Raw genomic sequence first — 72,089 nt, 5'->3', positions numbered from 1 at the left:
GAGCCCCACGCACGTCCCCATGTGCTAATTTATGATGGGTCCCATATCGCATGATGGGCCCTCATATATATTATGATTTACAGAATTTAAAAAATATTTTCATGAGAAAATAAATTACTTAATTTTTCCCTCTAAATAAAAATACTTAAAATTCACCTTCTCTCTACATATAAATCCATTTTGTGAAAATAAAATATCCAAAGATTTTTTAAAATTCAAATTATCTAAAAATCATTTACGATCAAAATAGTTAATTCTAACTTAATTTGATGAGATTTTGATCCAAATATATTAAGGAAATATTAAATTTGCTTAAGCACTACATCTTCTATTGATGACTATAATCCACACTCACTTTCTCAAACTGTCCTAGCAGCTACCATGACCTACGTACCATTGCAGGGGTTCATGGTTGGGCTTCCAAAGTTAGCCAATAGGTCAAGGAACACATTCTTAGCCTATGGATTACAGCTTCCCCTCAAGAAACAAGTCCAATGTCACACAGACCTGGTGCAACCACAACTTTATGATGCATTACAGGGGTCATCTCTCGCACATGTACACAAATTACCTCCAATGGTGATTTTCTATCCCGACATGGCTATCATATGTACATGATGTATGATGGCTCAAGATGAGGCTTTGGCCCCCATCTCTATAGCCCTACCGTCACACACAACGATCACGCAGTCCCTTAGCTCACTACTCTAGCAACTACGACCTCATCAAGAGATAATCCTGCTAACCCTCATCGATTGTGCTGTATGCCCAGGTATTTAGGGTTTTGTAAGTCGACTACCTAGTTTGTTAAGCCTAGTCTGAGTCTCGATAAACATCATTTACCAATCTCGATCCCTCTGGACCATAATCTCTTAGTCCCTTCGGACCACACTCCCACTGGATCTTGTTATTCCACTATAATAAATTTGGTTACATGCTCTCATAAGGTATTTAAATAGCCACAAAAACCAAACCGACCTTCAATTTTTTATAGTGATCGTTGTCACCATACTCGTTTAGCTAATATGATATTGGCATCTAAGAGTAGTGTCTCCATAAGAGAGTGTTGCAATGCTGCCCTCTCTCATAGAACACTTCCTAATTCGTATTACACGATCATCAGAAAGGTGACAATGAAATTGGTTCAGGTGGCAAAGCGTACATCTATGTGAACGAGACTATATGATAACAAAATCGGACTAGCTCCATTCCTTGCTTCTTGAAATTAGGCTAGGGAAAAAAAACAGTAGGGGGCAGCACCCCCTCGATCCATCGTACTATAAAGATCCGAGAAGAATGATTTGGGTCTATCAATCCTTTCTACAATGCCCATAGACGAAGTGCTTCGTTCTAGATCAATTCTTCGTTGCAAATGCTTCGATCCACCCCCTTGGTGAAAAACCATAATACGCCTAGAGGAATTCTCTCAGGTGACTTCCTTATATTCAAAGAGAATTGTCTAAGTGCTCTCCCCCAAAGCACTTACAAAGCGGCTTTTGGGCAACGGCAAAAAGCTCTCAGCAACGAGGACTTTGACGTTGCACTAACGACTAAACTCGTTGGTAGACAACTTATCTAATTCTGAGGCATCTAGTTTGCAAAAATCCTTGCATCTAAAACCCTCATTCATAGAATAATGATATTGAATTGCGCGAGAAAGAAAGAAAAACATGCTTTATGTTGCTGTCATTTCTTTATTACCAACCAAGCGAAGCGGATGGTGGCTTTCTTCCCTATAGCTTTAAGAAAATAATAACCACCCTTTCTTAGCTTAGCCATGTTAGGCACGTGTTCAGCTTATTATAATAAGTGCAAAACAGTAGTTGGGTTTGGTATAAGAAAGAGAAGGAGCCTAAGAAAACATGGTGAGAAAATTGGTCAGATTTTGTAATGTTATATGCATGGTTTTTGTAATCCGATGTAGAAGTAGAGTGAAAATTCTCGGCCCCACATGAAGTGTGCATGTGAGGCAAAGATCCGTATTAAGAATCGTGACAAGCAGAGTTGGGTTGTCACAAAGTTTGTAAAAGAACAAAATTATGTCCTTACAATTCCAACTAAGACAAGATTCATTCGCTCTTATCGAAAGATATTGAACACAATAAAAAAAGTGATTGGGGAGTCTTTCATGGTTAAGTCTATGATTATGATGGATTACTTTATCGAAGAGGCGGGTAGGGCCCAAATGTCCCCTTCATTAAGAAAGGCCTGGAGAATCACATATCTAAAAAATAGACTTAAACAGATGTAGGATAATGCTGTTATGAATTGGTTCCATTCAGAGAAGGAATTGGATGCTACCTTCTTTTATAGAGTGCAACTTGATGAGGTGGGGATATTAGTTGATCTTTTTGAAAGTATATAAGCAACCAAATTTCTTGTATGGGAGTACAATGTACACAAGAACTAGACAATACAACTTTAAAATATCTCCAATACTTGAATACCAACTTCAAAATGAAATTATAACAAGGTCATTATAACTACAATGACTTAATGACTTCAAAATACACTAAAAAAGAGAGGATACAATTCTATTGAGGTCCCTTATATATGAACATGACCATACAAGAGGTGATATCATCAAACTACATATGAATAGTGAACTCTTAAAAATTCAATAATACTCAGATTTATAAAGCAAAATTATACACCAATGGACACTTGAAAATACATCATAACATGAGCTCCATTACAACAATGTGTAAAATTTCTCAAGTATAAAATGCATTAAGACCATGGGAAGCCAATCAGAGCTCTCGAGTACCTGGTTTACAACCTTGGGTCTTAGCTATGCGCCAATAGGTGATATATGATGGCATATCACAAATCCGTGTGAATTTATCATAAAATAAAATGGAAAGCCAAACATATACTAATACACACTTCAAATATGGAAGGATTTATAAATATTCAAATATCTAAATAAGTGAAAAAATCATGGGAGAGATCTGGCACTTTGAAACACAAAACCGGCTCAAATTTCTTCACAAAGTGGCTCATAAAAATTCGGTATAGTCTCTCATTGTCAAATCAACAATTCAAAAAGATTAGGAGGTGATCTAAGTGATTGATATGAACTTGAAAACTTTGATAAATATCATTCAAAAATATTTGAAAATTAAGTGGACAAAGCTAATGGAAAACTACTTCAAATTGTGCATGGATGAAGTTTTAAACAACATGGATCAAGGAAGATCAATGGAGAATCAAGGAACTAAAAGTAGATCTTCAAGGGGAATAGAGAAGTTGTTGTTACTGAGATATTAATGAAAATTGAAGCACCTTACTCAATTGTTGAATGCTTGAAAACTAAATCATCCATGGCTTAAGTTTTGAGCTTATGATCACTATTAAGAAAGTTGTATAAGACCTTGAAGGAGCTTCTCTCTTTCATTACATGAAGAAGACTTTTTAGAGAGAGACGAAGAGAGAGAGTGAGAGAGAGAGTAATGGTTTTGGGCGAAATAAAGAGAGAAAAGAGAGAGACAGGGGCAAGCCACTTTTAGAGGGAAAAAATGTGAGATCAACTCATGTGGGAAAATTTGACTAAAGGCTCAATTGTGGAGATGCTTTTCAAGCCTCAATTGTCGAGATGTTTCTAGATGATAAATCATGATCTTTCATGTCATCTACCAAAGGCTACAAAAAGAGGTATGATCGTAGCCCACCATCAACCATCATGCCATCAATATGTGTGGTATGGATTTAAACATCTTTACCCTACTTTAATTCACTTCAATTTCCCTTATTATCAAAAAGGTCATGCTCTTCACATTTAATAAACCTCAAAACCAAGATGGAGGGTATGCCCTTATGATCATTCAACCAAAATTCTAACAAAAGAAAATATTTGAAAATTCCCTCATTTTTAAAGAAAATGTGGGATCATAAGAACATGTCACATAAGTTAAGTAGTTGTGTATACTATTACCATTTCCCTTTAGGGTTAGGTTTGTGATTACAAACCCTATACAACTTCTAGACATGTGCACAATCCACTTTTTATAAGCATTTAACATGTGCTAAATTGGTTTTCCAAAAACCAATATTTATGGAAAAATCAATACTCAAAACTACACTCTTTAAATAAAATGACAAAGGGTTTCGATCATGGGGTTGACGTTACCCCCACGTCATCCCCACATGGAGGGGATGTGGGCCCCATGGGGTTGGTACGTGGACACCCATTAGCCATTTGGATGTCTCGTATGGGTCTCGAAAACTGTCCTTGATTGTCATTATTTCAAAACAATTCTGAAAAATGAATTTTCTTACCCAAAAAATCCATAAAAAAACATATAAATAAAAAAATCATTTTAATGATTTTTCATCAAAACCATCATTTAGTGATTGATTAAAAATATTTACAAGGAAAATTAAGATCCTTGAAGTTGAATTACAAAACGGAGCACTCCACTCGGCTAGACCTAGAATCCAAAGCCACCTTCTCGGAATGACCAACAGACTCATGACCCACATTGTATAATCAAGGGCTCAAGATATTAACATATCAAACTTAAATCAATGTGCCATTCTGAATCCTTAAGTTTGAACAAATTTCAGGTGCACCCCGAAGGACATGCGCATGATGTGTGGGGGTTCCTCTCTTGACACATGTGCATCCAGTGGATCCCTGGTAGAGCTAGCTTCCCATGCATTGCGAATTTATATATACGTGATACAAGAAGATTTGGAGTTGTCAGGGATTTAAGCTAATGCCCTCTATTGGCCCTAACATTTTCGTACAAGACTTTTAGTCATCAATCTCTTACACACATTGTATTGTCACGGTCCATCACTCAGTCATGAGGCATAAACAAAACAACCAACCCTGAATTAGAGGTAACCCTCAACGCTCTCGGTACCTCCCTGTAGACACCCCGATCTTGATTGAGAAAACTATGGGATACCAAAATACCCCAGGCCAACCACCTTGAAACTTGAACCACTAGCACTCATCTTGACCCATTCGTAAACTGGGCCCCATGAACCCCTATGTTGCTGAGGCAGAACCAAAGCGCTCAAAGAAGTAAGATAAGCAGACCAAGATTGGGGACTACCAAACCAAGAGCAACTTGGAAGCAGGAGGTTCTAACACCACACCCAATGGCATCAAAGTAGCTCCCAAAACTGACACATAAGACACATAATACAAAAGCAACCCCAATGGAGAGAGAAGGGTCTAACACCATTGTCAATGGGGTCAGCACCCCTTAAACCTGCTCCATGGCTCGGATGGTCAAAAGTGGGAAACAGCCTGAATGTATAGCCGAATGTTGCGTGTCAGTATGGACTGATACATGTTCGAAGGAACTAACATGTTAGATGTCAGTACAAAAGCAGTTGTTGACCTTGGAATCATCCACCAACCGTACGAAAGGACCGAAATGATCATCTGACACCGTCGCAGCTCAGAAGTTCACCAAAGGCAATCGCAAGTGGTTTGAATTATGTTGGTCCATTGAATGTACAAAAGAACACCTAGAAGACGACACATGGCAAAGTTTCTATGAAGCTACTCCAACTGGTACCGACGGCATTGCCAGTGGCGCCCCACAAAGTTGTACCTGCATCAGTCAAGTGATTAGAAGGCATTTAAAGTGCATTTTGTTTTGTTGACTACATTTAATGGTATTTAATGCAAATTCGGCCCCATTGTCAGTGTCACCGAATTATGTCCAAAGGGCGACAGAAAATGAAAGGCCCATATTGCACAGAAAACAATCCAATGGTGGTCCTAAGCTGGTTTTACTTATAAAAAGGCACTTGACCTTGAGTCCAATGGGGGTATTTTTCATATTGAGCGCGTACGCTCTGCCAGATCGAATCCAAACGTTACTCGAACCCTATTCAACTCAAAGCCCAACCCCTTTAACTTAAGCTTAACACACTTTAACTTGAAGGCGATCAGGATAATTAGACCTTCTGGATCCTGTTCCACATATATTCTCTTGCCCCGTCAAAACCCGAAGGACCGGGACTAACCTTACAATCATCTACTCTGAATCAACATCGACTGTGGGCGAGGCCCGACATCAAGTATCATTTATTCCTCTTCTTATTCTCTTTTATGGTCATTTATTAGCCTCTTTACTTGATTTTAGTTTACAGATGGGTTAAGATGAGTGTGGGTGGTTCAAATATCAGGGTAGCTTGCGTGGGGCACTTTGGTCTTACATAGTTTTCTCCATCAGGAATGGGGTATCTATAACTTTACTCAATTGTTGAAGGCTTGATGACTAGATCATCCTTGGCTTGAGTTTTGAGCTTACGATCACCATTAATGGAAATGTATGAGACCTTGAGGGAGCTTCTCTTTCTCAGTACATGAAGAAGACCTTTTAGAGAGAGAGAGAGTGAGTGAGAGAGAGAGAGCAATGGCTTTGGGTGTACTAAAGAAAGAGAGAAGAGAGAAAGAGAGAGGGGAGCGGGGTTGAGCCACTTTTAGAGAAAAAAAATGTGAGATCAACTCATATGGGAAAGAATTTGACCCAAGGGGGTATATATAGTTTGTCAAGCATCAAGTGTAAAGATGCTTCTAAATGATGAATCATGGCCTTTCATGTCATCTACTAAAGACTACAAAGAGAGGCATGATCATATCCCACCATCCATCATCATGCCATCAAGACTTGTCGTATGGATATAAACGCCTTTATCCTCTTTTAATTAACTCTAAATTTCCTTGCTATAAAAAAGCTCATGCTCTTCACATTAATAAAACTTAAAACCAAGATGTAGGGTATGCCCCGATGGTTATTTAACCAAATTCCAAGAAAAGAAAATCTTTGAAAGTTCCCTCCTTTTTATAAAGCATGTGGGATCAATGAGCACATGCAACATAAGATAAGTAGTTACGTACACTATTACCATATGCCCTTAGGGTTAGATTTATACTTATAAATCTATGACCCTTCTAGAATACTCCACACATGTACCCAATCCACTTGTGTTAGGCACTTAATAGGTTCTAAATTGGATTTTCCAAAAACAAATATTTATGAAAAATCAATAATCCAAACTACACACTTTAATATCTTTAAATAAAATGACAAGGGGATCCCCTCATGGGGTTGACTTTACTTCCACATCATCTCCACATGAAGGGGATGTGCAGCCCCATGGAGTTGGCAGGTGGATACCCATTGGCCATTGGAGTGCCCTGTGTGGGTCCCGAGGATCTATCCTTGATTCTCATTATTTCAAAACAATTTTAAAGAACATATTTTCTTGCCCAAAAAATCCATAAAAAAATATTATAAATCTACAAAAATCATTTTAATAATTTTCATAAAAATAATTTTGAAATTAATTAAAAATATTTACAAAGGAAATTAGGATCCTTAGAGTCGAATTACAAGATAGAACACTCCACTCAACTAGACCTGAAATCTAAAGCCACCTTCTCAAAATGACCCTACATTCTCATGACCTACTGTGTATAATCATAGGCTCAAGATATTAGCTTATAAAAATCTAACCGATGTGTTACTCTGAATCCATGAGTTCAAGCGGATTTCAAGTGCACCCGCTAGAAAACATGCACACGAGGTGAGAGGGTTCCTCCCTTGGCACATGTGTATAGATCTATCCAGTGGATCCTTAGAAGAACTGGCTTCCTATGTATTGCGACTATATACGCACATGCAACGAGAAGGTTTGGATTTGTCAGATATTTAGGCAAATGCCCTCGATTGGCCCTAACCTTCCTTTACAGGACTTTTAGCAATCAAGCTCATACATGCATCATATTGTCCTGGCTCATCACTTAGTCATGAGGCACAAACATAACAACCAACCTTGACTTAGAGGTAACCATCAACCATCTCGATACCTCACATATATAAATCCTCTTCATGACCTAATTGAGATTCCATAACTCTTGGTCCCAGTGGGCCAAGATCCCATAATCATGTCACTCTCATACTCAAGAGCTATTCAAAATGTAGGCATTTAAGGCCTTGAAATGATACAATTCCAATATTTTTATGGGTTGATTCAAAGTCTATATTATTATACCAATTTTTTTTATGATGTGGTACTAAACTAATGAATTAAATATGCTCTTTGGCCCGATCTTTTGAGTTAATCATCATGATAATGTGATTTTCTTTGGTTATGTTTTCCTATTGAATGGGATTACACAAACATTCACTTGGTTATTTGAGAATTGGCTAGAAGCAATGCGAGGATGCCAACTGAGCACACTTAAGGTTTAGCTATAATTGTTGCAGTTATGAAGGTTTTCCTTAATAGAAATAATCATTCTTGTAAGTGGCACATCACGGGAAAGATTAAAACAAATCTAAGTCATGTTGAGCATGCATACCCACTATTCGTAGAGGCATTAAAAAAGTGTGTTACAACTTATATAATTGAGCAATTCGAAGACCATTGTATGGCTATGATTGATAAATATGATCTCCAAGAGGAAAGTTGGCTCAAATGGTTATATAGTGGCTAAACTCAATGGGTTGATGCGCACATAGTTGATAAGTTCACGGCAAGTATGAAGACCACACAACAAAGTGAAGGATTCAAACATCATTGAAAGATGTATGTCACTTCAGGTACAAGTGATAAATGATGTTGAAAAGTTGCAACATAAGAAGTACACTAAAGAGAGAGAAAGACATTAAAGATCTTACATCCACAAGTTTTAAAACCTACCTTTCTTACCAAGTAGCATGCCGCCAAAATTTACATTCGAATACTTTTCGGAAGGTTCCTAGAAGAGGTGGTAAGGTCCTCAAATTTCCCAAGAAAATTTATAGAAGACAATTTTAAAGCCAACAAATAAGGATAAAGACATCCAAGTTGTGTCAATCCCTCGTAAGGTGATATTCATTAAATCAAGGAAGAAGTGTGTATGCACATCTCATTTATATGAGCATGCGTGCTTACATATGATTAAATTGTTTAGCCTGAGAATTGTATTAGAGATTCCACCTCAATCCATTGTGGGCCAGTGGGCAACTAAATGACAAAAATGGTTCTAACGGTCTTCATCTAATTTTGCTCGTTTCATTCTACATCATCAGCTTTATGAGCTTGTGAGAACCATTGTAGAACCTACAATAGAAAGTGATGATCTATTTGAAAAGGGAAAATAGGGTTTACGCCAGTTAACTAAGGAGGTCAATGCAACACAAAATCCTTTGCCAAGCATTCTTTCACCATCACTGTTTACTCATTATGGTATCAAAAAGCGATATTCTATTTGAAAAAGTAAAATAGGGTTACCCCAATTAATTGAGGAGGTCAATGCAACACAAAAGCCTTTGTCAAACATTCTTGCACCATCACAGTTTATTCAATGTAGTATCACTGATAGTATACTTGGTAGCAGTAAATCAATTGATGTTGTTGCCCTTGTACTCGATCCACCACATGCATGAGCAGTGAACCTCTAGTCAAAAACCTCAATGGGAGCAACTAGGAAGGAAATGTAAAGTTTTCAATAAAAGTAGACATGACAAGTGTAATTATCCAAAGAGGGCATGTGGTTGTTAGTGTTTGTTTGCTTTATGCATTGTCAGTGCTTCTTTGCTTTATGCATTGGATATGACATCTGCCTTCAATTAGTTTCTTGTGCTCTATGTATAGTTAGTTTCTTGTACTCTATGTATCGGACCTACAATGTATCCTTCTCATGCATAGCTATTGAAGGAAGCATTTTAGAGACCCAAAATAGCGAGGAGTAACTGTGCCATAGTAGTCTATTAAGGTGGGAAGCTATTATGTGGCATTATTCCAACTTTACTTGCTATTATTAGTATTTTAAGTATTTTGTTTGTAGAATATTGGCATGATCTCCTATCTGGGTTCAATACCATACATGTATACTTAGGTGCTTATGGGATTCAAAAGTTAAAAAAGTCCTAACTACTAGCTTAATGGGATTTTTTTGCTAGAGGTCTTGAACAAATATTTAGTTCTAAGAAAATATATATACAATATTCTTGTCATTGGCCCAACCTATCTTTGTTAGGTTCCATTGTTTCTTTAATCCATTTTACTGATATATTCAAGGATGACTTAGGTATGATCCACACCAATGAAGTTCTTCTATACATGGTCTACTATCCTCTCTTTAGATCTTATAGTTGTGTATAACGCATTTGGTTGACACGTGCACAAAACAAAAATTATACATGATAACAATTGCTCTCTGGATTTCCAGTAACTAACAATTTGTGAACTCTCCCTAGGATTGTTAGTAATGCCCAACTTGTAAGAAGCATTACATAGGATATGTGAGATTGAAGCATTAATTGATTATTTCAATGGAGATTGAATTAGTCTTTTTTTTTATTTTAACTATAATGTAATATTAGATGGGTTATTTAATGAGTTGTCCTATTTAATCTAAGTTGCTCGTTTTCTTATCATGTGTACTTGAGCTTCATTCACCCTTTCTAATGAATATTTCTTACTTGATATAAAATTAATAGACAATGCTTGTATCTGCTGGAACCATATTGCTGAATTATTTGCATCATCTATAGCTAAATGAGTTATGTTATCATGGTTTAGTTGCACAAACTGATGGATTTGTTTCTCTAATGTGCTACTGTTATGCTTGACTGAAACAAAGAGTGATGTTCCATGTTTCAAGGTTTACGTTTAGAATAGTAGAGAGTTAGGTTTATTAAGAGCGGTGTTCCATGTTTCAAGGATTTAATTTGAGAATAGTAGAGAGTTTGTTTTATTAGCCAATGGTCTCTCTCTCTCTCTCTCTCTCCACTAGTTTTTTTTTTTTATTCTCGAGTTAAATGGACAATGTATTAAGTTGAATGGGCAATACTCAAACACATTTCCTTTGCCTACACACTACCATGAGATGAGAAAGATACAATTGGATTATGAACAAGGTACTATTGAATGGGCTATGCTTTAGTGAGACAACTGTGTTTTAATGTCCTTTTTGAGACTTATCCAACCTTTGAACATGTTCGATAACTCCTACTAATTCATGAGCCAAATAGAATTCCACCCCTTATTTGTAACTGCTTTGACAACTTTTGTTGATTACTCTCATGACTGTTAGTATTTATATTATTGATGAGCCAAATAGAATACTACCCCTCAGTTGTAACCGCATTGACATCTTTTCTTGGTTGCTCTCATAACGGTTATTTTTTGTTGTCTGGACTCATAACATTGTAGTCAACTTTTGACATCTTTTGTATGTAACGGCTTCTTGTGATAACTGCTTGCTATTATTGCCATGTGTTTGGAGTTCTTTGAGAAATCCAAAATTGTTATGATTTGAGATAAGATCAAATAAAGAATGAGGATAAGCTCAAGCAAGGGCAAATAAGTTCAAATACCATCAAACAACTGTATAGATGATTCAAAGGAAAGTTCGCCACTAGAAAAATGAACGATGATTGCATTCAATAAAATTCAGATTCAAATTTCAAATGATGAAGATTTGAAAGAGGAGGAGCCTTAACAGTTCAATTTTTTTTTTTGTATCATCGACTGTCAAAATGGACGATGAACTGCTTAAAATTGCAATAAACTCAACAAATCTTTACAAAATCTCTCTCTCGAGAGAGAGAGCGAGAGACTATAAAAGCACTGTGATTGATGAGAGCGGGGCCTTTTATGATCTTTCAGAAACCTTCACATATTTTTTAGCGTGGTGAAGCACAAAGTAGACCGATAGCACAAAACATGTTCTTTTTATCGCAGTAGACCGATAGCACAAAACATGTTCTTTTTATCTCAGTGAAAACTCAGACACCATATATCTCAAGGGGATGTCACAAAGGTTGAGCTGCATTGCTCTAAGTACACTTCCTGTATCCTAGACTGACTGATTAAGGATATTCCTTGCTTGCCCAATTGAGCTTCGATGTAAATGAAACAAATGTTTATTTGTAAGCATTTGGAACTCTTCTCGAGCCCATACTCAACATAAACAAAGAAATTTGAGTACGTCTTCCATCTATCAGGTTATTTGGAGTTCATTTCATTTAATATTTTGCAGTCACCCATTTTGGGGCGATCTCCATTGGGGAAGAGTTTGTCTTTTATCATATCAGTCTAAGTTTCTAAAAAATTAGAATATTGGATCCATTAGGATGAGAATACAATGATGACTAGCGTCTTCTTCATGGTGAGGACCCTGGTGGGGTCGTATATTGCCACCAAAAGAGGGCAAAGCGCCTGTGAAATCACCACTCTTAGCACGCCAAGGACTGTCGGGCACACGGGAGGTCACAGGTACAAAGCTACAAAACTTGGCCCCTCTAAGGCAACAAATTCAGGACATGAAGCCCATAAAACACATAATTCATGCTGGTCTGATTGGTCCTAAGTTGACTCCATTGAAGGTAGCTTGGGATAATTCGATCACACCGTCGGTTGGTCGAGCAGGCTTTATCCAACAATTGTGGTCTCGACTTCGCCACGAACAGGTCAATGTGAGGCATGAAGATAGAACCTACAGAAAAGGCATCAAACCCGAGTCACTCCATAATGACCTCTAATGGTTGTCTTTAAAGCTGCATTTCTCGACTATATGTTATATTCTGACCCGGGAAACATCGATACAGTATAAAACCCTCCCCATCATCAATGGGCACAAAGCCCGCTCTCGGAACTTGAAAACTCATATTTATGGACACAAGGTTCGAAACTCTTTAAAAAAGGTTCGGCCCATAGGCCATGGTGCCTCGAATGTTCCATCAAAAGAAGCGCGCCAAAATGGGGTTACCTTAGGTGAAAGAGTACCAACAAACTCTCTCTCTTAAACAAACTCTCTCTCACAAAATATAGGTAGGAGAAAGTTTCACCATAAATACAAGTCAGGTAAAAATAAATAAAAAACGTAAAAAATGGCCTTTCTCTCTTTTCACCACGTATATCTCTCTATCCCTCACGTTAATCTCTTCCTTTCTCTCCCTCACAATTTTCTCTCTCTCTCTCCTCTCTTTTTCATGTGAATCTCTCCTTTATCAAATCTTTCATCGGATCTTCACTTCCATAAAAATCTCTATTTTAAATCTCTAACTCCCCATTCATATCTCACATAAAATTCTTTAGAACAACCAAATCAACTGTTTCCAAACTTTCATTTTAGATTTTTTTTTCTAGGAAATTTCTTTACCCCACACGTGATTAACCCTCTCCCATCATTCTCTTTATAATTATCTAACAATGCTATCGAAATAAGATCATGAATCCTAGAAAATCCATCCTAAATAAAATAAAAAATCTCTTTTTAACTCATATATGAATATCTCTAAAATTCAGTCCCAATAATAAATAAAAAATAAATATCTTGGATACGATTTGCATCGAGTTTCCACCCTTGGATTGCTTTAGGAGTACCCAATCTGGGCCTAGTATGACCACAACTAGGGAAAGAAGTATGTATCCGAGGATTACTGATACCCGCGTTGAAATATGGCCAGCTCTTGAAATTAAAAATGGAATGACTCACTTTTGACAAAGGGCTACCGAGACCATGGGAGCCATAGCTAGGAGTTTAAAACAATAGGGGGTAACAAAGACCATGACTTCTTGAAATGTTGAGAAAGATAGAGCAAATACCTGCCAAGGAGGCGTAACAAAGACCATGACCATGACTTCTTGAAAGAAAATAGCTTTTGCCCTTTGATGAGCTTAGGGAGCCATGAAGCCCTTGGGTGGATAATGTCATGCAACATGATTAATATTAATACTCAAAAGCAATAGAAAAAGAAGTCTCAAATGGTAAAGAGGAGTAGGTAGCAACATTTAGTGTTGATGGGCATCTCTTTGAGAACGATTTGGGGCCCAATAGATGAGAAGAAAGGTTCCCCATAAGCTACCTCAGTCAATTACACCCCACAAGAGGCTGAAGGTAATATAAGGTCCCCCGTAGATAGCAGTTGTTATGATGATAGGTGGGACAGACCCCAGCCTCGAGTAAGAAGTCGATCATTTGAAAATTATGGCTCCTAAAACCCTGATTCCGAATCCGAAGGACCACACGTTAGTAAAACCTAGTACACCTAAAGTTTAGTTTAAATATTCCAAATTTATCTAAACCTATCCCAAATCATAGTAGATCTCAATATATTTCCAATGGTCCAAGAATCACTCGAATCGGACTTACAGAGCGAAAATTGGAAGCCTTGAAAGAATTAAAAGATCAAATGACCAACCTATCCCTACCTAGGTCGCAAACCACTTGCTACGTCAGGCCACACAAGGCACTTTGCCTCATGCAACCCGATGAGCCTAAAGCAGTGGGGAATTTTTCAAAAAATTTTGGATTTTTCAAAAGTCAATAAATTATGTGAATATTTTAAAAAATCCAAAAAATTGAAACATTTTGACTGAATCTAGACCCTTGGATTGAATTGATATAATTTCAACTATAACCCTACTTCAACCTATAAATGCCCATCCTAAACCCATATATAATCTGAAAATATCTGAAAAATCATAGAAAATAGGCCAAAAACCCCCTAGAAAATTAGAAATTAGGAAAATCCCATAAAATACTAGATAATCCCCAATAAATCCTAGATAATAGGATAAACCCCCGAAAAATCATAAAAAATAAATAAAAAATAAAAAAATTACGAAAAATGGAGAAACATTTCCAAACCAATAGAAAATTTCAAATTTCGAATTAGAAAATAGGAGAGCCTAAATCCCTTAAGAAATTGGGGAAAATCATCTCCCAACCTTAGGAAAACTTAGGTAAACCTTACCTGATTAACCCTAACCCTTCTTCAAGCCTTAAGAACCCTAGATCTAAGTGAAAGAGCCTTAGATCTACTAAATTCTAGAATACAAAAGCATCCAGAGGGGAGATGGTGTCACCAGAAGAGTGGCATGATCCAAGCTCAAAACTCTGAGTTTACGATCCTAAGGTAAGTATTTCTTCCTTCTATTTAATTTAGTTTATTTTTTTATTAATTTAGTTTATTTTTCTTTGCCATTTCTGTTATCTTAAGTTAATAAAATTTTAAGGAACATTTTAATAGTCATATTTATAAAACTTGCGTTGTCAGTAGACTCAAAAGAGAATTGGACATGTATGGATCTACGATGCTTCAGATACTATAATTTGAGTGATCTCACCCTCTCTATTATTTCATAATTTAACTTGTTCCACATGATATTTCGGTACAAATCCGACCGTAAACACTCTTTTAGCCCGAAAGGATGCCGAGTAAGCTGCCATGAAACAGTCACATTCCTCTATATTTCAAGAAGGCACGTCAACATCACAACTTGTTGCTACTAAACCAGCGATACCCGTACTGTTAGCAGAGACACCCCATCTCGTGGCTATAAAATTGTAGGAATACTCCTAGTAGTATGGCTCGGTACCGGTGCATCTGACGGTGCCGGTATCCAGCTCTCCACAAATGAACCTCGATCGAGCAATGGTCATAGAAGGCCTCAAGAGTTTGCATTTACCTGAAGTAAGGGTATTAAAACTCTATCGAAACTCATATCTACATATATGGATCAGTCTACACATGAATCTGAGGCTGACCAAACTAAGAGAAGTCTGACATGTTTGAAACAGTCTGCAAACTTAGTTATTTAAAAGAGTCAAAAAGTGTGGGTTCCATTAAATTCAAATTTACATAGAAATTAGCCTTAAAATACCTATTATTTGTAGATCGGCAACCAAACCAGCTTGAAATCCACAAGAAGGACAAAGTAAATGAAAACATGAAAGTGGAGGAGACAAATAATGCCAATTTAATAAAGATGAAAAAAATACAATAAAGAGAATAATCGACAAAAATAAAGAAAATCATGAAGGAAAATAGGAATAATAGATCTATTAAAGCAAATAAAGCTAAATAATTAAATAACATAACGAAGGAAAGCAAATACTAGAGAAAATAAAGTGGAAAATAAGAAAAAATAACTTAAAAAGTTGGGTCCCTAAGGATTGGCATCCGGAATTGGGGCCTAATCAGACTATGAAGATTGAATCCTTTCTCCTCGATTTTGATGGCGATGATCTTGATTGAAAAAAAGTACCCTGGGAAAAGAGGGATTCCTTGGAAATATATATCTAGGGATTTTATTGATTAAAAATTGTTGTTTTTGGTCTCTGAAAATGGTGTGAATGTATTGAGTTAGGGTTTTAGGGCTATTAAGTTTCTCGACTTAAGTATTAGGGTTTTGACTTGTTTACGATACAAATCGGAGAGATCTTCAGAGGAAGATCCTTCATATCGAATCACAAACTGATTATTTAAAACAGTGATAGAGAGTGGGGAAAATCAAATTCTAATCTGAGGCTAGATATATTAAAAAACAAATAGATCGACTTTCATATCAGTGGCAGAGCCAGCATCGATCCAAAATGCACGAAAGATTGAATAAAATAAAAATAATATCCTAGATCTAATAAAATAACTGAAAAATAAATGACGATGAGAAATCCAAAAGAACAAAATATTGAATGAAATAACAATAAAATCCTAGATCTAACAAAATAATTGAAAAAGAAAAGAAAAGATGAAAATGAGAAAAATATCTGGCTGGGCCAGTTGGTCCGGGGCACTCGAGGCTTCGCGGTCTCGCCCGTATCAAAACCTCGGTTGTATATGTATGTCCTCTGTTGTGTTGTTTTCTCTTCAAACTTGACCAATCATTGGCTTGGTTGAACTAGACTGTTATTGAGCTAGGCAAAAGGTTAGTTTCAAGGGGGGCTAGGGCTTAAGGTTGCTTCTCTAGATCTAGAGTTGCTCTCTGGTTCTCAGATTTCCTGACCTACAGGTTCACAAAATATCTATCCTAAATGGGTCACAAAATGTGTTTACATAAAGGCTCAAATTATACTAAAATGGATATATACCAAATTCAAGCATATTTGTTAGCCAATTTTCCATTTTAGGGTCAAAGGGAGCCCAAATATGATCAAAATTAGCAATTGCTTTTTTGTGATTTTGCCTACCAAAAATCAGATAAAAATAATTTTTTTGTTATTTTTACTTTATTTTTTACTAAAACAATGGTCTTGCAAGATTTTGGATCACAAGATAGGGATCACGGACTATAATGGTATATGGTTCGGGGTTTACTGAGATAGTATGGTCCTAAGGGTTCAAGAGTATCACAAAATTTGCCAGTATTAAAAATGGGGTGTCTACAGTTGCTTTTCTTTAACACTCCTTATCCTTCGAGGGATAGGTGAGTGGAAAAGAATACTCTATAGTGCTCCCTATTCTTCAAGGGGCAAATGAGTGGCAAAGACAATGACGACATGTTAAATTTTATCTTGACATTTCGTGGTCAGAGGATACACCAACTATTTCTCCAAGACATTGCGCTCCTCTCTCACCCACCTAGGGTATTTTCATCCTAGGATTTTCCACCTGAGATATCGGTAAGTTACACAAGTATGAAACTCGAGTTGGATTTTCTGGTCGTGCCACTTAACTTCAGGGGTTTTCACAATTTCAAATTCTTAAACCTGCCATTTTCTTTGATTCCCTTAGGCTTTCGTAAGGCCTTCTATAGTTTTTTTTGTTTAGGGAAATACTTGCCTGGTCAATTCTAAAGAGAGAGATGAGGCAGCAACATGGTAATCATCATATATGGGTGTCCAAGCTCCTTCGTTTTTAAAAGTCTTTTTAAAAATTTTGAAAACAATGGGGGAACTTTGAAATAAAACTCGGAGCTCTGGACACGTCACGATTTTAACAAAAAAATCAAAGTATTTTAGAAACACAAGACATATTATGAAAATTTTGAAATGAGATAGATATTTTGAAAAACAAATTTTTAATTATCAGTTTTAGCTCCCGCAACTATAGAGCCCTCTACGCAGTTTAACATCATGTAGCGATGAACAGTGTAGTTGGCAATTATACTCATACAACTATGGAGTATTTTTTAAAAGAAAAGTTTTGAAATGAAAGTTTTAAGTTTTTTTTGAGAAAAAACAATGTAGGTTTTACAGTTAACCACTTGTGACCCCTTTGGTGGACCTTATATGAGAGTGTCGAGTCCTTGCTTGAATCTTTAGGACGAAGAATCATCAAGTATTTATTTATTTTCTAACATCAGCTCTTGTATTTCAATTCAAAAGAGAGTTATCTAGATTTTTCGAGCAAAACAGAGTCTTGAAGAATACAAGATACTACCTCTAGGTGTTCAGAATCTCTTTGGATTTTCAATCACCATTCACCTTGCGAAATCCAGATGATCGAGGTCCTTAACAATGTTTCATCAGGCTAATACTCATTTATTTTTCTTTTGAAACTATTCTAACTCAAGAAGAAGGAAGAGAAGATATTTAGAGAGAAAAGACTTTAAATAATAGAAGGAAATGAAAGAACTTCTACTTTTCATCGCCCCGATTCCCTTTCAGGTGTCTAGCCTGATAGCTTTTTTTCCAACGGTTGGGATTCCTTTCGGATTTTAAACCTAACGGATTTCTTTTTTATTTATTTTTTCATTGCCCCTAGGTCCCTTTCTGGTGTTCGGCCCTGGTTACTTTTTTTTTAACGTTTGGGGTTCCTTTGTATTTTCAACCCAGTACATTTTTTTTTTTTTTTTTGCCATTTCGCTTTAAGACTATTTTAGAATTTGATCATCTTTCCCTTATCCAAGTGGCAGAGAGGTTCTAATATCAGTTATCCTCTAATTTCTATTGCCCCAGGTTGGCATCTAATATCTATTTGACAATGGTCATTGAGTTCCCCTTGGATTTGTCCTTTGAATTGCCCCACTTGAATCTTGATTTTGGGACTAAGAATCATTCTTAGTTTCCTAATCCCCCAATCTTTTGTGTGGACGGAAGCTCAAATAGTCACCCTTTAGGCCATTAAAACACAATTCCAACTTCACCTTCTCATCACCTATTGTTGATGTGTATGTGATAAATAACTTAGGGAAATCCAAAATTTTAGAGTTATCCCCTTCAGGCCATTAAAACACAATTCCAACTTCACGTTCTCATCACCTATTGTTGATGTGTATGTGATAACAAACTTAGGGAAATCCAAAATTTTAGAGTTATCCCCTCTCAGAATACCTTTATTGGAAAATAAATACAAAATGATAAGTACAAATATATGAGATAAATATACAAGAGACGGAGGCATATATAATACATTAGAAACAAAAAATAACAATTTATTACTTTGACATTGGAAACCAAACCCTTACCAATTAAACAACCATCAATATTATATTGGTGTAGTTTGTATAGCGTCGAGATATGAGGTTTTAATACTGGAAATCTTTGTGATAGCCTTAAAATATATTCTCATCTTTAATTATAAATTTTAAAACTCCAAAAATAGTGTAGATCAAGCAGATCTATGAAAATCTTAAAAATTGACGGTCCAAATATGCATTACAAGATGCACCATTTCCAATACTTGAAATCTATTTTTTCTCAAAATTATTAAGAGTGAAACTATCTCAAATTTTAAATTTTAGAGAAAAATATATTAAAATTTTAGAAAGAGAAACTATATTAAATTTTAGAGAGAGAAAGCACCTGAAAATTTTAGAAAGTAAAACTATGTCAAAAATTTTAGAGAAATAATTTCAAAATTTAAATTTTGGAGAGAAATTATATTAAAATTTTAGAGAGAGAAACTACATCAAATTTTAAAGATAGAAACTATCTCAAAAATTTATGGAGAAGCTATCCCAAAATTTGAGTTTTGGAGAGAGAAGTATAGTACATTTTTAGAGAGAGAAATTGTATCAAATTTTGTTACCAACCCATGGACATGGAAATGATTGTAATGAATCCATGAATTTTGTATAGTTTATCCCAACAAGAGATTTGAGGAATCCATGACAATAATACTTGATACTGAATGTCCATGGATTTTCTTAGATTTTAAATATCCAAGATTCCTCATTTCCTCCTATCCAAACAGGCCTTGGGGTTTTCCCTAATTTTCTAAGGGATTTAGGATTTTTCCTATTTTTTAGGATTTTTAGACGAATTTCCCATTTTCCAAGATATTTGAAGATGTATCCTAATTTTATAGTATTTTTTCTAATTTTTCTAGAGGATTTTCTCATTTATCTGAAATTCTCTGGGAATTTTCTACGGATTTTTGGGCTATTTTTAGATGATTTTATAGGATTTTGAAAGGGGTATTTATAGGCTTGAACTAGGGTTGTGGTTGAAATTTGTTGGAGTTTACAACAAGATTTTACAAATCAAAGACCCAGAATCATCTCACCTCGACTATTAGGAGGTAATTCCTTGGCTATTAGAAGGAGAATAGAGAGAGATCGCACTAAAGCGCGTGTACGCATACAAAACGGGCTGAGAAGTTGCGGCGAAGATGGTTTTGAGAGAATGACAATGGATTTGTTAGATCCATAGTGCCGTCCAGTGCTAAGGATGTAACAAATCTATAGTAAGGGCATTTTAGGTATAAAAGAATTTGGGAAAATGGGTATGCGTGATCTAGAAAAAATTAAGGTAATTTCGTAAATTGAAAACTTTGGAGGGATGTTTGCAAATGGATATACAAAGTAAAGACTCGTTCTAACGGGTCGATCGAAAGATATATGGCAAGACTAATCGCCCATGGTTTCTCACAACAATATGGGATCGACTATAAGGAGACTTTCAGTCATGTGACCAAAATCACAACAGTATGTGTACTGCTTACACTAACAGCTAGCAAGTCGTGGAACTTAGGGAAAATAGATGTGAACAACGCTTTGCTTTTTTTCATGGAGAAGTAGATCTATAGAGCAGCCAAAAGGTTTTGAAAGCAGAGATCGACCAAACTATATCTGGAAGCTAGAAAATGCCTTATACGGTCTAAAGCATGCATCGAGGGACTGGCATGGCAAGATTGTTGGGTTTCTATTACAAAATGGATTCTCTATAACACCTGCTGATTCAGGCTTATTTGTCAAAGTCACAGATGGCCAACTATCAATTATACTTGTCTATGTTGATGATTTGATTATTATAGGAGATGACATTGAGAAAATCTACCACATAAAAAAGAATATGTCCTTCAGATTTTAGATGAAGGAGCTCAAGGACCTTAAACATTTTTTGGGTCTCGAAATTGATTGAGTCAAGGATGGACTCTTCTTATGTCAGCAGAAGTACACTAGAGATCTACTACAAAAATATGGAATGGTCGACTACAAACCAATCTCGATACCAATGGAAACAAATGTGAGGCTAAGTATAGATGAAGAACAACATATGAAGGACTCGATCATATATAGATAGATTGTCGACAGCTTGATCTATCTAACATTGACTAGGCCTGATATTGCACATGTTGTCAAAGTAGTAAGCCGTTTCATACAGAATCCAAAGAAACCTCATTTAGAGGCCATTCACATAATCTTGTGATACATAAAAAGTACTGCTGACCATGGATTATTTTACAAGATGGAAAAATGCGAGTAGTGCAAATATTGTGATGTTGATTTTGTTGGTGACCAAACGACTCGCCGATCTACCACTTGATATTCTTTTAGCTTCGGATAAGCAACAGTCTCTTGGTGTAGTAAGAGATAACCCACTATTTCCTTGTTGACCACAGAAATGGAATATATATTTGCAGTAATTGTTGCACAGGAATTCACCTGGATAACACTATTGTTGGAAAATTTGCATCAGCTAGTTGAGAAACTAGTGTCACTTTTCTGTGACAACCTATCGGCCATTCAACTAGTTGAAAATCCCTTATTCTATGCAAGGACAAAACATATTGAAGTACACCATTATTTAATACGAGAGAAAGTTCTAAATAAAGAACTTTCGATCAGAATTGAGGAACAAGTTGCACATGTATTTACAAAAGGGCTTGATGTTGCAAAATTTACCAAACACAGAGAACAACTCGGCATGATTAGAAAAAAGAAAAATGATAAAAAAAATATCATAGCAACTTCATGTTGAGCAGGAGAATTGTGAAGAGCAACACGTGGTTGCTCTTCCATCCCCCAACTCCTCTTTCTCCCTCTCTCATTTCTACTTCTCTTTCTTGAATATTCAAAAGATGGCAGTTAAATGAACCACAATTTTTACTTGATGGAAATGGATAGCTCACGTGGATCATTGTGAACCTTATAAAAGGGTGGTTCACAAGTCTTATAAATAGAGCTTGGGTGTGCTTTATTTTGGGTCTGAAAAAAAAAAATGAATAGAAAGTAAGTTGTAGTAAGGGATTGGGCATGCGAGTTTTAGAGAGTATATTTTGGGTGGTCATGTGTAAAGTTATCGTAATAATTTTTTTTGGAAAAATTATATACATATCTGTTATAATTTGCGTTATTCCAAAACTATCGAATAGTTTCCATTAGTACTTATTTGTCCGTTTTTTCATGTCATAACAATTTTTTTAAAAAAAAATAATTTTACCCTTTTTTGGTTGTTTAACAACTGAATTCAATGGATTTTCGATGGTTTGACCACCGAAATCAGACCAATTTCGGTTTTTGAAAAAACAAAAAATTCAAAATTTTCGGTTCTTCAATAACCGAAATTTTTTTCGTAGGTACTCTGCATATTCTCTCTATATGAATTTTCCTTTTTTCCATTGTTGAACAACCAAATTCAATGGATTTGGATTTTCCTTTTTTCCATTGTTGAACAACCAAATTCAATGGATTTTTGGTTGTTCAACAACCGAAATCCTCTATACCTTTCTTTCACCCACGCTTTACTCGCCTTTTCCCTTTATTAGTCATTGTAGAGAGAGAATGGATAAACATAAGGAAGAGTTTAAACCCTAAAGTATAGAGAGAATGAATAAACATCGGAGAGAGAATAGATAAATATAGGAAGAGTTTAAACCTACCCAATCTAACGTATAGAGAGAGAATGGATAAATATAGGCGAGAGTTTAAAGGGTAGAGAATAATTTAAACCCACCCAATGTTTATCTATTCTCTCTCTATACCTTACATTGGATGGGTTTAAACTCTTTTTTGCCCTTTAAACTCTATCTTATGTTTGTCCATTTTTTCTCCTATGTTTATCCATTCTCTCTATACCTTGAGTGGGTTTAAATTCTTCTCTATTTTTATCTATTCTCTCTCCTATGTCTATCCATTCTCTCCCTACCTTAGGGTTGAAACTCTTCCATATATTTATCAAGGATTTCGGCTGTTGAATAACCAAAAATCCATTGAAGAACAACCGAAAAAGGGAAAATCTAAAGAATACACATAATACTTTCAAAAAAATAATTGGGTTCTTGAAGAACGTCAATTTTTTGGTTCTTCAACAACAAAAAAACCGAAATTGGCCTAAAGAGCCGTCAATTTTTTGGTTCTTCAAAAACAGAAAAACCAAAATTGGCCTAATTTTGGTGGTTGAATAACCGAAAATCTATTGAATTCAGTTGTTGAAAGGTAAAATTATCTTTTTAAAAAAATTTCGTTATGACGTGAAAAAATGGACAGATAAGTAATAACGGAAACTATTATGTAGTTTTGTAATAATGCAAACTATAATGGATATGTTCGTAATTTTCCCTTTCTTTTTTAATAATAAAAGTAGGTGTTTCTCTCTTAGTTGCTATGTCTGATTTTTATTGGCCGCCTCTCCAAATCCCACCGAAAAATGTTGTTTTGGCCTCAAAACCAGCTTGAAATTCATTTCAACCGTAATTATAAAATTTAAAACTTAAAAAATAATATGGAATACTAGAAAATGAATAGTATACACTATTTTTCAGTAAAAACGTTTCTTTTTCAAATCTAAAATTGTCAATTGAGAAATCTATTTGAGAGTTTAGTGCCAAAGCAGTATTTTCTGTTTCCAAGCTAATTTTGGAGATGGGGCGGCCTTACAGAAACTTTTCTCTGTCAATACACCCCCAGAAAATTAGTGCGGGGGTATGGTCAAATATGTAAATATGAGGATATTACAGTTACTTTTTTGGGAAAGTAGTTTAATCTTCCATTCAGTAAAGTGGAACCGTATTAGATATGGCAAGTATCATTCCATATCCAATCAATTTCCATTTCTTAGATTTCGCTGCGAAATTTCGTAGGAATCCGATGAAACAAAGTCGTGTTTAATCAATGAAAAGGAAGAAAAAGTAAAAGTGGCCAAATTGTATGTTGACAATGACATCACCCCATTTCACATTCACTTTCTCTATGTCTTAATTAACAAACTACCAACGAATTTAATTAGCATCGAAATCATTATTAAAGGTTCTAAAACAAACAAACGGCTAACATTACAGGAATAAAGTACCCATTGGTCCTTTGACTATATTGAAATTGCCCTTGAAAATTTAGTCTTAACATCCATCGCAAAAATAGATTTATTACGAGGCCCACATTTTTACAAATACGGGCTTGGCCTTGGCCGCCTAGAAACCGAATCTTTATTTAGGGAAAGGTTTCTATGCTTCTCCTGCAGTATAAAAGATATATACTACCTTTTTATCCAACCGTTTAATTTAGATCAAGTGCGCCACTAACTATTTCAACTAGATCCGATGCTTCAAAGTATTTTATTTTTAATATTTTTTCTACTAACTATATAAATATGAAATTTGATACGTGTCATCACTTCAATGGGGTGCAACCTAAGTAAAATATTAAAAAATATTTGTGATAAAATACAATAATTAAAATATCCATGAAAATTTCAAGGGCATTTTAGTTTTTATTTTATTGGGAATATTTTTTGTATATTTTTTTATAGATGTGAGTTCAAGAGAGGATTGGATGTCCAAAATTTGGTGTTAAAATATTTTGTATAAAAAAAATTAAAAATAAATTGTGATTGAGGACATCTTAGTCGTCCATTCTAAATGGACGGTTGGATAGGGGCGAGTATAAAATTTGATTGTTGTAGGGGAAGCTTGCCCATTTATTTAATAAATCTAATTTTTTTATTTTTTCGAATTTTTTATTTACGAATATTTTGGCGTCTTGGAAAATCTTTGTGGCATAATGTGCAAAAGTAATTTCAAGTGAATCTCTCTCCTCTCTCTTTCACTCATACAACCGCGGCTTCTAGAAGGAAAATCATTGGTTTTATCACACGTCTTCTCGCTACGACACCTTTTAAAAGTTAAGCCAAAAGATATTCTACCCTTTCGGGAGTATAATGTCTATTTACTCGCGCTGGTAAAACCTTACATAGAATTAGTTGTAGATCTCAAATTTTGGAGATGTAGCCTCTTTAACATATAGATTAACTTCAATAGAAAATTTTTTAATTGCATCCTTTAAGCAAAAAAAAAATAAAAAATCTCAACATTGAATAGAAACCATCAAATTTTTAGAGAATGAGATCTAAGTATTAAAAAATTCAAATTTCAAATTTTATTTTTTGAGAATAATCATTTAACAATTATAAGGTGGTCACCAAAATTTCAGATTGAAAAAATCCTCCCAAAATAGGTCATCTGCCCAAAGTAAACTATGCTCCCGAAGGAGCATAGCATATGCGCTTAAAAGTTAAAGGTAAAGTGTTTTCCAACATCTCCCCAGTTTAAACGGTGTTTTTAAACGTCGCCCCTGTTTGAACTTTGAACTTTGAACTTGAACATGTGGTGGGGCTATCTGATTCTTGAAAGCATAGACTAGACCCTTTACCCATTTTTTAATTTTTCTTTTTCCCTTCTCCCCGGCATCGTCCCACACAGAAAGAAAAATCACCGACCCCTGGCCTGACCTGTAGGTCGCGGAGCCCTGGCCCGACCTGTACTTCAATTAACGTAAAGTGAGTTCAGTTGTATCAGTGCGACAATCAAACTTGTTGAATCGGTCTTGTTCACTTATTCGAACTGATTCTATTGTATACTAGATTGGACACCGCCCTAGTACTCTCTTGCTTGGTAACTTGGGCTAAAATAGTTACTTTTCAATCTGACACTTCAAGCATGTCTGATACCTAACTAGAAGTTCCAGTTTAATGTAATACCTTCTTGTTCATTAGCAGGAGATGCTATAAGAAATGGGTTTTAGGAAGTTCCGGTTTCTCAAAAAATGAGACCTAGAGACCTATAGTATCTTTTACCGGATGAAAGTTTGTTCATCTTGGAGAACCCTCCGATTGATCATCTTAACCTTGAGTTGTGTGGATGTGAAGAAAAAAAAATTTTAAAATCTTAAAATAGTACAACTTATAATAATTTATCTGGACCATCTATTTTCAAGGTTTTTAAATGTTTATAAATATGCTTGATCAATACTATTTTTAAAATTTTAAATTTCATAATTAAGGATGAAAATAGAGTTTCGATCTATTATTAGGTTTCTAGCACCAAAAATAAATCGCCAAAAAAATTTTAAAGGTATAACTTACTCGTGCAGAATAAGGAGATTGCTTTAGATAAACCTAACCCTTTATCTTTCTACTCTAATTCTTTTCTCTCTCAAACAATGCCCTCTCTCTTTAAATCTTTTGACTCTGCCTTTACTCACTCTAACGCCTCTCTAATTGTGTCATTTTTCTCTCTAAATGTACCTTGCAATTTCCCTTACATTTCCTACTCTCTAACCGTTTCTCTAACTCTCTCTGACCATGCTCTTTTTCAATAGAGTCATACCCTTTTTTTACTCTAAATCCTCTCTAAACGCATATTCTCTCTCTAACTATCCCAAATCCATTCTCCCTCTAACTGCTATCTCTAACAATGCTCTTTCCCTCTCTAGCTCCGTTATTTTCTACCGAATTACGTTCATTTCTCTTTAATTCTACGCTTTCTCTATATAACTCAATTCTCTCTCTAAATGGACCATTCCTCTCTCTATATATCCTTTCTCTCTCTAACTACATCCTAGAATGTTCTCTTAGTTTTATTCCTCTAACTATCCCTTGTTTCTTGACTCCTTTCTCTTTCTAAATATGCCTCCTCCTTTTTTTCTAACCATGTCCTCTCTATCTCCCCCCTCTCTCTGTCTGCGTTCCCTCTATTTTTTTTGCTTTCATGAAACTTGTTGTATGTAAATACAAACTTCCAAATATTATGGAATCAATAAAGAAAGGAAAAAAGTTTATATAAGGATGCAACCTTATAATGTAGAACTACGGATGCACCTAAAAAATCCACTGGAAAAAAGTAGTTTTAATGTTGAAAAACCATTTGATTGATCATCTCGATATCGAAATGTATGAATATGAAAAATAAAAAGATTTAAGTCTCAAAAATAGCTCATTTTACAACATATTATCTACACCATCCATTTTCAAGATCTTCATATGTTTATAGATCTACTTGATTTTAACCATTTTTTAAATTTAAAATTTTATAATTTGGTATAAAAATAGATTTTAAAATAATCTTAAGAATATTTTACATCAAAATTATATACCATGATAAAATTTGAATGTGCACCTTACCTCTTCAGCTATTGATGCATCCGTATGCCAACTGCACCCATAAAGAAATATATACAACGAGACCATTTACTTTTGGTATTGCGAATTTACAATCATCATTGTGCACTATGTTTTAATCAAGCGGCCAAGGATGTGTCATTATATGAGCACAATGTCTATAATGAAATTTTTCAAATGTTGGGACACACTTTTATGTATTAAATTTCACATCCAACAAAATAATAGTGACTATGATCTCCTTGTACAAAAACAATAAAGGGAAAACTTTATATAAGTGTGAGTCCCTAAACAATCAAATCAAAAGCGTATAAAAAATTTTACTAGAAAAGGTTGTTTTGATGCTCAAATATCCTTAAATTGATCATCTCGACATCAAGATGTAGGGCATGAGAAAAAAAAGAATTTCAAGTTTTGAAAATAGTACATCTTGTGTTGCATTTTTGGACCGTCAATATTCAAGATTTCTAAGTCTTCATAGATTTGCTCGATCTATACTATTTTTTAAGCTTGAAATTCTATAATTATAGATGAAAACATATTTTAAGGTTTCTAATATTGAAATCACATTTCTTAGTACTATTTGAAGGTGAGCTTTTACTTTGATTGTTTAGAGCCTCGGCACTATACAAACTGCACCCAAAAATAAATGCTCATAGTCTACAATCCCAATAAGCTAAAGGGCAAGCTTTCTATGTTCCCCTATATCATAAAACTTCTATACTTCTCCCTATCCAACCGTCCATTCTAAATGGACAACATAGATACCCCTAATCACAATGTCACCTTTTATACTATTTTATTTTTAGTTTTTTTTATACAAAACATTTTGACACCAAAATTTGGATGTCCAACACTCTCTTGAACTCACACCAATAAAAAATATAAAAAAAATATTTCTAATAAAATAAAATAACTAAAATGCCTCTGAAAGTTTTAAGAGTGATTTAGTCATGGTATATTATCAAAAATATTTTTTTAATATTTTATTTAGGTGTGCCTCATTGAGGTGATGGCTTGTAACAAATTTCATATTTGTATAATTAGTAGGAAAAAACTTTAAAATAAAATACTCAAATACCTCATATCTAGATTAAATGATTAATAACCCAATTAATCTAAATTGGAGGAGGGCTGGATGAACGAAAGAGAAGTTCACGTCTTTTATGCTCTAGAGAAAGGATAGAGGCCTTTCAAAACAGTATGCAAAGTACGAGGGTCATTTTCGTCCATGTCGATATTCGTTGAGTCACCTGCCCGGCAGGGATCTTAGCGTTCTCAGAGGGGTATTAGCGGAAATAACAGGAATATCCGAGGTTATTTTTTGTAAGAATCGAGTGATGTAATGAGTTTAGTTGCGAGAGAGGAGTAATAAGTGTGTGTTAAGACCACATGGCCTTGCTGCCTCTGGGGCCTCATCCCCCTCCTCAATACGAAGAAAATTAAGCAGAAAAATGAAAGAAGAGACTCTCTTTTTCTAACTTCTACTCTCAGTATCGCTAACCCTCCACCTCGGCGGCTAATGGCTGACGAAAAGGTATTCTTCTTTTGTGGATTTTTTCAGCATTTTATGCCAATTTTCTGTTTTTTTTGTTGTATATCCCGCTCATTTTTTCTGCTTTTCCTGGTATTTTTTCCTGCCATTTTGAGGTCTATATGCCTATAATTTCTTACACTTGTTTCCTATATCAGCAGTATTTTCTGCGATTTCACATTTTTTTGTTGTTGTTAAAGCTTTGGATGGCTTTTTTATTTTTTTTACATTTTGACGGATTTTCCAATGTATAATAACTGCATTTGGCTTTTGCGGTTTTCTGGAGCTAATTTGAGTTTTGTAGGTGATCTGAGCGTTGTTTAAGGGTTTATCAGAGAATCCATTAATTCTCCTACAAGGATTTATCTTTTCCAGCTACCTGTGCTCCTTTTTATTCCGATTTGTTACAGTTGTTTATGTTTTGGAGGTATTTTGATGAATAGAGATGCGGTGTGGTATCATAGTGGATTTGCTCTATTTGCCTTTGATGCTCGTACCATGTGTTGCAATTTTTCTCGTTCGATCTTTTCTGCATTCTAATGTTCTCCTTATTTTCTTCCTGGATTTTAACTTCTCTGGCCTTTGTTTGTTCTGATGCCTGCAGTTTTGATATATTGTGCCTTTCTATGGAGATTTTGAGCTATCTTTTAAGGCATATCAATTGGTTTGCATGTTTGTTTATGGGCTTTCAGGTTTATTTTAGTAATTTTTGCGTGTACAATAAGACTGTCATCTTTCATCTTTGGTGACATCCTTGTTTGCTGTTGGTCACTGGTTTCTTTTAGCGCATCTGCTTCATGTGCGTTGCCTTTTGGGTTCATTTTTGCGGAAGTTTTACCGATTCGTGTTTTTGTTCCATTTGTTGCATGCTTCCCTGGTATACTTGAGAATCTTCATCTCATTTAATGCATTGGGATGGTCTATTGTGTTTTATTCATTTTCTCGCTGCATTTTTTTAGTGGCATCATCTTCTTCTGCTGATCTTGCTTTCTCATTTTGTTTGCTTTGGATTTCTTGTATGGAGTTATCCTTCATGTTTATTTCTCTGATCTTGTGCTTTTCCTAATGATATTTGGATATTGTTTTTTTTTTTCATGCCTCCTGAAGGTATTTCTGAGTCTTGTCACAATATTTATCTGTCACTTCTTCGGCAAATGTAATCCTTTAATGGATTCTTAATGATATCTTCTATATTTGATACCTACATCTTTACTTGCACTATTCCTTTTCATCTAGATGATTCCTTATTTCTGTTGTCTGTGTCCCTTTTTCCTGGCTGTTAATTATCTCAGGGGTTGCTTCTGCTTCTCCGTATTCCTCCAAGAAATTGAATGATAGTTGTTCTTCATCTAATTATTAAAGTGAATTTGCCATTATCTATATAGCACTCCATGGGGGATGCCATTTAATATTTCCATGCTTTATTTCATTTTTACTCATTTATATTTTCCCTTTTAATGTATTTGGAGTCGGTCATTGTGATGAATCATCTTTTTATTTTATTTTTCATTGCATCCATTTTCTGGTGACTTTTTTTTATTTTTTTTATTGCCATTATGTGCTTTCCGTTGCTAAGCATAGTATGGTGTTAGTAGATGTGCCTCTTGAGATTTCTGTTCTTTATTTCTTTCCCTTTCTCCTCTTGTTGAATCATCTGAGATATATTCTGGTCCCCTGATGGTTCCTTGTTTGGCTGTTTGAATTCATTTCTTTTTTAACTTGGCTTTTCTTTTTTCTTGTTTCCTGATATTTGGGTTTCCTGATAATTGAATCTCTTCTGTTTGTTGATATGTAAATTTTGATATTTTATAAATTAATGGGCTGGCACTGAATGTTTGGAAAGAGGCCGAAGATAAAGTTCATTTTCTTCCTATCTATTGCAACATGGGAAGGGCTGATCAAATTGATTGGTTTTCTGTTTTTCTGGTTTCGTGATTTCCAAGGTGAATGATTTTAGTGAACCTCATGATGTTCCTTGTTTCTTTTTATTGGTGTTTTTTCCCTTGTCTTCTTCAATGTTCTGCTTGCTTGATCTTCGCCTGCATGCAGCTAATCCTTGATGATAGTTCTTCAACCTATTTTGCTAGTATTCTTTCATCTTTAATGTATAAATTTAAAATGCAGGAAGTATCAGCCTCCGTGGTGGAGGGGACTGACACAGAGACTGGGCACATCATTTCCATTACCATTGGAGGCAAAAATGGCGAACCCAAGCAGGTTAATGTTGTAAATTATTTAATTTTTTTGTATTTGATGGAATATCTAGGAAACTGTTAATGAGATGGAGTAGGAAGAAGTTCTTAGAGAATGTGATTTGATCAAATACAATGGGTTCCATACAGTTAAACAACTGAAATATTGCAACATGCTTGGACTTGAGACTTAACAAAAAGAAAGAGCTTTTGGTCTTAATGCATGATTAAGGATTAATGTGGTAATCAAGGAGCATTGAATTATGAGACTAGGGTTTTAGGATATTTTAAGTTGCATGCACCATCTATTAAATAAACTCTGCTTGTTTGTGCACTAGATCTTGATGTCTGCTCTGTGGGATGAATGAACTGTTAATTTATAAAAAGAATCCACTATCAGATAGAGAAAGTTTGAAGATTAGATTATCAATACTTCTTGTTGCACATTACAAGAAGAATATCATAATATGCTGTGTTTTGTTTCAACAGAAGAGAGTATCAAATTCATGTTATACTAGAATACTAATAAAGAAGTGAATCTGGCATATTGTTGCACATCCACAGATTGACAAACTTTTTCATGGATGGATCAAATAGGGATCTATGAAATGGCCTAGTTTTTAGTGGTTCCCTCTCTTAGACTAGCTTATTAGTTACTTTTCATCTGTAATTAGTGGGAGCTTAGAATGACTCATGTTTGTCATATGGCCTCTCAGACTATCAGCTACATGGCCGAGCGAGTCGTTGGAACCGGATCTTTTGGGGTAGTCTTTCAGGTGCCTCTTTTGGATGGAAATGATTTTGTCTTTTGTAACTTTGTCATTCTATGTGGCTTGAATAAAAAAAAGTTCCTTTTGTCCAGGCCAAATGCCTAGAGACTGGAGAGACGGTGGCAATTAAGAAGGTATTGCAGGACAGGAGGTACAAGAATCGAGAGCTGCAGCTGATGCGTTGCATGGATCACCCAAATGTTGTCTCATTGAAGCATTGTTTCTATTCTACTGCCAGCCAAAATGAACTTTATCTTAACTTGGTTATGGAGTTTGTTCCTGAGACTGTATATAGAGTCCTGAAGCATTACAGTAATATGAATCAGAGGATGCCTCTTATCTATGTGAAATTGTACACTTACCAGGTACAGTAATTTGTTACTTTTATGTTAATGAGCAGTAAAAGTTCATTTGCTGTCTAAACTAAATGATGAATATTTATTTTTGCTTCTATTGGCTTTTATGGTTCCAGATATTTAGGGCACTGGCCTATATTCATGTTGGTGTTCGGGTCTGCCATAGAGACGTCAAGCCTCAAAATCTGCTGGTATTTGTTTATTATATTTTTGAAGTTGGACGCTTTGTGGCTTTATATTTATTTTGCCATATATGCTGGACACTTATATTTCATTGTTTCATGTATGATGGGAATTGGCCAGGTTGATCCTTTGACTCATCAAGTCAAGCTTTGTGACTTTGGAAGTGCCAAAATTTTGGTATGCCTTTCTACTTTCTAGCTCCTTTGACTTTTCATTTTTCGTACCAGTAAAATTTGCTTGCAATTTTGGGTGATACTGTGATAGATATGAATCCGAATGAACTTCTAAAAACTGTACTTTTGTTGAGTTATTCAATCCACGTATACAACATTTGAATGTTCAAAATGTTGTATGCATCCTACATTAATTGGTTGCCAAAATTGTTATATTTATCTGTTCAATGTATTTCTATAGTGGCTTTTGGTGAAATATGTAGGTATCTTAGCTGTTGGAAACACCTGAATTCCAAATCATTTTGGGGATCGGAATCGCGGAATCACAACTGGCTAGAAGATTCTTTTCTTGTTTTCAGAGTTGATGTCCGCACGAGGATTGCAAGAATTGAGATTCCTACTTTATGAGAATTGAGATTCGATCCAAATGGAATCGAGAACCCCATGTATATAGACTCGAGATTCGACTTCTTTGAAATGAAGTTTTTGACCTATTTGAAATCGACCCATATGCAATCAATATTTTTTCATATATGGAATTGAGATTCTAACATTTTTTGAATTGAGTTTTTAACGTATTTGGAATCGAGTTTTTGATGTATTTGGAATCAAGATTCATACCAGTTTCGAGTCAAGATTCATATCAGCCTGGAATCGGGTCTCGGCCCACCTGGCAATCAGGATTTGTAACTCTATGAGGTTGAGTTTCATCCCCCTTAGAATCAAAAGTCTTAAATTAACGATATCTTGCGCCTTAATTACTTAGAGCTTCATTAAGCAATCGAGATCAAAGGTCTTTAAGACCTGAAAAAGGATTCCTTAGATTTGAAGTGAATGTATTGACTAACTATTGAGCCTCAAACACAATTTCAGAAGTATAGTTGTTGGTCCTGTGATTGTGATTCATTTGAGGAATCAGAATCACGGAATACAATGAAAACCAATGGAGGCATGAGTCCCAATAATCAGAATCACGATCCAATAAAATAGGAACCATGATTCTTATTTGTAGGAATCAGTATCTCATCATGTTGGGATAGAGCCCTCCTACCTTTCAAGAATCTAATATGATCCCACACAGTGCAATGACTTCTAGAGTTATGATCTGGCGAAATAGCAATCGTGATTCCTACATTACCGGAATCATTGTCCCTGTCGATTGAGAATGGATTCCCACAATTCAAGAATCGTGCACCCATCCCTCCAGTATAGCAGAGAAGTGCTTTGTGAGAAAATATTTAAAGTGTTAAATAGATGATTAGGAATAAACATAGATGATATCATAGCCTGACCCTAATTACATATTTCAAACCAAACGTATACTATAGCTTGGTATTAGCTTGAAAGATGAAGATGTTGCATTTTCCTCTGAAACTAAAGACTGCAAGTGGCAATTTCGATCATTGTTCACCCATTTCCTTCTTCTTTTTCCCTTTTAGGGCTTTCATTCCATGCTCCACTAAATATATCAAGAGAAAACAAATGGTAAAGCATTTTTATTGATCACCCACCAAATAGGCTCCACATAATCCTTTACTTGGTACATTAAATGATCAATAATAAGCATTTAGTTATTGTAAGCATCCTATATGAAAGTATGATCTTTAGGTGGGGCAGCCACCCCAAATGTCTTACCTCGAGGTGGGACTGCCACTCACTTCGTGATTTATAGATTTTATGAATCTATTGGGTAACTTAGCAGAGATTATTGTACGTAGATTCATCTCAAAAGTTTATTAACGCTTTTTGGTTCTCACAACATCACAGTCTTGAAACCCATATCATGGATATTTAACCTTGTACAAGATTGCAACATGATACAAAAGGGTACTCAGAACTCCTACGGTAATATAGACTTGGTTCTTGGAGCTTCTCTCGCAACCTACAATTTGCGAACTTATTCCATTCAACATTTGCTTTTGAATCTTGATTCCTTGTCATTAGAACTTGATTCAATGTTAATCGAAACATTGTTCGGTGCATCTAAGGACTACACCTTTTGATGATGTCAAACTCTCTTTCAAACAACATGGATTCGCGATTCCTAGAAATTGGAATCAACATCTCGCACACGGTGAATCACATTGTTGTATAACTATGAATTGCACATTCTGTAATATGGAAACGAGATTCAGATAATAGTATGGAATGTGTTCCATGAAACTGATAAATGTGATTCCTATCTTTCAGTTTAGTGTTTTATCGTTGGAATCACAATTCCAATTCCAAACTTGAATTGCGACCTTGGCACACGATTCAAGTAAACCATAATGCGAAGTAAGTTCAGTTAATAGATAGTCGTAGTCCACTTTGGGAAATTGTCTACAAAAGATACAAATATTTTGTCATGCATTTTAAAAAAAATGTAATTTTCATTTCACTATTAAAGTTCAAGCTAGGATTTTGTCTGTGCCATGGTGTTGTCTAGGTTGTAGTATGTGTCTTCAATATAGGGGTTGCAAACGTGGAGTAATCAATTTTTACCTCCAAAAGGCATTCGACTGATAGTTGTTAAGAACTTTAGATATATGCATTTGAAAGTTATTTTATGGAACCAATACTTTGATAATGCATTCTTCGGATTACTATTTGGAGCACATATGAACTACAGGAGGCAATTGGATCGGTTTCCATGGATTTGTGGATTTGAACATTAATATTTGCTTTTGTGATATTACGATTCCAAAAAAAAAAAGGATCGATGTTTGATATTCATCGTTTCTTGCATATACGAATCATGGTACTTGATGTTTATCAATTTGAATTCTAAAATAATCGTTATATATGGAATCCAGATTCAAACAAATGTAGAATATAGATTCAACAATTAAGGACTCAAGAATCAATAAATATTAGAAATGGGATTCTATTAGTGTCGGAATTGAGATTCTTAGAATAAGTAATCGAGATTCATGAGTGCACATAAACAGATTCTGTGAAGATATTTTTTTTTTGATATCTAGATTCTGTGAAGATTACTTGTTGGAATTGGGGAATCGGGATTTCGAATCGGAATCACAAACCTGGGTGGGAGATTTTTATAACTATGGTATGTACTATGTGGAAATAACTATATGTGGAAATTGAGTGTTGTTTCAAACTTTTTAATAGTAAGCAACGATTATTTTGCATAATTAGTTAATATTTATATAATATATTAGCTGCATGTTGTTCACACATTTTTCAATGGTTGTAGACTATACTGTCCCTTTTGGGCTCTTTACTAGGCTAGTAGTTACCTTGAACTTCAACTAAATACTTGTCATAATTCTTATTATTCAACAAAGAAGGATGACCATGACTGTTAGTATATCATATAAAATTGATTGTTATTACATCATATAAAGTCACGAACTACACTGAACGAATCATCATCATCATCAAAGCCTTTTCCCAACATACTGCTCTTAAAGAATGCAAAGTTTAAATTACATAATGATACGATTTTCTTAAAAAACATTTATGAAGTTTCAATTTCTTTAAAATTTTTGTTACTTAATTAAAATATAAACTACATTTAAGGAGTGCAAAAATATTAGATTATTAAAGAGTAATAGGATTTCTTATACTTTATTAATTAAAATTTGAATTGTTAAAATTTTATTCCTAAAAAAAATGTTGTATTAATTATTTTTAATACTATATGGATTGCGCTCCTAACCTAGAGAACCTAGTTATGTGCACTTGAGGACTTAGATTTTTAACTAGATGGAGCTCAGACTTATAGAACATGTCATTCCATTCCTAGAAGTTCAGATTGAGCTCTCTAGCATATTGGGATCTCAGTCCTTGAAATGCGCTCCTAACTTAGGGAACCTAGTTATGCGTACTTGAGGACCGAGAGTTTTAACTAGATGGAGCTCAGACTAATAGAACTTGTCATTCTATTCCTAGAAGTTCAGATTGAGCTCTATAGCACATTGGGATCTCATTCCTTGAAGTTTTGAGTGTATGGATGGCGATCTTGAACCTAGGGGCCTTTTAGCCTTTCATAATTCCTCTTTCCCTGTCCAATCTTGGAAATGGTCTCTGGTCCCGGAGAAAATGGTTATCTCGGGTAACTGCAGGGTTTGGAATCCATCCTCTAGGTGATCCCTCACAGAAGAAGAAACCACAAATTTTATATCTCTCTCGGCATCCCTCCACTCGACTTTTCTTACCCTTACGGGGACGAACACCATGGTCTGGACTCCCTCTCCCACCATTTCTTTTATGGTGGCCTCTTTCTATAAGAGACTGATGCAGCCTATGTTTCCCTTCAACTCGAACTCAGTATTATCCAAAGTGTGGTCCTCCATCGCACCTCCAAAAGTTCAAGCTTTTAACTGGATCGCTTGCTCTGAACGTGCTCTTACTATCGACTTACTCCAAAGAAGAGGTATCCAAACTCCCAATAGGTGTCATGTGCCTTTGCGAGGAAGAAACGAACCCTCACTTGCTCATTCATTGCCAGATTGCCCTTCAACTCTGGAGCCATATTATCCAACTATTCGGAGTATCTTGGGTTACCCCTTCATCTATACCGGTGCTGCTATCTTGCTCTTTCGGTTCTCACTAGCCGAAGTTGGGCAGAATCCTCTGGAAAGCTTCTTTAACAGCAACCTATGGATAATTTGGCTCGAAATAAATTCAATAATTTTTCGTGGAATTAAAAGCGAACCCCCAGCTCTGTGTCATAAGATTACTTCGCGGGTAATCTTTTGGGCATCCAATCACAGACTTTACATCGGGACTTCGGCTGCTACATTCCTTCACAACTGGGAGAATTTCATTCGCCTCACTCCTCATCACACCTCAAGAGCATCCAATTGGATGCTTCCCCCTGTGGGATTCATTAAGCTAAATTTTTATGGATGCTCCCTAGGGAACCCAGGCCCAGTAGGAGCCGGAGGGGTTTCCCTCGACCATAATGGCGATGTTCTCGCATCTTACTCAGAACACCTTGGTCTCGTTGACTCCCAGTTCGTAGAGGCTACAGCCCTATTGATGGGTATCAAGAAATTCAACCCTTCCTGGGATTCCCAGTTGCACATCGAGGGAGACGCAAAAAACATTATATCCTGGGCCTCTAGAAAGGTCTCTCCTGGTACCTAGCTCATATTGTTTACGAGATTGAGCATATTTGCAGGGTTATAGACATCTCATGGATGCATATTTGGAGGATGTCGAACGACTTCGCAGATCGTCTGGCTAAGGAAGCCACTCAGAATCAGCCTTTAGCCCTCGTTTAGTTGCGACTAATATGCATGATCCTTGGTCTGGTCACAGGTCCATCTCCTTTTTTGCTCTGTACCTCGGCGGGTGGCCTTTTTCTTCCTCTTTGGCATAGCTTTTTCTCTTGTATGGGCATGTTCTATAAGCCCCTCTCTTTGGACAGCTCTTATTTTTTGCTTCTCGACGTTTTTTAGCTCGACTTCTTTTGTACAAGTCGACCCTAATCTTTGTACTCTTTTATTATAATAATATTAACCGTGAACAATCTTAAAAATAAAAACCTTGGAAATGGTTTTCATCCCGATCCCTGTAACTCTACATTGGATTGAGCAAAATTTTGGGTGTCCATACTTTCACTACAGGCTATCAGTCTAAACTGTCATATCTTGATTGGATATTTGAAAGCAAGTCTTAAGTATTTGAATTTTATCTTTTTTATATAGATGAGATTAAGGGCATCCATACTTCTAATCCTCGTGCACTTATAAAAAAAATAAAAATAAAATAAATATTTCAAAAAATAAAATAACCTAAATACCCATTGAACTTTTAAGGGGTTGTTTTTTTTCGTCATTTCATTTTAAGTTTGATCAACTTCAGTGTAGATTTTGTAACATGAAATTGCTTCCAGGTCAAGGGTGAAGGGAACATATCGTACATATGCTCTCGATACTATAGGGCCCCCGAGCTCATATTTGGTGCCACAGAGTATACAACATCAATTGATATATGGTCAGCAGGTTGTGTTCTTGCTGAGCTTCTCCTTGGCCAGGTCAGGCTTCAGTTTCTTTTTACTTTGTTTTCTCGCCTTGGACATACATTTAACCATTTCTGACATGTTTATTCATTTTCTGCATTTTGACTTCCTTGAAATTTCTTTAGCCATTGTTTCCTGGAGAGAGTGCAGTAGACCAGCTTGTTGAGATCATCAAGGTGAGAAATATTTTCCTCTCAAAATGACTCTTGAATTCATGCTATGGTTAAAGTTAATTTATGCCTTAGATGAAACTCTTGCAGGTCCTTGGAACTCCAACTCGTGAGGAAATCAGATGTATGAATCCAAATTACACTGAATTTAGATTTCCACAAATAAAAGCTCACCCTTGGCACAAGGTAAGGAATCACCCTTTGTTTGTCATACCAAGTTAGTTTTTGATTTTGGTGATAATTTTATAAACTAATACTTCCGAAAGGAGCTTGGTGTTTTCTTTTTTATATTTTCGAAATGTTCTAAGGTTGTCGCCAATAACTGATACTTTCTCATAGAATATTTAAACATTAACATTAACTTGTGTTTCTTACTAGTACACTCCTGGCATGAATAGAAAACAATTGGCTCTTGTGATTGTTTTACATGATGTGAGATATCATATGTGCATCGGAAGGCACATAGGACTATATTAATTGGGGCTGTTTCCTCAACTAACTATGAAACTACTACTTGATTTTCTGGATGTCTAGAATGGTTGATCGCCAAAATACTTCTGGTGAATCATTCAAATAATAAATGTTTCCCATCTACTATAAAGTAGGGAATGAAAGCATTATAAAGCTTGATGTCAAATTTGGCCTTTAGCTACTGTGGTTTCTTTATCTTCTTGTCTGTTTTCCTGCATGCTTCTGAGTCTTCAGTTGTTTAATATCTGAAAGTTGCTTCTTCTTCTTTCTTTCTTTCTTTTTTTTTTTTTGCTTTTTCGGAATTTTCTTTTGAGGAAACTTATGTAGGTTGCTTTTCCTTTTGGATGCCTATTTTCCAGGTCTTCCACAAACGTATGCCACCAGAGGCAATTGATCTAGCTTCGCGGCTTCTTCAGTACTCACCTAATCTCCGTTGCACTGCTGTGAGTGATTCTTTCTACTTGTGCCTAGGGAATTCATTGAGCATATTTCTTTAATGGGCATGCTTTACCTGTAATTTATTAACTTTTCCAAGACAAATAATGAATGATTTGTTGGAGTGATGGTTCACATTAGAAAAATCTGTGATATCTGAAATTACTTGAATTTAAAGAAACATCCAAACTATGCCAGTTGGTGCTTCCGTCGTCTTTGGCATGTTTTCTGATATGAGGATTTTGTTGGGATGGATCAGAATCTTTCTGATTATTTTGAAGATCATTATATAAAATAGTTATACTGTTAAGTATTTTCCAAGTGCTCCTCTCTGATGTCTGGGACTGCACTGTAATTAAAAATGAGTACGAGTCCCTATCTTGTTTGTCCTCTGACCTATTTTATTATGAAAATTATATTCATTGTTCAGAAAGAAATGGTCACAATGTGGAATGACCAGCAAAGCATCTATATGCATAAAACCACAAATGTCGTAAGTTTTTTGATCGACTTGATTGGTGCTCCATACTTTAAAATACATCTTATACTATGAACCGACCAGAGTATGCTCAATCTGGAGAGGAATCCCTATTTGAACTTTTGCACACCTTTAAATTTAGACTTTTACTCGATATTTTACTTCATTTGGCTTGTCCTTCTTAGGTTTTGAAAGAAAATTCCTGTATATTTGTATTTCAAGGAATATAATATGTGTATATTGTGACTTTTTGCTTGGGTTTGCAGCTAGAAGCATGTGTGCATCCCTTCTTTGATGAGCTCCGGGAACCAAATGCTCGTCTTCCAAATGGTCGCCCTTTACCGCCGCTCTTTAACTTCAAACTAGAAGTATGCTTCCTCCCCTACAAGTATTGTTTCTCTTAAAATGTATTTGTAAAGGTTTTTACTAGCATTCCTATTAGCATATTGTTTAAACTTGGGAAATATCTAATTATATTCAATTTAAATGAATTTTACATAATTAAGGAGATTTATTGTTTCTCACTTTCAACTGACATAACCAGAGGTGGTGCTCATCGAAGTTGATAATCTTAATAGGTTACTTCCAAAATATTTGCTATCCTTGGAGATTAGGCTTCTTGTGTGACCCATTTATAAGCATTTTTTTTATTTGTTATTAAGTTTTGATAGTCAGGTTCTAACAGATGCTGACATCCCCCATCCTATCTCAAATTTCTCATACCCTTTTGGATAGGAAAATGAGCAAATAAACAAAACAAGAGTTTCTGAAACTTACATATTTAGTATGGACACTGGAGATGTGATTGTGGAGATGCTACTGACTTGTCAATCCTATATAATTGTCTAGCCTGTATGACCTGAGATGATGACTAAGTGTTGTAACTAATCACCTCGAATATGGAGATTATAAAGAATGTTGTTTTATATTTGATGTTGGTTTTGTTGGTATGGAGAGACAAAAGAGTTTCCAGTGACAGTATGTCTGCATCAAGGGTCAGCATTGAGCCCATACCTTTGTCTTAGTTATGGGCGATTTATCTAGACACCTACAAGATGAGGTACCGTGATACATGTTGTTTGCAGATAATATAGTTTTGATCAATGAGAAACCTGAAACGACATCAACACAAAAGTTATAACTTTGAAAGATGTTCTAGAATCTAAAAGTTTTAAAATTAGCCGGACTAAGACAAAGTATCTGGAATGCAAGTTTAATTATAATAGGGGTAGAGATGAGGAAGTAGTTAATATTGATGGCCAGGAGATTTAAAAAATAATACATTTTCAATATCTTGGGTCGATAATCCAGGAAAATTGAGAGATTGAGGAAAGTGTCGCTCATAGAATTAGAGTTATGTTGGGCAAAGTGGAGATGTGAATCGGAATTTCATGTGATAACTTTATACCAATGAAGCTGAAGGGCAAGTTCGATAGGACAGTTGTGAGACCAGCTTTGCTTTATGGGGTGGAATATTGGACGGTAAAAAAACAAGATATCGATAAAATGAGTGTGGCGGAGATGAGGATGTTGAGATGGATAAGTGGCAAGACAAGAAAGGGTAGAATTTTAAACGAATACATTCGAACAAAGTTAGGTACGGCATCAATAGGAGATAAGATTAAAGAGAGTATACTTAGGTGGACTGGCCATGTATATCCAGGATCAGTACAATACCCGTTAAGAGATGCGAGTTAGTTCAAGTGGAAGGCTAAAAAAGGGAAATGGGTTGGCTCAAAAGGTTATGATTGAAAGTAGTGATACAAGATATGGGGACTTATGGGCTCATTGAGGATATGGCCCCTTAATAAAGTAGAATGACAGACCGAGATTCGTATTACCAACTCCAATTAATTGAGAAAATACTTTGATGATGAAGATGATGTTGGTTTTGTTGGTGCTTGGGTATCTTTGGAATAAATTTGGCAGAGTTTCCCTTGGCTGAAGACTAAGTGAAACTCTTAACTAACTCTGACAGGCGCAGCCTTTGACTGACTGTACCTGACTGCTAGTGCCTCCAACTAATGAAGGGTCTGATTGCCAGTCAGGTTGGTTGGCAGTCTAGCTGACTGTTAGTTATGCTCTCCAATCCAAATTCGAAAAGAATACGAGATTCAGATATCCAAAAAATTGAAATCTACACTTCACTCCAAGTTGAACGGAGTTCAAGGTCAGATATCTGAGAGACTGAGGGAGAGAGACTCAAATAATATTTAAATACCCTGAACTTGGAGGCACGAGATGTTTTCACTTTCTTCTCGATGAACATCTTCCAACTCAGCTAAAACACTGAGATGTAATGGAGTGCCAGTGAGCACACTCCTAGGATGCAACTCGTCCAGTGGAGCACCTTCTGAGGTTAGTGCTTCGAAACTTGACTTAACCACAATGACACCAACTGATTTGCCCTCAAATCCATAAGGATTGATCGAAATAGTTCTAAAAGACATAATCCAAATCAAAGGAGGTTTTTTGTTTTTTGGAATTTTTTTTTTTTGTGTTTTTTGTTTTGTTGGGGGACGGAAGGATGGGGAAGGGGAAGGGATGGGTGGGTCTGAATAGAAATGTGGAGAGAAATTGTCCTCTCCATGTGATACATAACCAACATGTGTCATACATGTCCACCTTCTTTTCAAAGAGAGAGGGATTCATATTTATGCACCATGATGTGTATATATATATATATATATATATATATATATATATATATATATATATATATATATATATATACACACACGCACACATATATAGTGTGGCTTATGTGGTCCGCATAAATAATTTAGTCTGTGGAGTTCACTACTAAAATATGGACTATAGTTTGTAATTAAACATCATGGTCCGATCCAAAATCTGATCTCCAAACAGCAAGTGATCCATATCATGGTTCGTTGACCACAGTCAGATCGATGCCGTGGTTCTGCAACCACAGCGTGGTCCACAATATGAAAATTGTCCAAACCTGCCCAAACAATATCTAAATGCATAAATTGTTTTGTAACACACTATCCCAAAATTAACGAGCTTCGATGTACTTGTGTAAATTTCTTTCTAATGCGTGGTCCAAGTAGCTAGCCATATACAATATTTACACAGCAAACATGTTTATGCGCTCTGTTCTGGTGTAGGCATCTATAGTAGCCTAATGGCAAGTAAACCATTCCCTGCTTACTTTATTGATCACTTGAACATTGGTAGCATTGATTAGTAGTGGAATCTAAGCCAATTTGCCATTCAAACAATGCAGTATATACATTGGATTTTCTTTTGTCTTTCTTTTGCAGCTGCATGGTGCCCCGCCGGAGCTCATTAACAAGCTGATCCCTGAGCACGCAAGGAATCAATCTCTTTTGAGTTTCTAACTTCTGGGCAAAGCATTCATATGCACATGGCTCGAGGTCAAGTGCTAGCTGCCTATTCAGGCAATGGAGAGGCGGTATTCTTTACTCAAACTTCAGAGGAGGCACCCATAGGCTGAATTTCCTCGGTCTCATCATGTTTGCCTGGGGTTTGTTTCTCCTAGTCTTTGTTGTGCCAGTTTTTTCTGGCTTTGTATATTTCTAGATCTGGTGGTAGTGTTATTATACTGATCATAAGCATGTTAGATGAAGATGAAGCAGGAGTCTTGACTGGAGAGAGAGAGTGAGATAGAGAGAGAGAGAGAGAGAGGAGAGGTTTTTTGGGTGTTGGCTGGTTGTCAATTTTGCCACGGTCTGCAAAACTCCAAAAGCCAAGTGTTTTTTCTTTTGCTTTTTGTTCTTCTTTTCTTTCTGTGCTCTTTACTTAAAGTTGTTTTTCTGATACTGTTGAATGTGTTAATGCATATTTATTTGTGTACATCAGTTTGAAAAAAATCTCCTTGAATCAAGCTCACTGTTGTATGTTCATTTAGACTTGTGACTTTGGAGTAAATTCATTATTACGATTTTCTGCAAGTTTGGAACTTTCATCCATGTCTTGGTCAAGAGAGGAGCTAGTTTTGTGGTTTTTTTTGAAGTTATTTGCGCTATTACTGCATGCATCCATCTTGTGCGTGTGAATGCACTGGTCACTAGCGTGTGTGCGTAAAACCCATGTCAAAGAATGTTCAAAGAGAGATTGATTCCCGTGTTCCGTTTTCAGTTCCATACTGCATTGTTGTCAATCTCTTCAGCATGTTCGATAGTTGGAAGCCACGGCTTTTAATTACAGACTTGTATACAATGAGATCATTTACCTTTTATATAAGGTGGTTACAATTATGTACAACCATCCGATGTGAACTCTGAAAGCTTAGGTGTGTCACAAAGTTTGAGAAAATTTCTTTTGAAGTTTGAGCTTGGTCAATGGAATAAATGCAGCCATCTAATTTCACATCCAATGATCAAGATTAATTTTGACCACTTTGTACAAAGATAAATGGTCTTATTGTATACTTTTCTTTTTCTTTTAGTTATTGTATCATGTTTGTGTTTGTTAAAGTGTTATGCTGTTTTGGAAGCTGCAATTTCCATGCGATTGCATAAAAACAGTGCGTTCCAATTTTGGTAAAAAAGTGATTGTGGCAGTTGCTTCTTCCACCGATCAAACAAGCCTTTAATGTCAGCTAGCTTTTCGCACGCTTATATAAACGAAGTGAGTGCAAGAACGATTCAGACGAACGTTAGAATGCAACGATAAAAACTTTTGAAACAATGAACTTTAACATCCGCACATAATATGGGGAATCGCTTTGTGTAGACCATATACCCGCTTGATCCGGTCGGATCTGAGGGGAAACTTCCCGTTTCCGAGATATTGTAGGGTCTTAGATGTTTTTTTATTCGATATATTGTAGGGCTTTGGATGTTTTTTTATCCGAATGGAGCGATTCTGATTTGCATAGGTACTTTTTTAAACGCTCGTTATAACAAGTAAAAGAGCGAGACTTAGCAACGGTTTCTCTTCAGACAATCTTGTTGCTCTTCATACAATTTTTGCACGTTAACAGGAGGGGTTATTATTCTGAAATTGAATGTTATAACCACTATTTAACAGTTTTGTGGTCCTTGAGAGCATCGTTACGAGGATGTATTTGGTAGTGAGTTTTATAGGAATATTATTGTGTTTGTACTTTCAATAAGGAATTCACTGGGAGTTTAATATATTAGACATATATATTATATATGAATCCAAATTACATACAAGCAAGATCTTAAATATGCTAATGTTTTTACAAATAACAAAAGTCAAAGTTGAAGTAATTTTTAATGTACATGAAAACTAATATTAGAAAACATATTGTAAATTGATAGGCTTAGCTTAAATATCTGTCATCACTTCTTGCAAATTTCTCGTTATTTCCTGTGTTGAGATTCTAGAGGTATTTTTAGGTGAAATGACATGCTACCTTTCAAATTCATACATATTGCATTTTAAAAGGTCTTTTTATTGTGATGGTAACGGGAAGCTTTAACGTGGTAAGTTTACTTAAGGGAAAATTGCAATGTGATAAGTTTACTTTAGGGAAAATTGCAATAAAAGTAGGCTTTCTAGACAATCTCCCCCTTCTCCCAACCAATTATTTTTTTCGCAACTTTTGTTCTGAAACCAAGTCTTATAGCAAATACTACCCCTCCCCCCTTAAAGTCAAAAAGTTATAATTTTTTAACAAAAATACCTTTTAGTCAAAAAGTCACATTTCTCAACATGATTTGCCTACGGCTGACACTCTAACCAAAGTGTCCGACAACTTGTTCACATGGTTTGAAACATCCATGTTTCAGTCTGGCAATTGTGGCTTGATTTGTCTTCACCCGGTCCGACAGTTTTTGCACTCGATCCGGCACTTTGGTTTATGTTTCTTTTATAGTCCGGCAATCTTGTGATGGGCTCCGGCCGGTGAAGAGCAATCCAGTAAAAGGTTCCCTTGGTCCGGCACTTTTTGTTTCCGGTCCACTACTATTATAATGGGCATTTTCATTCAAACAATTGTGACTTTTTCTCTTGGGGGTATTTGCTATAAAACTTCGTGTTAGGGTAAAAGTTGTAAAAAAAGGTTTGGTTGGGAAATGTTGTTTAGAAAGTCTACTTTGGGAGTATTTACAATTTTCCCTTTATTGTATCAAGATATTATAAGAATTAATATCGACAATAGAACTTGTCATGCCAAATAAGGATAAACTCAAATGCTCAGATGTAATTATCACTACATGCGAGTGAAGTTTCCATTTGATCTTCTATTTTTTTATCCAACACTAAATATGAACAGTATGAATAAGTTCCTAACTTCCGGTTATCAAACACATCTGATGATTGTGTTTGGCTCTTTAATATTGAAAGAGGAGATTTGATACGGAGAGGCACTAGGGGAGGAGGTCAAGGTCAAAGCGTTTTTAAAATCCGGAATTGCAACATTTTAAGTGAATTGTAAAATAAGAAAGTCTCTTTACCTCATCAATCGTGAGTGAATATAAATTTTGCTCGTAGAAGACAATTACGGATTTTTTTATGCCGCTTAAAAGAAAAACAAAAAGAGAATATACCACAAAATAATATGAGAAATTAAGGTTCTATAGAAAATTTTTGCTATCATTTTTTAGCTTGAGGTCCACCATTATCCGTTAGGTTTCTCTTTTATGGAAGTGTGAATAAAATTTATTAACCATGGTCAATGTTGTATTCCACGTGTTGGTTGCGAATTCAGAATATTGGAGCTATCATGGAAAAATTCTTTCCTATAATCAAGGCCACCGTATTCACCTATTGACAATTATCTGTGTGAACCTTCTTTTCATTATTTCCTTTTAAAATGTATACTAGATTGGGTTTAGCCATTGGGTTTTGATTACTAGATTCACAACTTTTTCTTTGGGTAAAATTCAACGGAAGTATGAGATTATTTATTTTTGTTACAAGGAGGTCTCGATTATGTATAGCTATTAGATGTCAAATTAGATGGCTTGGGATATACTACAAAGTTGATTTTTTTTTTTTTTTTGAGCTTTGAGTTTAGTTAATAACACTTTTACAACTACTCGATTTAAAATCTCACGAATAAAAATGATTGTGACATCTTTGTACCTGGAGTACTTTTCCAAATTATTCGTTTAAAAGAACCCATATGTTTTCCATAACGGTGGCGATCCAATAAACCAGGTTAGTCAATTTTAACATTAAAAAGGAAAGAAAACAAAAACAAAAAAAAAACTAGGCTATAAATGGTGCTGATCTAATAAACCTGGTTCATCTGCATGTAATGATGACGAAACTGGATCAATACATAACCACTTGCGTTCCAAAGTGAGCATTGGGAGAGTATGATCCCAATCAAACCTCCCATGTCAATTCCTCTATGTTGTTTACTAATTTCTCTTTGCAACGTAAATCTTCTTAAGCTCATGGTATTAATATTTGTTGCTCATAAAAAAATATAATATTTTTTCATTTTTTTTGTGACATGTTAATGGGTAATGAATTTGTTGGTATCATATTGTGGATTTGTTAGCCACATTGACCACCTAAGCCAAGGGCGGATTTCTTACCATGTTCATGGAGTGAGACGATTGAGAGTTTTTCTTCAAAGTGGCTAAAAAAACATAGCATCCTGGAATTGAATAAAGTTCGTCCAATAATTACGAGGGTTAAATCCCTTTGTCAGTAAAAGAATTTTAGGAGATTTGTTGGTTGAAGGAGATTCTCTCAATGTTATTAAATGGTGTAAGTAAGAACGAAGAATTTCATGGTCTCTACACGCTTTTGGGCTATAAGATTTTTTACCTTTGCTCTACTTCAGGACTACGGGTCTCCTTCCATCATGTATTTCGTGAGGCAAATGATGCCGTTGATGAACTTGCAAAATTTCTTTACCTTCTTTGCTTCTTACGAATGCTTTAGTTCCTCATATGTAATATGATGCTCTCCAAGCAACTATTCAATAAAAGTTTTTAACATTGTAAAAAAAAAAAAAATTCTTCTAATAAAAACTCACTATTTTCAATACCCTAATTTTTGGGATGTAACTTGAAATGCAATTTTTTCTCTTGGAAATATCCATCTTGCATTTGTAAAAGGGAAAACTTTATATTGAGCCTAGGCTGTAAACAATCAAATTAGAGCCTACCTCAAAACTTTCACTAGAAGAGGTTGTTTTGATGCCCAAATATCATCAAATTAATCATCAAGATGCATGAGAAAACATGGATTTCAAGTTTTGGAAATAGTGCATCTTGTAACGCATTTTTGGACTGTTACTTTTCAAGATTTTCAAGTTTTCTTAGATATACTCGATCTACATAATTTTTTAAGCTTTAAATTTTATAACTAAAGATGAAAATATAATTTAAGGCCATCAGAAAATTTTACAGCATTGAAACCATATTTCTCGACGCTATTTGAAGGTGGCCTCTAATTGGATTGTTTAGAGCCTCGGCTCTATACAAACCACGCCCCTTGCAAAAAGGCACCCTGGAAAGTGCCTCATGCCTAAATCTAACTGGATTAGCAGTGGTGGAAGAACCAGATCGGAAAAATGAGGGATTTTAGTTGTAAAGTAGTTCGAATGCATTACTAGGCTTGCATCCTCGATCGATGCAAATAAGTGACTAAGACCAATGATCTAAGTGTTTTTCTTCACAAAATTATTATTATTTTTTTATTTTTAAATTTTTTTTTTCATATCAAATGATGATTATATATATACAAAATCATCTCAAAATAGGAATTTAAGAGAGGACTCATTTCTACATTTGAAAGGTAGTTTAGTTTTTTGTGTTTAAGGGGCGGTTTGTATAAAGCCGAGGCTCTAATCAATCAAAATAAAGTACACATTCAAATAGTGTCAAGAAATGTGGTGTCAATACTGAAAATCTTTGTCAAAGCCTTCATCTTTAATTATAAAATTTAAACCTTAAAACATAGTGTAGATCGAGTAAATCTATGAAAACTTGAATATTGATGGTCCAAAAATGCATTACAAGATGTACTATTTTGAAAACTTGAAATCCATTATTTTTCTCTTGTCAATACATCTTAATGTCGAGATGATCAATTTGAGAATAATTGGGCATCAAAACAACCTTCTCTAGCGAAAAATTTAAGGTAGACTCCAATTTGATTGTTTAGAGCCTCGGCTCTATATAACATTTTTCCCTTTTCTTTTAAGGTGCGGTTTATATAGGGCCCAAGATCTAAACAATCAAATTAGTGCCCACCTTCAAATAGTATCGAGAAATATGGTTTAAATAATGAAAAGTTTTGTGATAGCCTTAAATTATATTTTCATCTTTAGTTATAAAATTTAAAGCTTTAAAAATAGTGTAGATCGAACAGATATGTGAAAACTCAAAAATCTTGAAAATGGACAGTCAAAAAATGCGTTACAAGATGCACTATTTTCAAAACTTGAAATCCATTTTTTCTCATGTCTATGCATGTTGATGTTGAGAAGATCAATTTGATGATATTTGGACATCAAAACAACTTCTTCTAGTAAAAGTTTTGAGGTAGGCTCTAATTTGATTATTTAGAGCCTAAGCTCTATATAAACTTTTCCATTTCTTTTAAGGGAAATGCTTCTATATTTCCCCTAGAGTATAGAAGATGTATGCTTCTCCTACCATCCAGCCCTCTAATTTTGATCAAGATATCCACTCACAATTTGATATTAGATCTGACGTTTTAAAGTGTTTTATTTTTATTTTTTTTATACAAATTGCATGAATATAAAATTTAGTACGTGTCATCTTCTCATTGGGGTGCACCTATAAAAATATATAAAAAGTAATTTTTCAATAAAATATAATGATCAAAATACCTCTTGAATCTTTCAAAAGTATTTTTGGTTATTTTATATTATTGAAAATAATTTGTTTATATTTTTGGCTAGTACAATTTTAATAGAAGATTAACCTTGGTATTAAAATAGTTTATAGAAAAAAATTTAAAATAAAATAGTGTAGCGGCTGACATTGTGATTGAGGCAAAGAAAAAAAAAAAAAAAAAAAAATCTAGCAGGGTTGTAGATGTCTTTAATAATTTTTGCAAGGGCACTGAAGGTGTATCGACAACTTTGGCCGAACAGGGGACACACATCGCCGCTTCCGATGTGAACATGCAATTTTTTTGGGTGCGGTTTTCAGAGCTCTACTTCTTTTTAGCCTGCACTTACTTCGAGGATTTTTCAAAACTCTAAGCCCTCGAGCACCTAAACTATTGCTTCAATGGCGCCAGACCACATGCTCCAAACACCATGTTGCCTTCTCCATTCTTCTTCTCAAACCCTAATAACAACAACACTGAACAAACTGCTGCATCTCTGTCTGGTGCCGTTTTAGTCGACCATGGTGGAAAATTCGGCTGCAGTTGCAGTTAGGCTGTTATTGTTCTGTGCTTTTCCTCTGGTTATTCATGGCATGGATCCTCTGCTATCTCCCAAGGGTGTCAATTATGAAGGTGTTTGAAATAACAATATCTCGTTTTCTTCTTTGAAGTTGCGGAATGGAGTCGTTTTTGCAAATTTTGAGGGATTTTTGTTGTTTATGTCGGAGATTTTGTTTGATTGATGATTTTGGTTTTCCAGTGGCGGCTCTGATGGGTGTGAAGAGCGGAATGAAAGATGAATTTCATGTATTTGAAGGGTGGGATATTAACTCTGTTGATCCTTGCACTTGGGCTATGATTGGCTGCTCTCCAGAGGGTTTTGTGATAGCACTGTGAGCTCTCTCTCTCTCTCTCTCTCTCTCTCTCTCTCTCTCTCTCTCTCTCTCTCTCTTCTCTTTCAACCTTTCATGGATGCCTCATTCTCACCATTCTCAACCCTGCTGCCATTATTCTAGAATGTGAATGGAAACTTTTTTGAGAAATTTCAAATGCTCCAAATTCACCTTCATTTTCTTGAGGGAGAGAAACGAAGTGCTTATTATTTACAAGTGTGATTTTATATCCTGTATGGTGTCTTGACAAAATGATTTAAGATCATAGTTGTATTTAGGAGAAAATTACTGATTGGATACCATATACATCGGTCTTTTTGTTGGGAACGTAATGTGGGTCCTAAATAGCTGGTAAGTGTCATTGGTTGATATGTCATTGTACTTAATGTATAAAATTAGTATATATATATTTAGTATGTAGCTTAGATGCTGAGAGTTGGGGCTAAGTGCTCAACAGCATCAGACAACCAGGTGGTCTTGTGTCATGGATAGCAATGGTTGGGTGTCATGTAGCTTGGCTTAAATGATGGCTATGGAAATAGAGAAGTAATATTACTGAAATGTGACTTAGATAGGGGGAATTTCAATGAAACTTCCCTTTGTATATGGTCTAAGAGGTTGAGGGTGCCTTCCTTTACTACATGCTTATATGTAGGTCTTGCTACATAAGGATTTAACCATGTGATATGACATGCTTCTTGGGCATGTTCTCGAATGTCTGACATGATACATGATGTGAAAGGACAACTGGAAATTATATCAAGTCTTTGTTTGATCTTAAGAAGCAAAAAAAACAAAAACAGCATACACAACAGAGAAAATTCACTTTAATGGAGAGGTAACAGGTTTCTCACTCTTTCATAAAAACATTTAGGTCCAATCAAAGTAGGAATCGACATTATTTACTCCCCACCCAAATAAAGGAACCTAATTAACTAAGAAAATCTTAAAAAAAAAAAAAAACTAATGTTAACACTTATAAACAAAAAAATTGAGCAACCCAATCATAATAACTACAAAAGTGAGATTAGAAAAATAAAATAAAAACTCAAATTTTGCTTCTCTCTTGAACTTTAGCTACATCATCCTCCCCGAGTTGGAGAATACTCAATTCTATTAGGCTAGCACAACTATGTAACATGAACTGGTCTCTAACATTGAAGACTGGAGAGGTATTCCACCCACTAGGCAACTCAACCTCATTATCATTGATATTGATCCTCCTCTTGATCTTGTAATGTCCAATCTCCTGGCTTTAAGCTTTCCATAGGTGCCAATAGGAAATTGTTTAGGTAAGATACGCAATAACAAGATCTCCGACAGTAAACAATTGTGCATGGCGGTGTTGATTCACAACATCTTGGTACTTTTCGTGGCTCTCCTTCAACTTTCTTCAAACCTTCTCATGTAATTTCTTCATATATATACAGTCATACTCACAACATCTGTATCCATAGTCTCACGCACAGGCAAAGCAACTAAGGCCTAAAAATGCAAAGGAGACATACCATATTTACAGTAAAAGGAGTCTTCCTGGTTGATTTAGAGAGTTACTATAAGCGAACTCAGCTTGGGGTAACACCAAATCCAACACCTTTACATTTTCTCCAATCAACTCTTTAGCATGTTGCCCACACATTTATTGATCACCTTGGTTTGGCCATCTATATCTGGATGATAAGCACTGCTGAATTGCAACTTAGTATCCATTTTTCCTAATAGTGTCCTCCAAAAATGCTAAGAAATCGGGTATCATGATGGTCCTTGGAAGCCCATTCAATCTTACTACCTCCTTAAAGAAGAGAGTAGCTACCATTGTAGCATCTATGGTCCTCCTACATCGTATAGAGTGTGCCAACCTAGAAAATCAATCAACCATCACCGTAATTGAATCTTATCCCCTTTTTGTCCTAGGCAACCCCACAATGAATCTATGGATAAATTAAATCAAGGCCTTGTTGGGACTAGCAATGATTTTTATATACCCCTGTTTTAAGTGTCTCTTGGCCACTTAACATACTTTGCACTTGTCAACAAATTGATACACACCCATTTTCTTGCGTGGCCGAAAAGATCTTTCTTCTACCAATGCATAGGTTTGACCTCTGCCAATATGACCACCAAGTTGATGCAGAAAGGAAGGTGGGAAATTAAATTCCCTCTCTTTTTTTATCCTCAAGCAAACAAAAATCAGCAACAAAAGGAGAAGAACTATGGCTATAAATTAAGCCCACAGAAAAAGAAGCTCTCTTTCTTCTTTCATATACTAATTTTCAGTCCAAAATAACATACACCACTCCAATGGGGCTTCCAACTCCTCTTTTATACAAGCTTACTATAAAAAAATAATAACAAAAAAAGGACTCGAAGGATATCTTCTACCTCATCTCTCCTACACCTCCCACAAAATTCCTATAGTTTCCTCTCTAACCCTCTCTCTCATGCGTAGTCTCTCTCTCTCTCTCTCTCTCTCTCTCACACACACACACACTAACGTATCCTCTACAAAATCCCCACTTTCTAAAACTTTACCTAACTTCCTTCTCTATCCTTGCCATGTACCACTTCTCACCCAAAACCCATTAAAATAGGACTTCTCCCCCTATCCTTCACACATTTTCTAATCCTTTATTATCACTTCCCTCTTTTTCTCCTATATTGATCCACCTTCACATGAGCCCTACCAGGTGATCCACTCCCTTAAGAAAAAGGAAACCAATTAGCCAAATTTTAAAACCCATGTTAATCCTGATAAATAAAAATTGGGGGCCCTGCCCATAACTACTAAGAAAACCCTGTTGTTTCCTTGAAATTAAAAATAAAAATAAAAACCTTAAATTCAGCTCTCCTCTTGAAATTTATTTGTGTCACGAATCCTCCTGTATGGAGATCCAACACAAGATGCTACCTTAAAGATGTATCAGGGATACTTAACCGTGTGCTATAAAGCAAATATCCATTGATAAACTAGTAACGATCACTGAACTGCATTTCATTATTCCAAAAAGTGGACCGCCTAGCTCTTAGGCCGTCCACAGGGCATGAGTGTCTCGCATATGCCTAGGCGGTAAAAATAGGCAGCCTACTCTTCGACGGCTGCCTAAACACTTGGGCACCCGCCTAGGCGGGCACCCAGCGCATAGCACTGGGCGGCCACCCAAGGCTTGTGCCCCACCCAAGGGTGGAAATGCCCCTCGTTCAGAGCAAGACGGGAAAAAAGGTGGGGTTTAGGTTCATTTCAAACATAAACGCCATTAAAGCTCATTTTAGAAAGAGAGAAACCTCAAAAAGCTAAATTTTTGTGATTTCTATCAGATCGAAGGGTTCTCAAAGTTATGAGAAATTGATTTAAACGTCACCCATTGGAGGTTTTATGGGTCTATTAGAGGGTTTTTTTTTAAGATTTTGAGATTAGAAAACATCTTAAAGGTGAAAGTTTGGAGATCAAGCAATCAAAGTTAGTGAAAAAATTTATTTTTAAATTACTTGTATTAGTTTGAGATGTCTTCTTCGGGATCTAATAGAAGTGGTGATCTTGGTTGGAAATATAGCTATAACCCAAATCCTTTGTATAAAAATTGCCTAAGATGCAATTATTGTGAAAAGGATACAAATGAGGGCATAAACCGGTTTAAGAAATATCTTGTTGGTATCAGGGGGGATGTTGCTCCATGTAAAAAAGTTCCTGATGCTATTACAGATGAGATAAAAGTTATACGAGTATTGTTAAAAAGAAAAAAGATGAGAGGCATCCATAGCAAAGTTGAGGCTTGGGGTTCATGTCAATTTTGATATTGATGATAGTGATCAGTAGGGGTGTGAAGAGATGGAACAACTTGCTATATCCAAGACTAGGGGAGGGAAAGAAGTTGTACTTGGTTTTGGGAGTCAGGGGCCTAAGAGGGTTATAGATTCTTTTTGGCCCCAGCCTGGCCCTGAGGTTGCAAGAGAGAAAACAAAGTAGCGAACGAATATTGAGAATAAAATCAAGAAGGAAGAGAGAGATAAAGCTACATAGGACATTGCTAGATGGTTTTATGAGGCGATCATTCCTTCTAATGCCACTCTCCTAAGTAGCTTTTACACCTTGGTAGAGGCAATTGGCCAATTTGGGCCTGGGATGAAGCCCCCAACCCCATATGAGCTTTTAGAGCCTCTTTTGAAAAAAAAGGTGATTGTCACGAGGGAGATTATTGAGGTTCAGAAGGATTTATGGGCTCAGTATCGGGTTTTTGTTATGACCGATACTTGGAGTGATAAGAAGAGAAGAAGCCAGATGAATTTGCTAGTGAATTGTCCTTTAGGAACTATTTTTTTGAGGTCCATTGATACCTCTGATTATAGCCATGATGCCAATTACATAGGAGAAGAGCATCAAGGAGGTTGCCGAGCAGCATGTTATATAGGTTGTCATAGATAATGTTGCTCCTTATGTTGTTGTTGCTAATTTGTTGCGCATAGCTTACCCAAATATGTTTTGGACACCATGCGCAACACACTGTATAGACCTCATGCTTGAGGCTCTTGGCAATTCGAGTGATATTTCTGGTGCAGTTATGAAGGAAAAATCAGTTATGACTTTCATTAATTGCTACACCCTCACCCTCAACATGATATATAGATTTACAAAGAAGAAAGAGATTGTGAGGCCCTGGGTCACAAGATTTGCAACCTTGGTACCTATGCCTAGATAACATACATTCAAGAAGAGTCCAATTGAGGCAGATGTTTACCTCAGATCAGTGGAGAGCATACAAGTGGTTCAGGGATCAGAAAGGGAAGAAGGTGAAAGATATTATCCTTTCTAAGGCTTTTTGACAAGGGGTGAAGGGCACTCTTAAGGTATTTTTCCTCTTGTCAAAGTCCTTCACATAGTTAATAGTGACAAGCCCTCCATGGGCTACACATATGAGGCAATGGAGAGATGTAAGAGAGTGATAGACCATAATTTAGATGATGATATGAGCCTCTATGAGCCTGTTTGGAAGATTATTGATGAGAAGCGGGATATGCAGGTACATCAGCCATTGAATGCAGCTGGTTATTTTTTTAACCGAGCTTTTTTTATGCTGATAACAGACAAATGAGACAATTATGACTAGATTTAATAAGTGTGTAGATGTGCCCTAATCAGGATATCCAGAACATTATATGCATTGATGAACTAATTAGTTACAAGTGCGGATTAAAGTCTTTTGGGAGTCCAATGGCAGTAAGGCAAAGGACCAAAATTGATGAAGGTAATTATTATTAAGTTCCTCAAGTTCAAGTTTCATTTTATGTCCTCAAGTTTATGTTCCTCAAGTTCAAGTTTCAAGTTCCTCAAGAAGTCTATATTTCTTTCATTTGTCTTTTCCTCCTCTTGGTTGTGTATTGGGTTTTGTAAACTTTTAAGTTTTAATTGTGTGGGCTATGGATATAGACTTATGGAGGACTTGTGGACCATAGACATTTGATGTGCCCCCTAACTCTTATGTTTATGTGTTATTTCTTATTATCTTTCATTTTCTTGATGATGAATTGATGTTTTGCTAAGTTGTTATCTTGGATTATGGACTAAAATATGTCTCAATTTGTATTTTTAATATGTCTCAATTGGAAATGCATGGAATTATGGACTGAAGTATGTTTTAATATGTATTTTCTATTTTTTTACACAAAATCTAACCTTAAAACAACTTCTTATTCTACTGGGTCGCCTAGGTTATGGCCCCCACCTAGGCATTGGGCGGCTTGGACTCCACTGGACGCCTAGGCGCCGCCTGGCCTTTTTTTGGAACACTGCTGCATTTCGACACCATAGACTTGAAATATGGATTCTTCATATACTTCTCGATTAGCCACCACATTCACAGCCAAAGTGCGCGAGAGGTATGAACATTGGTTCAGCGCATCGACAACTCAATTTTGATCCTCTAACATGGTGCCAATTGGTGAATGTGAACTTTTGCAAGTAAGCCAATCACCTTGCATGCCACCTGTTGGTATGATCCATTGCATCATGATCAGGGTATAAGGCAAATTCTCACTACACGAGGTAATATCATCAATGTCCTAGTGCTTGGCTAATTGCATCAAACTCAACATCATACATGGAATACTTTCTTCGAGCTTCATTGAGTTTTTCACCAAAGAAAGCAACATGCCTCTTTTTTTGACTGAGCACTACACCAATCCCCACATAAGAAACATTATGTTCTACTACAAAGACCTTTCTTAAATCTGGCAATGCATGCTCTGGAACATTCATTATCTTCTCTTTAATGGTATCAAATACCCTTTACTTGTGGCTGGGGGGTCTAATGGAAAGTTTCACCTTTCAAGCACTCGATGATTGAGTCCATGATAATGCTAAACTTCCTAATGAACCTCCTATAGAAAGTAGCAAGTCCCATGGAAACTTTGCACCTCTGACACTGATTTTGGAACTGGTCATTTCACTATGGCCTGCGCCTTCTTAGGATCTACCTTCACCCCATCTAAAGACAGTATAGGCAAAAAATACTATGATATTGGTCATGAAATTACACGTATTGAGATTGATGCTAACTTCTTGGCACTTAACACTATTAGTATTTGGTGCAAATAGTCAGCTAGGGCATCGATCTTTACGTAGTTAACAAGAATAACATTGAAATAAACCACTTCAAACTTGCCAGTAAAAGGTTGTAATACATGTGTCAACATGTGCATGAACGTTATAGGTGCATTTGATAGGCCAATAGGCATCACCAACCACTCATACACCCCACTCTTTGTCTTAAAAGCAATATACTCCACTCATCCTCTTCACGTATGCGAATTTGATGGTAGTCACTTCCCAAGTCAATTTTAAAAAATAGGAAATTGATATTTAACTATGATCTTGTTAATAGCCTTACTCTATATACATTCTCCATGATCTATTTTTCTTAAGGGGTAAGCAAAGCTGGTATAACACATGGACGCATGCTAACCCTTCTGTCAACAACTCATCAACCTCCTTTTGAAGGTCAACATGCTCTTTAGGTTTCATCCTATAAGTATGTAGGTTAGGTAAAATCGACCCTGGTATGAGGATACAATGTATGTTCCTCATAGGTCGTAAACCCATAGTTAAGTCATTTGGCACAAGGTCCTAAAATTCCATCAAAAGTAGTTTAAAGGCTTCTGGCACTGCAACAAGTTTCCAAGTCCTTTCCTATAGGTGCATAAATCTGCCCATCTCCTCACTCTCCTCCTTAAATTGCTAGAGAGAGAAGAGTCACACCTCTCCCTTGGATGACTTAGGTGGAGTCTCCTCACGTGAGGGCAGTAATACCACCTAAAGATCATCCTTCCAAAAAGTATAGGTCTTACCTCCAATATTATGGATGGTTTTGCAGTCATACTGCCAAGGCCATCCTAGGATTTTGGCAAGAACCATTGGGGGGTGGCTTTAGCTTGTGGCTTCTTCCCTTCTCTGTCGTTCCTCCCCCTTCAAGGCAGCTTGATAGCTAGTCTCCAACCATGGCATATGATGTAAAGCGAGTTCATCTTGGACTTTGTAGCCGTGAAACATAATGCGCCACCTTTTGGTACTTGATCTCTGCTAACCCATTATGCAGGGATAAATGGTAATAGTTTTCCTTATACTCTCGAACTGATTTTTTACCTGGTTATAACTGATGAAATTGTTGGTACAATTTCTGTATGTAGCTGGGTGGTAACCTCACCTTTTGGGGCATGATGTTGCTGAGCTCTCCCTTGTAGCAAATATGCAACCATCTTTGTCAAATTGTCGAGTCGCTTGTTCAACTGGGATCGGCATTCCTACCGCCATGACCTCACTACCAGTCATCATAGTTGTTAACTTTCTTCAACCCATTCTCTGATGCCACATGATGTAAAAGGAGCGCGGGAAATGAAATCCAGCCTTCTTTTGATCTTGGAACAAGCCAAAAATATCAGCAACCAACACATGGGAAAGAAAATTTGCTTAATGGAGAAGAAAAGTGTTGCCCACTCTTTCATAAAAAAATTCAAGTTCAAAACCTAAGCTCTCTTTGTCCAAGAGATGTTCCACTCGTATACACAGGTCGTCAAAAAACAGAAAAATAATAATAAGAAAACCAGCAAGATGTTTCCTGGCCCATCTATAATAATCATGTAACTCCCACCTAACTAGCACTTTTATTTATCCCCTCACACACTTCTTCATAATCCTCTAATATCTTTTCCTTCTTTCTTTCCTACTTTCATGCACCCTCATGCGAACCCAATAAAATTAGGAATCAGTGTAGTCTACTCCACACCCAAAGAAATCTTAAAAAGCTACTCATGTTAATTCTAATAAATAAAAAAATTGAACACCCCATCCCATAACAACTAAAAAAGCCAACTTCGTCACTGAAATTAAAAACAAGGAAAAATTACGTACATGCAACGTAATTACATTCTAGCCCCAAATTTTTGTAAAATTTTATTGCAAGGTCCTCTTTTTCATTTTTGTATTCCAGTTTTGCCCCCAATCCAATGTTGCAAATATTGAACCACAATTGTTTTTTCTTACATGATTTCTGGGGTAGTCTAATGCTTGGGAACCGACACATTTTGGGGTAATTCAATATTGGAAATATCGGACCGCCCATACTTGGCATTTTTTTGAAGAATACTAGTTCGGGGTCCCTAGAATCAGACCCCATTTTAAAGAAAAAATTGGATCGGTTCGATATCTCTAACATCGAATTGGCCCATAGGGTGTATTTTGTAGCCTCTCTCTCTCTCTCGCACTCTCTATCTCTCTCTCTCTCTCTCTCTCTCTCTCTTGCCTCTCTACCCCATGATTGGAGCCCTCCTTTTATGTCTATAAGCAAATCTTTTTACTCGCTATTGCATTTTCCTGTTATTACATGTCTCAAAGTCACCAATCCCTCCTCTTTCTCTCTCTTTCAAATCTTAATACACTTATAGCTTAAGCCTCAACCCATCTCTTTGTCTATATCTTTCTTTTTTTGTTGTTTTTGAATGAGTTGGTCATTTATGGTCTGGTTTGAGGTTAAGGATGTTGGACTGTCCCCCTCCCCCATTCCCTGCCCTCTTTTCTTTTGATTTGAAATGTGGTGCGATGCTAGAGGGCACCGAATCGGAATACTTATCGGGGGGCGGGGGTCCAATATCGGACCACTCTAGGAATGGGTCACTGTGATATCTGGGGCATAGGATTGCCCTAAAAACCACTACAATTAAAAAATATGCCATTCAATGTTTGTAATATCAAACCAGCGGCAAAGCTGGATTAAAAAAAGACCACAAAAAAGGAGGGCCTCTATATAAATGGTGCAGTTAGCATACGGATGCATTCGTAGCTGTAGAGGTAAGGTGCACCTTCAAATTTTATCATGGTATATAATTTTGATGTAAAATGTTCTTAGGATTATCTCAAAATTTATTTTTATATCTACTTATAAAATTTTAAATTTCAAAAATGGTTAAAATCAAGTAGATCTATAAACATATAAAAAACTTGAAAATGGACGGTTTAGATAATATGTTGTGAAATGCACTATTTCTGAGACTTAAAATCTTTTTATTTTTCATGGTCATACATCTCGATGTCGAGATGATCAATCAAAGGGTTTTTCAACATTAAAGCTACCTTTTTTGATGGATTTTTGAGGTGCATCCGTAGTTCTACATTATTAGGTTGCATCCTTATATAAACGTTTTCCCTACATAAATTACTAATTTTGGACCAAAATGTAATTCTGGTAAATATAACCTGTCTGTAAGTAATTTTTCCAAAAAGTAATAGAAACTTAAATTTAGCTTCTATCTTGAACTTTATTTACATCAACACACATGTTCGATGTTCATCTAGACACAACAGATATGCCATTAGACATAGTTAGATGTGTTTGCCATGTGTCTTAAACAAATTTTGACTTTGACGCAAATTTCATTTGAGACAGATGTCTCTTGGCATGTGAAACATCGACGCACGTGTCCAAATACTGGACAAATGCATCCGACATTTGGGCACGTGCATCTATGGCTACATTGCTCGTGTCCAAAACTCTTGATGCAATTCTCATTACTATTGGGCATACACGTCCATAATTTGGAGCCCGTGTTTTATCTTTTGGAAGTTAATTTTATTATTTTCATTAAAAATTCAAAAAAGTTAATTTATTATTTGAAATGTTATGATGATGATTATGATGATGGTATATATGTATGTATGTCACTATGCATTGTACAAACTTGTATGCATGTGTTCTACTTGACTTAATGAAATATAGTAATGCAAGTTTGATTGTTCGAATCCGAATTGGACACAGATTCTGGTGCAATGTCATCGTATCATAGATTTAAAAGTGACAAATACTTCTAAGAGATTATTTGGTCGTGTTCATGTTTTATTTGGGAGTCATTAATCTGGGATCTGTGTCTCTCTCACTAAGAGTGCCACATGATTTGCATCCCCATGCAGACTTCCTATTAAAGCATGCTTACAATGGCTCTAATGTCCAGTATATGATGTACTCTTATCGACGGTTTTAAAATGCAGCCGAATCGCATCCCTCCACATATGCGGCTGCATCTTGCATAGCCCACATATGCAGCCGCATCTTGCATAACTCACATATGCGGCTAGCGAGTGATGTGAAAAGAAGCCACTCGAGAATGGGTATTTTTTACTTTTTAAGCCCTGAAAAAGGGGGGAAAGGGTATGGGGGGGTATTAAACCCCCCAAACTACCAAAAACAGCCCACATCCATGGCCTTCATCAAATCGATCAAAAAAACAAAGTGACGGAAATTTTATTTTTTTTGAAATTCTTAGATTTTCGTATTAGTTGATCTTTGGTTGTTGATTTGTTTCTTTTGGGTGTTGATTTGAGGAAGTTTTAGCAAAGTGTTGATTTGAGGGTTTCAAGGGCCGAGAAGAAATCGATATTTGTTTCTTTTGGGTGTTTGTAACTTTAAAGTTTGTGGTTGCAAGTTTGTGATTATGGTTATTGAATGATTTATGAAGCTAGTTTCAAGTTTCTAGTTTTTTACTTACTAATGTCTTCTATGATCTATTTGGAGATAATGGTTACGAAATCCCCGACAGCTGATCCTTTTGGAGTTAATGAATAATTTAAATACCTACTATCACATAAATCACCTCCATAATTTAAATACCTAGTTTCTAGTTTTCTTTGCATTAACCTATTTTTTAGATTTTTCAGATTGTTTTTTATATTTATTGACCGCATCGGCTTTCCAATGCATCGGGCTGCATACCGCATTTTAAAACACTGCTCTTATCTAAAATGTGTATCTTTGTTGCTTGGCGCATGTATTGGCCATGGCAAGCATTCAAAGTAGCAGTGGATTTCATTGGCCTACCATTGTGTGATTGCATTTCCTTTTTTTTTTCCTTTTTTGTCTTTTGTTGGGGGCTGGGATTTTGTATATGGAACACTAGTAATTTACGATTTTCTCTTTTCGAATATTCTATGTATGTGATTTGGTTTGCTATTTATGTGATTTTTATCAAAAGTTTCTATTGTGATTTGAAGTAGAATATGATAAATACATGACTTGGTTGAATTGTTCACAGAGAGATGCCTAGCAAAAGCTTGTCCGGTTACCTTTCCCCTATCATTGGGAATTTGAGTCAACTTCAAACATTGTAAGTTAATAGAAACATTCTGTTTAATGGATGTTTTGAAACAATATTTTACCACCTCTATCCTTGTAATTTTTTAATGCAAGTTAGTTGTATCCATGTGTAGTACATAGCATATAACTATATTTACTAAACCTTATATATGCAAAGAATACCTGCATCAAAATGACAAAGGTTTCTTACTATGAAGGGAATCCAGTAGATATGTCGGTTTTCGGGAAATATCTTGCTAAATAATGTTAAACCTGTAATCTATTTTTTTTACTTATTTATGTAATTAACTGCTTTCAATTTGACCTGGATGAAAGGAGCTGAACCTATAAATATTTGTGATAGATGGTTTATCTTATGTCATTTTCTTTGTGGTTAGCTTTGTCATCGATGTATTATCGCCAATTGCTTTTATATCTTGCACCATTACTTTCCAATCTGCATATTTTTCCTAATAGAGCATGTGATTTCTAATTTTCCATGTCATTCTTGTAAGAAAGGGTGTTGGTTTGTTCTGTTTTGACAAAATCATTACTGGCGAAACTCAAATTGTTCCAAAATTACAAACTATGATGCCATTGATCATGAAGCATGCTTGGGCTTTCTCCTAAGATCAAGAGGGTATTTGCAGGTTATTGCAAGACAACAATCTGGCAGGTCCTATTCCAGTTGAACTAGGAAGACTTACAAAGCTTCAGACTTTAGACCTCTCTGTCAACCAATTTGTTGGTGAAATACCAAGTTCTTTGGGCTTTCTAATGAACCTTAATTACTTGTGGGTGTCTATCTGAATTATAATGAGAAACCTTCCTTGACCTTCTATTGCCCACTTAGTTTTCATGAATTGTGAAAACAAATTTGGTATCTTAACAATTTCCGTAACTTAATTTCGTAGGAGACTTACCAAAAATGGACTATCTGGACCAATTCCAGCACTCGTTGCCAACCTATCAGGAATTATATTCTTGTATGTGTTCCCCTTGTTGCATTTGGGTCTATTTCCCTTTCTTTCAGTAGTAGCGTTATTTTGTTTGGAAAGTAATACACACCCATGGACTACAGAAAACAATGTTTTATGAGGCGCTTAAATGAAATGATGGGTCGTGATGCAGAGAATGTATTGCCTACCAGTTACAGGACATTATGCAGTGGTGGCTCCCATTCTCCATCACTGTCTATTTCATTGGCAGTCGCAACCCTAATTGCCTTGTGTTTCCTGTAGTCCATAGGACAATAATATACATTCCCTATTTTGTCAGGATTTTCTTTCTTTCTTTAAAATTCTACATCACCATCAGATTGTTTGTGAATCAGGGATTTGTCATTTAACAATCTCAGTGGTCCTGCTCCAAGAATACGTGCTAAAGATTACAGGTGAGACAAGTTGGATTCTTATTGATGATCTCTTTTCGTACTTCTTTGTCTTCTATTATTTTATTTATCAACAAAACTTTATTGCTGTTTAACTGGAAGTGGGGTTTACTTACGAGTAATAATTAAAAACAAAACTGGAAATGGGGTTTACAGTGTTGCAGGAAATGGGTTTCTTTGTGCATCATCATTCTTAAAAGGCTGCATAGATACTCCAAAGCCAATAATGCGTAAGTTTTATCAAAATCACATGAATAATTCATAGCTCCCTATGATATTTATAACAAGTGTACATTTACTTATTTTGCAGAGGCCGAGCCATCTCGACACCCTTATGATCATCGAGCAGTGATTGCTATTGCTGTAAGCCTTGGCTGCATTTCTGCACTATTGGTTTTCTTTCTAGTGTTTTTGTACTGGCAGCATGCATCCAAGCGACATATTCACTTTGCTTCCTATGGTACTTTCTGTCATGACACACCGATCTATTCTCTTAGATGAATTATCACATGACTCTCTCTCTCTCTCTCTCTCTCCCTCTCCCTCTCGGTCTGTTGGTCGATCGATATCATATCTATAAGTAGATGGAATGATAGATGGATAGATAGATTAATTGGTAGGGACAGCAGGATGTGCATTTTCTAGAGAATGCACATGCACTCCCAATAAAGCATATATTTCACATACTTTTAATTTTGCTTTTCTGCAGAGAAACATGAATGTGAGGTTGATATTGCGAATTTGAAGAGATTTTCATATCGGGAACTTCAAATCGCTACTGATAATTTTAATCCCAGGCGCATCTTAGGCCAAGGAGGTTTTGGGGTGGTTTATAAGGGTTTCCTACAAAATGGGGCTGTGGTGGCTGTGAAAAGGTTGAAAGATCCAAGTTTTACTGGGGAAGTCCAGTTTCAGACAGAAGTAGAAACCATCAGCTTAGCTTTGCACCGTAACCTTCTTCGGTTATATGGATTTTGTATGACTTCAAATGAAAGGTTGCTTGTATACCCATATATGTCAAATGGCAGTGTGGCTGATCGCTTAAGAGGTTTGCTTCTTGGAAAATAACTAATTTTCTAATCAGATTACATGACGAAATACAAAATCTAGAGAATTTAAAACTTTAGGTGTATATTTATACCACTTCTTTGGTTTTGTTGATATTTATTTTTAGAATTTGAGTTTACCATTCTTGCATGACATTTATCTATTTCAAGACATGTTATCAAAGATTCTCAATAAGTTCACCTAGGAGAATGTGAATCACAGTGTCTCAACGATTATGATGTATGTGGCATAATTTGCAAACTAGAGGCCTACAGCCTAAAACATTTCATGAAAATTTAGGCTGGATTAAGGGTTGAACAAACATGAATAATGTACCAAAAGATTACCAGTATGGAGCAGAAGAGATATGTCTCATAGCATACGTACACTTGTAATGACTTACCAAGATGTACTTCTCACTATTAATTGACCCATGCGGCATAGAATTAAATCATGTAGTTATATTTAATCACCATGCATATATTTATCCTGATATCCTCGTAAGTTCCTTGCGCAGACAATCTCTGCGACAAGCCAGCTTTGGATTGGGAAAAACGAGTTCGAATTGCTATTGGGGCTGCTCGGGGCCTTCTGTACCTTCATGAACAATGTAATCCTAAGATCATACACAGAGATGTAAAAGCTGCCAACATATTGTTGGATGATAGTTTTGAAGCAGTTGTAGGTGATTTCGGATTGGCGAAGCTTTTAGACCGGAGGGACTCACATGTCACTACTGCAGTGAGGGGCACGGTAGGACACATTGCTCCAGAGTATCTCTCTACAGGGCGGTCCTCTGAGAAAACTGATGTTTTTGGATTTGGAGTACTTCTTTTGGAGCTTATAACAGGGCAAAAGGCAATGGGTGCTGACCGTTCCCTTAATCATAAGGGCATCCTTGACTGGGTAAGCTGGAATAAACTTTCTCTAGTATTATATTCTTGAATTGCTACTCTGATTTGAGTTAATTATTTGAGATTCACAAGGTTCTTTGCTTCTGGAGAATTGAACTATCCATATGGGAACTATCTCTGAATTAATTAGAAATGCATGCTTCAGAAAATCAAGGGTATTCTTGTTGTATGAAGAGTAGGAATCTGTTTTCTTGCCCCCGGGTGCTCCAATAATTTAGAGAGCCTTGATGGGTCGTCTTCTGTTATTGCACATGACTGCAATTTCCACCTATGCTATTTGTTGAAATATTCCATTCAATGTAGCATCTGAACTAAATTTCAGAAAATATCCCCATATTTAGCACTATCCGGATATTTGACTAGATTAGTTATATCTTATGCCCTCTCAAGGAAAATCAGAAAAGTTGGTTTGGATGTTTTTATCGCTTCATTGGAACCTGCACAACTCCCCCTTTGATCGCAGAGAAGTGAACGCTGCCGATTCAATTAATTTTCAGCATTACCAATTATGTCTTAGCAAATTGGAATAGAAATTCTTCGTATTATTACTTTCTGGGTTTTTCAATGTTTTGTTTTCCACTGTTGATTTCTGATCAAAGTATGATCAGGTGAGATCTGCTTTTGAGGAGAAGAGACTGGATCAGATGGTGGATAAGGATCTCAGTGGCTACTTTGATGGGTCAGAAATAGAGTGCATGGTGATGGTGGCTCTGTTATGCACTCAGTCTAATCCCAACCTTCGACCAAAGATGTCCGAAGTAGTCAAGATGTTGGAAGGTGGCCCGGGCGCTACTGAACATTTAGAGAGACCAGACATCAGCTATGAAAGATGTCATAGTTTTTCAAGAACTGGAGCTGATGTTCTTGATGGGTCTTCTTCCATAATTGAAGCTATGGAGCTCTCTGGTCCACGATGAGGTAAGATGTTTTTCGTGTAAAGAAAACCATAGAAGGTAGGCCTATTTTAGAGCTCTGAATTGGTTAGTGTCAATATGTTTTGATTTTTCTCAATTGGCAAAAGAGGTGAAGATTGGTTCTGGTGCCTATGATCATTTGATCAAATTTGGGTTTTCTCCAGAACTGGCGAGATGTAATTGTACAGCTCATTTGACTTCAAATTAAATGGTTTAAACTATGTATCTTCTAGTTGGAGAAGGCATTATTTTACTTTATGGCCTTCAGTCACTTAGCTGAAGCTAGGGATGGGCTCTGTCCTGCACGGCCTGGTAATCTAGCCCCATGGGTTGCACCCAAGGGGCTTGGCCCAAAGCGGTTGGTGGTGTTGGCTGTAATTATTTGATCAGTAGTGGGTTTTCTTCAGTATTTGCAAGATGTAATGTGCAAAGCATTTGATTTAATATTAAATGGTTATCTTCGAGTTGGAAAAATCTTTATTTTACTCCATGGGCTTTAGTTATTAGCTGGAGCTAGGGATTGACTTGGGCCTGTGCAGACTCAACTTGTCTGAATCAAGCCTGGTAATCCGGCATGGAGATTAGGTGCCAGGGGACCTTAGTGGGTAGACTTGGCCCACCCCATTAGGTATTTTTTTGGATTGAAAGATTGAATTTTTAAGTATAATAAATTGGAGTTCAATGTTGAGTAAAGGGATTGTATATTATGAGATTATTTATCTTTATTATAAGGTCACAATTACTGATAGACATTAGAAGTTAAATTGGATGGCTTGGTGTGTCACAAAGTTCTTTGAACTTCGAGTCTAATCAATGACACTCTTACAACCACCAAATCTAAATTCTGATGGACAAGAGTGATTATGACCTTGTCAAAAGTAAATGGTTTCTTGATATACTTTTCCTCTAGTAAAAGGGGGCAACATTAAGACATTATAACCAGTTATATTTGAAATCGAACTTTAAATAAATGAAGTAGCACTATGTTCCAAAAGAATAGTAATGAGCTGATTCATTGGATTCGAGTTTCATAGCCATGATCCAAGTAAGCTCCATTAGTGGGGTTTTATAGCAGCAGCAATCCAACTCCCATTTGTCACCACAATTAATTGGCTATCAATTGCCTCAAATGGATTTTGATTCCATTTTGAGTTTTATGAGCTGAAATTCGATGCACTGATAGAATACAATAAGAGCCATTGCATTGTACATAAGAGGTAAACCCATAGAGCATGACTTGAAAACCTGCTTGCTCGTTGTCATGCCCTTAACTCTTTCCTCTTGGGCATGGGGTGGGGGTGATTGGGAGTGTTTGACTTGATGTGAGATGAAAGTTTGTTTAAATCAGGTCGTTAATACTAGGCCAAATCATAGGTGTCTACAATCGTCCCACATGTAAATATCCAATACTATACTCCTTGCGGGCTCATCAACCCAATATGTGTAAATTGGATGGCTAAGATGAGACATTCCTCTACTCAAACCCATCATGGGCCCTAAAATGGACTGTCCAGTGTCGGTGCGGCTGTTAATGGGCCCTGCTGCCTGTGGGCTTTCAGGTCGAACCTAGTTTTAGGCTGGGGTTTTGACCACGGCCTAAGGGGTTAGCCTCAGGCTAGCAGTGGCCTGAACTGAATTTTTTTAGTTACATATATACACATTTAAATACTGGTCATCCCCCCCCCCCCCCCCCGGAGACTGATGCTGAAAAATTTTAAAAACTCAAATTTTTATTTTTTTTATTTTTTTTATTTTTGTTAGTTAGGAATTTTTATGGGCTGCATAATAGGGGCGTCAAACTTTTTCTCGTATTGGGTGAGAATTAGGGAAGATTAGGGTTGATTAAGTCATTGGTCTTAAATAGGGTAAAAATGATTTAGATAAATTTTATTTGTATGTTTATGTTTTAACAATGTAGGCAATGTTTGTTTTAAAGAGTTTTTTTATTAGCTGAAATCGTGGGAAGATATGTTATGGATATTTTCTAGAGGGTGGTTTTTAGAAGGCGGGAAGTTATCCTGTTAGAACCCAAATCACTATTTTTTCTTAGTCCAAATCTTTTAAGATGTGAGGAGAGAGAAGATCGGGGGATGATGTAAGGAGAGAGAATAGGGGGTGACGTGAGGAAAAAGAAAGTAGGGGATGAAGAGAGAGAAGATTGGGAGAGAGGCAAACTACATGTAAATTAGAGAGGTTTTTTTTAAGTTATGATTTATTTTTCTTTTTAGTCTCTTTAAAAGAAGATCTCCTTTTATTGTAAAGCAGTGAGAATTGAATAATATTTGGTTTTGTGAAGATATCGTTTTTTGGGTGGATTTCTTTGCAGACTTTGAGAGAGGTTATACTCTCTTAATTTTTTTCTTTTTTTATTTTTATTATTCATGTGTTATTTTTCTCCCTGCATCAATTGGTATCAAAGTAAGTAAGATATAGAGATTTAGTTTTTTTTTGGAAATGCCACCAAAAGCTAATTAAGCTAATCATACTCCTGTTATGGATGATCGCTAGGCACTAGCTATAGAAAATTTGACTAAAGCTATAGAGGATGTTCGAAACGCAGTACGTGAGATGAATCAAAAGATGCAACGATTGGATCAGAGGTTGCAACAGTTGGAGAACAATGTTCATCGTGAAGAAGGTGCTCGTAGCCATATTGATCATGCACTAGTAGTCCCACGACAAACCTAGGGTGTTGATTTCGAACGTAACAAATATTATAGGTTAGATTCGTATCTTATAGAGCGACCACAAGATTTTGGTATCAAAGTAGATCTCCCGGAATTTCATGATAAGCTGCATATCGAAGTTTCTATGGGTTAAGTGCAGTTGAGAATTATTTTGAATTGAGTGAATTGCCAGAAGAATGTAAGGTTAAACTTGTTGCTACCAAGCTCTAAGGCTATGCTGAGGCCTGATGGGAGCAAGTTCAACAATTATAACTTCGTAGTGGAAAAGGAAAAATTATTGACTGACAAAAGATGAAAAAAAAATTGAAAAAAAATATTCTTCATGCGAATGATAGGCAAATTTTTCTTTCAATAACTCCAAAATCTTCGTCATGATTTGGATTTTCTTTCAATAACTCCTAATCGTAGGTTGAAGACTAGTTATATATCGAGCAACCTTTTGTTTTTTATTTTCGTGAAGCTCTCTTTTTATTATAAAACGGTACATGATAATTGAATAAAATTTGTCTTGTGAAGAGATCGTTTTGGAGCGAATTCTTTTACAGATCTTGAAAGAGATAATATATTCTCTCAACTTTTTTTTTTTAGTTCCCGTGTTATTTTTCTCCCAGGAATCGATCCAAAATTTCAAGCTCGAGCGCAGCCTTGTCGTCATGACTTCGGGCTAGGCCCAGGTTGGGCATGAAAACAAATTGTCGGGCCTGGTCCTACCTTGCATAACTTTGGGCCTGAGCTGGCCCAGCCCCAGGTGGGCCAGTTAACATATCTAATTGTCCTGCAACCTAGTGCGTGTCATATAGCTTTTTGTATGCCACGAGTACTAGTATTAGCCTCCCTTCTCTTAATATCTATTATTTTATACATAAAGTCCTCTTTTTTTTTGTTGACATTTGTCCTTTAATTTTTCATAATTGTCCTGTAATTTTTTAATTTTTCTCTATTTTGACCTTCTATTTATTGAAAAAAATTTTAACTCTCTTCTATCATTTGCTCTCTCTCTCTCTCTCTCTCTCTCTCTCTCTCTCTCATTACTTGTAATGTTATTTCCATTCATCATTATTATTCACATATGGCCCTCAACTTTTTGTATCTCTCTTTCTCTCTCTACAATTAACTAAAGTTCTCTACATTTTCTCTCTCCTCCCAATTCCCATCCATCCCTGCTACATTTCTCTTCCTCTTCCCGTTCCCCTTCCCTGCCCTTTAATAATCTCTTCTTCTCTACATTTATGTATATTAAGTTCTTATTTAATACAATACATATAATAATTATGTTCTTAATAATACAAATTTAAATAATGCAATTAATATCATAATTAATTATATAATTAAAAAATAGCTATTCAAATTATAATTGTTTTCTATTTATAATACAATTTAATAATCTCTTCTTCTTTCACATGCATCTATATTAAGTTCTTAATGAATACAATATATATACTAATTACATTCATAATATAAAAACTACTTACCATTATTGAAAGTTATATTTTATATTATCCAAATTTAATGATAAAAATTTAAATAGTGTAGTCAATATCATAATTAATTATTTAATTAAAATTATCTATCCAAATTATAGTTTAATTATTTACTATAATTCTATTATTAAAATGATGATAATCAATTATTAATTAATATACAATAGGTTTAATAATAACAATAATGTAAGTTCCTACAATTTCTTAATTTTTCTCTATTTTGACATTCTATTTGTTAAAACTTGCTTCCAACTCTCGTTTTATTAATTGCTCTCTCTCTCTCTCTCTCTGTACTTACTCCTAACGTTCTCTTTCTTTTTTTTTTGAACATTAATGGAAAGCTTCCATTAATCAAAGTAAGAGTACAAGGTATATAATAGTAAAAAGGAAAAACCTATGAAAAAGGTAACCCTCAAAGAAGAGGAATTAAACCCTTGTTTGGCAAGAGAATGAGCTTTTTCATTTGCCTCATGGTAACAATGTTGAAGATCAGCATTTTGTAGCCAATAATATATCTCTAACTCATAAAAATAGCCCTTAACTTTAATGGTATATTGGCTTCTCTTTTACTCCAAGCAATAATATTGGCTGAATATCCTTCTACAATTTTACCCCTTTCCAATCTAGAAATCAATTTTAATCCTTCTAATAAACCTCAAGCTTCAGTCTCATTTGCTGTGGTGGTACCACAGGGGCCGCCTGAGTAGGAACAAATAATATGACCCAAATTATTTCAAATGAGTCCATCCAAACCAGTTGTCCTTTGATTTCTAGAGGAGCTTCCATCGAAATTGAGTTTGTACGAATCAGAGGTGGTGATTTCAAAATAGCCGCTCTTCGGGTAATACTGATAATACCTGGAGTTGCCACTACCAAAGGGTTGTTGATAATGAAACTTTTGGGGATGAAACCACTATCCTTATGGGAAGAGAACGAATCTGTTGCCACTGCAATAATGTTTGATTTCAGCATAGATAAATTAGTACTAATACTTCAAACACTTTTCTATTTCTCTCCTTCCACACACTCCAAAGAAGACTAACCCAAATAGATCTCTATAGGATGATATCCACTTTCGAAATAGGTTGAGAGATCCATTGGTCAAGTAACATCTTGACATTTTGAGGAACCAGTATGAACAAATTGAGGCATTGACAGGCTCAATCCTAAAGATTAACTATAAAAAGGCACAATAAAAATAGGTGTTGGGCTGATTAATCACTCGCCTTACATAGAGTAGAAATATTGGTGATGATACATCCTTACTTCCTTAAATTATCAACTGTTTCTAATTTATTATGACATAAGATTCATCAGAACAATTGAACTTTAAGAGGCAT

At 35.8% G+C, this 72,089-nt stretch overlaps 2 protein-coding genes across 10 annotated transcripts; both read left to right on the top strand.

Moving 5' to 3' along the window:
• Positions 1-28,677: 28,677 nt before the first annotated feature.
• Positions 28,678-43,647, top strand: LOC18426343 (shaggy-related protein kinase zeta). Of its 2 annotated transcripts, XM_006832989.4 has the most exons (12): positions 28,678-28,841; positions 30,963-31,055; positions 31,747-31,806; positions 31,893-32,165; positions 32,273-32,347; positions 32,460-32,516; positions 38,358-38,498; positions 38,609-38,659; positions 38,744-38,839; positions 39,484-39,567; positions 40,304-40,405; positions 43,322-43,647. In XM_006832989.4, the coding sequence occupies exons 1-12, from the start codon at positions 28,827-28,829 to the stop codon at positions 43,397-43,399; spliced, it is 1,125 nt and encodes a 374-aa protein (XP_006833052.2). In that variant the 5' UTR covers positions 28,678-28,826; the 3' UTR covers positions 43,400-43,647. The 2 variants fall into 2 exon arrangements, with proteins under 2 accessions (XP_006833052.2, XP_088721619.1); XM_088865493.1 differs by lacking the exons at positions 38,358-38,498; positions 38,609-38,659; positions 38,744-38,839; ... (1 more) ...; positions 40,304-40,405; positions 43,322-43,647 and adding an exon at positions 32,776-33,044.
• A 6,398-nt stretch (positions 43,648-50,045) lies between these two features.
• On the top strand, positions 50,046-67,055 carry LOC18426344 (Leucine-rich repeat protein kinase family protein). 8 transcript variants are annotated; one of them, XM_088865453.1, is made up of 12 exons: positions 50,050-50,447; positions 50,575-50,707; positions 56,411-56,578; positions 62,276-62,347; positions 62,967-63,110; positions 63,231-63,302; positions 63,650-63,709; positions 63,863-63,936; positions 64,017-64,166; positions 64,416-64,754; positions 65,271-65,659; positions 66,276-67,055. In XM_088865453.1, exons 3-12 carry the CDS (start codon positions 56,520-56,522, stop codon positions 66,582-66,584), a joined length of 1,668 nt encoding a protein of 555 aa, XP_088721579.1. In that variant the 5' UTR covers positions 50,050-50,447; positions 50,575-50,707; positions 56,411-56,519; the 3' UTR covers positions 66,585-67,055. The 8 variants fall into 8 exon arrangements, with proteins under 8 accessions (XP_020518098.2, XP_088721579.1, XP_011620472.3 ...); XM_011622170.3 differs by lacking the exon at positions 56,411-56,578; XM_088865470.1 differs by lacking the exon at positions 62,967-63,110 and having other exon boundaries at positions 50,112-50,447.
• The last annotated feature ends 5,034 nt before the right edge of the window (positions 67,056-72,089 follow it).

The sequence above is a fragment of the Amborella trichopoda genome, chromosome 1 (assembly GCF_054954075.1).
Source record: "Amborella trichopoda isolate Santa Cruz 75 chromosome 1, AtrichopodaSantaCruz75HAP2 v2.0, whole genome shotgun sequence".
Lineage (NCBI taxonomy): Eukaryota > Viridiplantae > Streptophyta > Magnoliopsida > Amborellales > Amborellaceae > Amborella > Amborella trichopoda.
The sequence above is the reverse complement of the archived record's forward strand: the minus strand, read 5'-3'. Positions and strand labels throughout refer to the sequence as shown.

Bases quoted from the DNA above. Each gene is read 5' to 3' on its own strand.
- LOC18426343 (XM_006832989.4), top strand. The intron at 38,660-38,743 runs GTGAGAAATATT...AAACTCTTGCAG, and splicing joins AGCTTGTTGAGATCATCAAG to GTCCTTGGAACTCCAACTCG. The intron at 40,406-43,321 runs GTATGCTTCCTC...TTTCTTTTGCAG, and splicing joins TCTTTAACTTCAAACTAGAA to CTGCATGGTGCCCCGCCGGA.
- LOC18426344 (XM_011622170.3), top strand. From the start codon at position 50,336: ATGGTGGAAAATTCGGCTGCAGTTGCAGTTAGGCTGTTATTGTTCTGT. The intron at 62,348-62,966 runs GTAAGTTAATAG...GGGTATTTGCAG, and splicing joins TTGAGTCAACTTCAAACATT to GTTATTGCAAGACAACAATC. The intron at 63,710-63,862 runs GTGAGACAAGTT...TGGGGTTTACAG, and splicing joins ATACGTGCTAAAGATTACAG to TGTTGCAGGAAATGGGTTTC.